The sequence below is a fragment of the Dermochelys coriacea genome, chromosome 2 (genome assembly GCF_009764565.3).
Source record: "Dermochelys coriacea isolate rDerCor1 chromosome 2, rDerCor1.pri.v4, whole genome shotgun sequence".
NCBI lineage: Eukaryota > Metazoa > Chordata > Testudines > Dermochelyidae > Dermochelys > Dermochelys coriacea.
Window position 1 is genome coordinate 143,157,570 of NC_050069.1, and position 71,701 is coordinate 143,229,270.

The following is a 71,701-nucleotide window of genomic DNA, read 5'->3' on the forward strand; positions in this document are numbered from 1 at the left end:
TTAATGATATAACTGGTCATGTTTCAATCATACAGCGTTACACCCTGCTATCAGCCTTCCCTCCAGTTATGGCCTGATTTTGTTCAGCTTGTCTGAAATAGATCTACTCATTCTGTTAGGAGCTCAAGTCGCCAACTTTTAGCACTTACCTCACCACTCTCCTCAGAGGCTCCAGTGCTAGGGCAGGCAGGGGTCAAGGGGCAAGGTAGCTCCCATGTTCCCAGCTTTTCTAGGGCCAATTCAGACCCATAGCTTTGCTCTGGGTTTTGTTTCTTGAAGCACCGGCATTCTGGAACTTGTCTTCAGCATTTGCAGCTGCATGGATGAGGGGAGCAGGTGAGAGAGAAAAAGAAGGCTAGAAAGAGCAGGCTTTTGCTCCCTTATTTATAACTTGCAGGGTATTCACTCCTAGCTCAATCTCAGTGCTCTGTGGGTTACGCAGGTGAATTGCCAACAGTCCATAATCATCCTAGCCCCCAGGATGGTGGGAGGGAGGAGGCAGAGAGGAAGACTTGGAGTTGGAACTGTTTGCTCAGAGCAATAAGGAATGTGTGCTTGATGAGAGAGAGAGAGAGCGAGCATTTGCAAGGAGCAACTCCCTTCAGGAATGGCAGGCATCAAGTCTCTTTTCTAGCTGTTCCTTTCTTCCAGGTTCCCATGCGATGTGGGGTGGCAGGGAGCATCTCACTGCCCTCAGTCAGAACCTTTCCATTCTGATTCTTGCCCATTGGCCTCGGATCCATTTTTTTATTCATCTGGGCGATTCAGACAAGTTGTCATTTAGGGTAATAATACATTTTCAGAATATTGTTGCCAATTAGTGTCTCTATTAGCACCGACAGGCTGAGATCAGCAAGCCAATGGCGAGACGATGCCCATGGACAAACCAAGAACTTGCAGTGAGAGAGACCATGGCAAGATTGTTGGCGGAGCTCAACTGCCAGCCTGCTGAGAGCTAAATGCAATCTCTTGTGCCACCGATATTTTACCAAAGTAAGAAGAATTAGAGGGATGGAACTGGCAATGGGCGACTATTGCTCCAGCTCAGTTTATTGACAGCCCTATATGATCTGGAGATTGGAGTTATCTGCCTGTGGCAGGGGGTAAGGGAGTTTAGAGGACAGAAGATCAACCAGCAATGTCCCCAGACCTCACCCTCACAGTTTCATTGCCCTTTATGAGGGAATGAAACTAGACTCTCTTCCAATTGCACATTCCATTTCCTTGTAACAGAACCTGAAAGATAAGCTGTGCTGGCTCTTTAGAGGGATAGCTGAGCCAGGGCTTTTAAAAACTCTGCACCCGCCCCTCACACCTAGTCTCATATAAGGCAGGTCCAAAATCAGAGCTAGATCAGAGCAAGTTAGAGTCATTAGCACCTGACCTGGTGGAAGAGGGTTATTAAAGGAAGAGTTTGGACAGGCACAGCCCTAGGTGTTTTGCTGCCCAGGAAAACATTTTTGGTGCCCCAAGTGCCTGAGAAAAACAAAACAAATAGCTGAGTGAGTGGCACTCCTGCCAGATTTTGGTTTGGCACCCCTGGAAGTTAGCACCTAGGGTGATTCCCTGATCGCCTGGCCCTAAGGCCATCCTTGACTTTGGGGGATATTGGGAGTGCGCACATGACACCTGGCTATAGAACAATGAACATAAAGGTGGAGTTGTGGCTTTTTGTTTAACAGAGCTGTCTTCCAGCCACTGATCAGCTCAGCGTTCTGGGGCTTCATGGAGGAAAAAGCACAAACCAGGGAAATAAAAGCATGACAAGCTCTCTCTTTTTTCCTGGCAGAGTTTCGGTGAATAAATGAGCTCATTTCCTGTAACTGTCTGCAGATGGGCAAAAATAGGGGGAGTGTTTTATCCACCAAGCTAGGATTGAGTGTGACTGTGCTGAAGGCAAGTTTTCCTGGCACAAGAAGAAAGCAGAGAAGATAGAATGAGCAGCCCAACTATAGAAAGAAGGACAAAGAGCCATTCACACAGAGCCAGAAGGATGTTCTCTAATGTGACCAAAGCCTATACACACACAGCCGAGTAGAAGCCCTTGAAGAGCAGCTTCACACTTAAACTCTCATATCACCTAACCTCTTCTCTTGAAGGATCTGAAGTAATTGCTGCTGCACAGAGTTGGAGGTGTGGGCTGTAATATCACACTATGTTGCATGGAATGAATGAAAAGACTTCTTCAATAATAGAACTATTCCTCACCTACCCTGCCCCACCCAGCAAGCCCACTGTCAGAGAGAGAGTGTGCACCTGTCTTCATATTGGTTCTTTTCCCATGTAACTGCTTCTTAAGTATGCTAAGTCACAACTTCATTTCCCAGCAAGAACTCCCAGCCAACTGTTACTGGTGAATGTTAGTTCTAGTAGCACTCACACAGAGGTCCCACACTGACAGCATAAGTGTGTGAGGCAGTGCTCTCCTGCAGAAGGCAGCCATCCCAGGATCAATTACAAAACAGAGGAAACTCAGTGCACTGCCTGTTGCACCAGAGATGATTTGTTGAGGTAGTTATAATCCAAACACTGTCAATCCATTTAACTGGCTCTTTAACAGGGTGAGATATGTTCTCTTGGCAGCAGGTGAGTTTCTGGGAACCCCTCCAAAAGCGGAAGCACAGAAGCACTTCCATGCAGCGAGAAACGATGTAGAGGACAGAGGATCAACACGCTGCTTTCCCACAATTTGATCACCTCCTCCTATGGGGCAATATTAAAAAGCTGGCAAAAAATCCTTGTCAGAGCTAGATTGTTAGTTTGAAACAGGGCCTGGTGTTTACTGAGACAGGGAGAGGGGGTTAATATTGTGTTGTGAAAGGGAGGATGGGCCAAGCCATGTCATAAAACTAGATATAGTGGAAAGAATCCAGGATAGGAAAATGCTGGCCTCAGCAAAAGAGCTGGAAGCAGAAGAGTGAAAGTGGGCAGCAGAAGCCTGTGGAAAAAAAAAAGAGGAGGGGAAATGGCAGCCCAAGAAAAACAGAAGAAAAGGCAATATGAGCTTAAAAAGATGGAATGAGAAGGACAGAGCCCTCAGCCCCGGGTACTCCTCACAGGGACCGCACAACTGGGACACACTGTGCCCGAGTTACAGGGAGAGGGATTGCATCGCAGAGTATTTGACCATAATATCTTACTCGACAAAGCTGTTAATATTGGGACCAGTAGCAAAAAGGAATATGTCCCTAAGTTCCCAGTGGTAAGCTTTGAGGAGGAAGAGATAGTTGAGAGGAGTCTTGTGCACCCTTATCAGCAGAAAGTAGTTATGAGTCTCTAAGGGAGGGGAGTGAGGATTGACCACTATTAGCTGAGACAGCTCTCAGTGCAAGCAAAAGCTAAATAAAGTTTGCCGTAGAACTAAGTGCAGACACCTCCCTGGAGAGCATGGGTGAAGCCATCCTTAGTAAGGCCATGGAGAAGCTCTTTACAGAAGAGGAAAGGATTTACAGAGAGGCCCTAGCTGGGAAAAAGAAGAGTCCAGGGAGCTCTACAAACAATTGATTGTGCCCACAAAGCATTGTGTCCAGTTAATGCCATTAATTCATGACTGCCATTTTGCTGGAAATGGAGAGGACATATGCCAGACTAAAGAAAAACTTCTATTGACTGAATAGTAAAAATTTGTGACCACTAGTGAATACTCTTCTCCCCCCCCCAGCCTTAAAAGGTACCCAAGATTCCTGAATGGAACTGCTGCATCAGGAGAATCTGAGGGAGTCCCACATCACGATACCCCATAGTTCACTGCTTAAAGCCTCCTGTTCAAATCCTTTCTCCCCATCTAGCAGGAAGGGGGGAATTGAACCTCAGTCTCCCACAACCCAGGAGCATGTTCTGACCATGGGGCTAAAAGTTTCAAGATCAACACTTGCTTCTCTGGCCTTTTTGCATGGAGCAAGTCAGGCATCTAACTCATTCCTACAAGAAATACCTGACTCCAAGTGGTGGGTTCCTGTTTGTACATTGTTCAGAGTAGCAGCCGTGTTAGTGTGTATTCGCAAAAAGAAAAGGAGTACTTGTGGCACCTTAGAGACTAACAAATCTATTAGAGCACAAGCTTTCGTGAGCTCCAGCTCACTTCATCGGATGCATTTGGTGAAAAAAAACCTTTTTATACTCACCCACCCACAGTGAGTATAGACAAATGTTAAACTGCCTCGTCTCTTTTTACTGTCCAAGATAAATGAAATGCACAGCATCATAGAGAAGAAATTTCTTTAATTTTGCACTTTAATACTGACCTGAATCTGACACCACTCCATTATTAAAACAGTATTCTAATTGTGTTTTTAAAGGTGGTGGTTTTGGAATATTACAAACTAATTTAAAAACATTACACAACTTCGAATTAATTCAAAAAATGATTAAGTTGTGTTGTGATAAAATAAAGGTAGACCTGCAACTAATGATCAGACTGGTGTTCTTCCAGGTTTAATCTGCAGTCATTGTGCGTACAAAATTCTTAATGGAAAGTGCATGCAAGTAGGGGCAGGCAACCAGGAGCAAAATGATCAAGAAAAGTTTGTCAGTACATTGCTGATAGGCACACATGGAGTTTACATTTCCATAACCTTAACAGGGTTTGATTGTTAGGATTATACTTGTTGGTAAATCATGAGTAGGAACTATAACCCAGTTCTGGTTGTGAAATGAACTTTTTAAAGTAGAGTTTGACTCTGGTAAGAAACAAGACAAAAGTTGTTGTAAACGTATTTCTGTTCTATAGTGTGTATGATGGTTCCACTCAGAGGGGAGTCATGGAGTTATACTGCTCCCTGCAGTTCTAATGGTAGCTCTAGTATTTTCTTTTTCATGTTCACATTGAAAAAATTGGTGCATGTATAGCACTATGTATATGTAAGGTTAAGGTTGAGATTTTAATCACTAGTCAAAGACTTCAGAATCACAGCAACATAACTGAGCATGTGAACACTCAGCTTTATATAACTTTAAATGTACAAAGCGTAGCTCCCATTGACATTAATTGCTGCTGTGGATGCTCAACACTCCTACAAATTGTGTACTCCAGGAAATGAGGGCACCCTTGTTTCCTGTTTCTCTCACTTTCCGCAAGTGGGTCCTGTGGGAGGGTGCTCCCCACCCACACCTCACCCCTGGCCCTCCAGAATTCCCCCTTAGTACCCTGTCTGTCTCCACCTGAGCTGGCTGCATGACATTCAGCTGGTCCACCTCTAAACTGCACTCAGACAACATCTGTACGCATTCATGCTTCACACCATCCGCTTTCTTGCCCTTGTGTCCCACCCTGACATAAAATGGCAGAACCTGTTGTCACCTAAGGAGGGTGAGGAACCCTGGAGGGCCCTCCAGGAATATTAGCTGGCAGCGCCTTCATGGAGCCTTGAGTACAGGCGTGTACCTGCTGTGGTTCATGAACTCACCAGACACCTATCCCTTTTGCAGGAAGAAGGAGATCTCTGTATCGTGTATAAGGTTGCAGCACCTCTTCCAGGTCCTCCAGACCATCTTGCTGTGGTTCTGGCTTCACTTGTCCCTGCATCGTCTGATTTCTACAGACCCCATCTGTGGTCCCAAAAAGTCACAGGACCTCCTCATCAGCTTCCTCCATGGTGGCCATCTACCGTATCAGGAGGAGGAAGCAGGATGGGGGTGGGTACTTTGCAACTGTGGGGCCTGTTTCCATTCCCTTGCTCTAGCACATCTCCCGGCAGAGTTCCTCTGGGCAGTGCTCACTGACTCCCTAAAAGCCTTTGATGGACAGTGGGCTCTGTCTGGGGTTCTCTTGTTGCTGTCCCCTTCTGGTTTCTTGATTTTTAAACTTTGACCTCACTTGTGTTCCTATTTTCTCCTTTGTTGTTCTCCATAATCAATTGGTACCTGGACTAGTGGTTCCTCTCCCTTAGTTGAGGGGAAGGACCTTTAGTTTTGGGTAGGCCCAGATTCAGCTGTACCAGTACTTTAGATAGTATGCAACTCTGATTCATTCACAGAGCAGAGTCCAGTCTGTGCACTGAATGAGGCAGCGGTCTTGTGGAAAAATTGTATGTGATCATGTAATTAAAGTCATACTGCACACGCATTGGTAATCTTAACTCTGGCATTTCTTAACTTTTGAGTGCTTGACTTTGCAACATTTTCAATGTAATTTTCTAAATTAAAAAAAACAAAACAATAAAAATCAAATTCTGGTTTGTGGAACTATATTGAGCCCCTGTGTGTTTTCAGAAGGGGTGGAACCTTTAGATTCACTGCAGAGACCTCTGCCACTTGAACTAAAGGAATAATTGATAGCAGCAGTAGGTTGACAGGTTTCAGAGTAGCAGCCATGTTAGTCTGTATTCGCAAAAAGAAAAGGAATACTTGTGGCACCTTAGAGACTAACAAATTTATTTGAGCATAAGCTTTCGTGAGCTAGAGCTCAATGCATCCGATGAAGTGAGCTGTAGCTCACGAAAGCTTATGCTCAAATAAATGTGTTAGTCTCTAAGGTGCCACAAGTACTCATTTTCTTTCAGCAGTAGGTTGTCATCCTCCACATAGGCCAGCATTAGAAGAGGGAGAGACAGACTCTGCCTGTGGGTTTCACAGATATTTGCTGACAGCAGAGGAATGATGAGACGCAGGAATCTTCAGTTCCATTCCAGGCTCTGTAGTGTAGCAGGGAACAGACATTTCTGCTCTATTCCCTCTAATCTGTCCCTGTCCTATCATTTTTCCGCCCCTGGCTCCTCATGCTAGTCCCATTCTCCTTGCCTACCCAATTTGTTTCCACTCCTCAGACTTCTTTTCATAGTCCCAGCATCCTAGTTCAGCCAGTCACTCTCCCCTCCACAAAGGATCCTTTTCGAAATCTCACCCCTCCCCCGCCCAAACCTGTGGCTCTTTCCTCTTTTGCATTCAAAGCAGTTAACTTCCTCCTCTATGGTGGTTGTGTCATCAGGGAAAGCACTGACAAGCGAGAGCCCCCAAGCAGCCCACAGCTGCAGGGAAAGTCCTGCTCAGCACAAATGGAAGCTTTAGGGAATTTAGCTGCCAAACTCCCCCATCACCCCAAGAATGTGCGAACTGCAATTTTTCAAACACATATCACGTGGCCAAATTTAGGTGAATTTTCACAGGCATGGCAAAAGCCCTGCTCTGGGGCCTGGAGGTGCTAGAGCATCTCAAAGAAAAGATTTCCACTATTTAACATGGGCAAAAATGTACTAATCTCTAACCTTATTCTTGGAAACTGTTGAACAGTTTTGTCTGAAATTTTCCAGAGATATCCAGCCTGAGGCTGACACCTGGCTTGGAAAATTTCACTCTGAAGAGTTGAAGTTTGGCAGACTTTAAGCAACTGAACATAGATTCTTATAATGGGAAGTATCAGCCCTGCCTATAATAGCTTTTGAGTACAGAAACACACAGTTAGCGAGGAGACAATCTCCTGCCAATAATACAACATAAAAGAAACCCCACTTTAATCTTATGATTCACAACCCATTTTGCTGGAGCCCTCTCCACCCCTACCTTCCAAAGGCTGCATAGACAGCTGAGACACTTATGTGGACTAGCTCCACTATTCTATTTTCTCTCACCTGTTAAATTAATAGTTTGGGAGGAAAGAGGATTTGCGGGCTTTAATTTCTTTTGCCTTCCTTCTCCCCTACTTCATAGCTCATCATCTCAGCATTCCCCAAAAACTAAACATGTTTCCCATGTATGGGAGCTGACATAAGTTCTGTAGCAAAAAAAAGGGGAGCTTGAAGTTGTAGCCGCAAACACTGTACAAGGTAGCTGCTCCTATATCTATTTGCTGCCCCAGAATCTGGCAGAGGCTTCCCTGGAAGCACTAAGCTAGCACTTTGCATGCAACTATGGAAACATGGTAGCAGGGCAGGGCCCATGAAGGATCCTGTAACTTTTGGCAGCCCTAATGCTCAGACAGATTGTGGTGGCCCCCCACAGCACAATTATATGGTAACTATTATAATGGAGGCATGCAATTAACATGGGTGAGTTAGGAAACCATAAACTGAATTTCCCTATTAAAGTCTCCACTAAAATTTTAGGGTATTTGATTTTTTTTTTTTTTAAATACAATTTGATGTTATTCTAATGTTTGGACTTGAGTCAACAACTCAATTCTTCCTATGGAATTGTACTTTTAAAAATAGGGTCTTTTAGATATTAGCTTACACCTTTTGAGATTTAACACACAAATAACTTACAGTGGAATAGTAACTTGTAGCCATTTCTCATGTAAGGTCTTCTGAGCAATTTAATTGTACCATTCTCAATATACTATATAGTACTGGAGCTCTTTTGAAACAAATATATTGTGAAATGACAGCTAAGATATTTCTGTGAAACAATAGTGGGGCTGTTGTTTGAGAATTTATTTTTGAAATTGCCCAGAATCCTCACTTCTCAATGTTTACACTATAAATAGCCATTACTGAAGTATAGTGTAGATTATTCTTCAGTATGTCACTTTCCATAGTAGAGAATTCCTCTGTGCAGTTGGAGCACATGGAAGTTGAAGTTCAGTTTTACTTCATTTATTAGAAATTGGTGACATGCTCAATTATTAGAAAGTAGCTTGTGAACTTTGTGGTTTAAATTTCTCAAGTGAAAGAATTTAAACTTTCCTTCTTAAACTGCAGTAAAACACTGCCCTTAGGTCTCCACTGAGTTTTATCATGTTAGTCTTTAGTTTCTTCTGTGGGGTGGTCTTTCATGTGTCAGCATTCAACGGTATTTCTACACAGGGATAAAAACCCATGGCTGGCCAGTCAGCTGACAGGCTCAGGCTGAAAAACTGCTATGTAGATATTTGGGCCCGGGCTGGAGCTTGAGCTCTGGGAGCCTGTGAGGGTGGAGAGTCCCAGAGCTGACTCCAGTCTGAGCTCAACCATCTACACAACAACTTTTAGTTCCACAGCCCAAGTCAGCTGACCTGGGCCAACCATGGCCATGCTGTGGGTTTTTTATCCCTGTGTAGCTGTATCCCAGGTGGCGACAATAGGAAGTAGCACTAATCATTATGACAAGGATCACAAGTTTTCATTAAAAAATGAAATACTGTTAAATAAAAGCAGCTAAAACTACTGGTTTAGAGAATAATAAAAATTAAATGCTCACATAAGGGAAATGGAAGCTTTAAAACAGACCAGCTATAAAGACCCCTAATTCAGCAAAGCACTGAAGAATATAAGTAGTTTTATTCAGCAAAGCACTTTAACATATGTAATTTCCAGCACGAATAGTCCCAATTACTAAAGTTAAGCACAGATTTAAGTGCTTTACTGGAACTGAGCCAAAATAAAGATAAGAACAAAGTAGTCCAATTTAAGAGAAAAAAAAGGAATGGACTTTCTACATTTCTAGAATACAGCTATGAGTAATACAAAATTCTGCAACAAAATTGAAAATTAGGGAGGATGGGACAGTGTAAAATCAAATTTATTATCACGTGAACAAAGAATATTGCATTATTCATTTGCATATTTAATTCCATACAAGACTCCATTTTTAAAGTTTATGTAAATTGACACAGAATTTCCAGTCTGCTGCACTGAAAAGCTAGAGAATCCAGACCATCGGACAGTCAATGGTTAGAGATTCTGCCTACAGGCAACAGCAGGAGTCTGCTGCAGGGACAACGGATGAAGGGCCATAAATAATTTGAACAATGGAACATCTGAGCTACCTTTCTTGCCACGTCAGTATAAAAGGATGCATTTGCTAGGAAACACGCAAGAACATGTAATGATGCCTCAAACAACTCTTGAAGCCACAACTGCTAAATGGTACTTTATTGTCTTCAACAACTAGCAGTTACAGTATCTAAAACAAAAAGAAAAGTTGTCAAGAAATAAATAGCTGAAGATGAACTGTTGAGATCCCACTAATTTTTGTTACTGCGTGGCTCCATTACATTTTATTCCTTGTTTTTCAGCCTTCATTCTTCAGATTCTCCTGGCCTACGAATATCATCTATCTTTAGAATCATTCTAACCATCTGAGTAGCCAGAGCAATCTGTTGCTTTTTACCAATTAAGGTTTCTATGACATGCTGTTTCTTCATATCTGTCAAAAGAGGGGAAACATTTAGACATCCCCCCAAAAGTCAAAAATCACCAAATTAAAGACACACTAAAAGAGCCCGCAGAGCGCAAATCACATTTCAGATTTAAAATTCTACTACCATACAATCACGCCCTTCTACCAAAACCCAGAATTTTGGTATTATTCCCTTTCAGCTGTTTAGAGATTACAGTGAGGTATCATTACACATATTGAATCTATTTCCTTAAGTTAAGTATCCTCACACCTTCTTGTCCACTGTCTAAATGGGCCATCTTGATTATCACTACAAAGTTAAGGAGTTGGTCTCTAAGGTGCCACAAGTACTCCTGTTCTTTTTAGTGAGGTATAGTGAAGAAAAACATGCCAGTATGAATAGCTGACTTATTTCTTTGACATTGTACACTTTGTTTGGCCAGTCAAGTGCTCATACTACAGCTGAGACATTTCCTTAAAGAAAAAGACTTCAAGTTTACATCTCAGTCATAAAAATTGCCTTGAACTGAAAGTTCCGAACTTGGAGCACAATATATATATATATTTTAAAGTTTCTCTATATCCAGTAGGGCAACTCATTACATTAATCATGATTTTCCAATCTATGCTACAAAATTGTGCTGGTTGGTTTTGAAGCACAAATTGAAACACTAATATTGTATCAAAAAGAATTAATAAGGCACAGCAGGAAAACAATGAAGGGAACATGATACTTACAAAAGCAAAGACAGTTCCAAGTCAAATTCTCACCTGAACTCTTTCTACTTATGCCAAAATGTTTTGCTCATGTGGTGTAAAATTAAGGGTTTTTATTCCAAAAATTCTTCAAACACGAAGTATTAAGTGATTGCATTTTCCGAAGTCTTTGTAGTACCCACGGTAAGTCTACTATGGCTTTTTACATTTGTTGAGAAATGCCTTCCACAATATTCACAGTGTACCAAGGATTTCTTACCATTTGTTCCTTTGCGCAAACAATCTATCCCAAGAGCAGGATTGTTTTCTTTCACTTGCCTAGCTCGCACTTCAGTCATAGTCTGTATGGGATTCATTCCACTGTTTTCAGAAAGCGCCATGGGAATGACTTCTAGGGCATCAGCAAAAGCCCTCATAGCATACTGTTCCAAGGAGGGGCACTACGAGAGTACAGGCTTATATTAGACTGTTGGAAAAACCAGGTTATCACACTAAAACAGTGAAAGAATTTATCCATATACTATAGATGCAAATGTTCCTTAAAAACATGGCCCATCCTACCCAACAGGATGTTTATATGTGGTGCCAAAGTACTTATATGCATAATACATCCTACATCAGTCTTAAGGACAAATGGCTTGTCTACATGGCAAGCCATTTCACTGTGTGAATCTACAATGCATCAGCTAGCTGCTCAGTAACTCATCACATGGACTCTGCTACATTAAAAGTCCTGGCATGAAATGGTGGGAGTGACTGCAATTTAATTATCATATTGAAATGAGGGTCTAGGGGTAGAGGATGGAGTCATGTGCCACTGAATGCCCCATCTACAACCATAGTCTCCATTCCAGGGGCTGCACATTGTGACCTGGCTAAGGTTACATCCTTTTAAAGCCAAACCCTAAGATCTTGAATTCAGACATGAATTTGATACATTTAAGTTGCCCCATTTCATCTTTCAAAGACAATTTTAGTATTGCAAAAGGATCACCACCAATAACAGTACATCAGTCTGGAAAGGCCGCTAGCAACCCAATGGAAAATTTCAGTATCATTTAATCAGTAACCACAAAGTAGTTTACTAAAGCACAGCAGCTTTTCTTCTACTTTGCTTTTTTATGCTGAAGCAGCAGCAGTTACTATGTGAAAAACTAAAACTATACAACACTGCATAAGTGAAAGCATGAAATTCCCTAGCATACACTTGTTTTGCAGTTACAGATACTAAAGGCTGATATTTTCCTTGAGCGGGAGAATGATGAAAAAGTGTTTTGTTTTCTTTCTTTTTTTTTTTTTTTTTTACCTTATCTGCTGTTTCACTAACTGCCAAAGCACAAGAGATCTCGGCAGCACCTCCTCCATACACAATGCGGTTATCACGAACCAGGTTCCGGATTACACACAAGGCATCATGAAGAGATCGTTTTGCTTCTTCGATAATCTTGGAATTTTAGAATGTAGCAAGTTATGTTACAGTATGTAAAGTTAGGAGAGTCCCGAAAATCTTACTTCGCCAAGGTTTCCTAATACAAAATCAGAAACTCCACACCGGCAAGTAATATCTGAATAGAAATCTATAGTTGTAATGACCTAGAGTTTTTTAATTCTGTTTTCATGAAACTTTACATTTTGAAATAATCAGCTTTTCAATACTTAGAAATTGCTCATAAACATTTTAAAGATTTTCAACCCTTCACTTGGATGACCAAATCGCCTTTCAAGCCTGGGGTATTTCCAAGATAAAAACAAGGCTTTTTACACTAAAATATTTATGGTTCATACTTCAGAAAGTCCACTTAATAGCTTGATGCGTTTTATTTTTTAAAAAAAAAGCTAAGCAAACCTCAAAAAGTTTGTTTTTTTTTTTAAAAAAAAAACAAAAAACATTACAAATCTATTTTTAACTCTTTATTTGTACCTCTCAGTTCTCCCCTTTTTCTTATGCTTTTGGCTCCAAATAGGACTTAAGTACCAGCAGGATAAGAGCAACACACTAGACACCAACCGATTTAATGCAAAGTTTTGAAATTTTGTTTTGCTGTACAGGAGATACCATTCTTATTTAAAGGTCAGGCCAAGACTTACAGATGAAGATTAGATATCTACTGCTATGTGAAAATGAATAAGGACCTGGTCCTCCAAATGATTCAATATCATTTTATTCACATGAGTAGTCCATTAAAAGTAAAAGGGACTAGGCACAAGAGTAAAGTTACTCGTAGAGCATGATAAACGATGACCAGTTTTACTCAACACCAAACAACGTGAATCTCGTGGTACTTTGCACAGTGAGCTGCCACTCTCAACAAGCAATTGACTGTTGACTGTCCCAGTCATGTGGACTACTGACTTATTCACTCCCTCTAGCCACACTTCAGATAAGAGAGTACAACATTGAGGCTTCTTTTGGATGCATCTGCTGATTTTGCAAGCTGATAGGAATTAGCAGAAGATATGTTCAAACTCTCATTTACATATTGAATATCTCACCATCTTATTTCCTCCTCTAATGAAGATGGTCACAGCTCTGGAATTCTGACATTGCTCAATGACAAGCATTTTATCCTTTGTTGTTCCAAATGAGATCTCCCTGACAATGCCAGCAAAGCCTAGTTTCTCAGACGTGAGTTCACAGAAACGAGGAACGATGCGCCCTCCAGTTGCAATGGCAATCAACTACAAGTAAAAAAAAAACAAAAACCCAGTCATTTTGAAAATAATTAATTTTTTCTCAAGGGTTTTTTATTGTGGGACATGAGTGGAAGAAGGCCAGCTTATAGACTAGACTCTGAAATGGACACTTCCCCTCCTTCAGAGTATTTCAGGGAATCAGTTGTTTCTGCAGAGCAAGGAATGAAATTTTAAATGTGGAGTCTTAGGTCACCTTTCTGTAACCCATTTTTTAGCTCAATTTTAACTCCCATCCTTCAGTTATTATTTGTATTGGGGTAGTGTCTAGAGGATTCAATTGTGGATCATGGCCCCATTCACAGTGGGCCCTTCTCACAAGTGATATTTTACCAATCAGTGATTTAGACTCATGTATATTAGTTGTGCTGCTCTCCTCCTGAAAGCCAGAGCTTCTGAGGTGATCATGCGTCAGATCCTTTGTCAGACAGTCAAGGCAGATGCAAAATGAAGTCTGAGAGAAGTTTACTTACTTCTATTTCAGGTCCGCCAACCCAACGAACAGCGGGTAGCTCATTCTGAAGCAGTAAGTGATTTGCCTCGTCATCAAAACCCCACTGACAAATAGCTAGGTTTGCACCAGTGTCTTTAATCTGAAAACAATTCCAATATATGTTGCTAAGTTAAAAGCAATACAATGCATTTAATTTGAACCCACAAATACCAAAATACAGTGGATACAAAGGATGACCCATAAAGACACTAACCATGGAGCTGAATTTCAAACTAGTCTGTTAATTAATTACAGCTATTTTTTTGCAAAAAGAAAAGGAGTACTTGTGGCACCTTAGAGACTAACAAATTTATTAGAGCATAAGCTTTCGTGAGCTACAGCTCACTTCATCGGATGATTCCGGATGATTTCGATGAAGTGAGCTGTAGCTCACGAAAGCTTATGCTCTAATAAATTTGTTAGTCTCTAAGGTGCCACAAGTCCTCCTTTTCTTTTTGCGAATACAGACTAACACGGCTGCTACTCTGAAACCAGCTATTTTTTTGAATCATTTGTCATTCAGTTGTAACTTTTTAAAAGTATATGTATGCAAACAAGTCTTCTTCTTTTGAGACTACTAGTCAAATCATACATGAAAAGCAAAATATTTCACTCTTGTATACACTGGGGAAAAGTCATCAGGGATAAATAGTTTATAAACTCTAACCTGTTTCACCATCTCTTCAAATTTCTCCTTTTCATATTTCTGCAGTGCCTTGTAATCTTCCACGGATGTTACATCAAGCTTGTGCTTGGTTTTAGGCTTAGGTGGCTCAAATGGACAAGTGAGAATTGCAATTTTAGCATCTTTAACTTCCTACATGTTAAAATAAAGTTTAAGATTAATTATTTTGACCTCAATAATATCTGCACTCTCTCTGCCGCCCAACCCCATACTAATAAAGCTATTTCTTCTACAAGCTAGGAAAGAGCAACTTCTATTTTAGAGTACATGACAGGTGTTCAGAGACAGCAGTTAGAGGGGCAAAGAAAAGTTACTTGATGATTTAAATAAAGCCTAACATACAGACACTACTAGAAAAAACTAACTCACTTTAGGCATCTGTGGATGGCTGAAATCTTTATCCACAATCACTCCTTTGACCAACTGGGTATCTTCCAGTCTCCCTCCCACTTTGCCTTGTACTTTGATTAGCTCAAAATCAACATCTTTGCGTTCCATATCAGCCACAGTCAGTATAGCATTGACAGCGATTTCTGCCATTTGTCTGTTGCAACGATTAATTCTAAATTTAAGCAAAATGTAATGAAGTTAGTTAAGATTGTTCAGAACGTCCCCCCAAGAGAACAACTGTCATAGAGAACAAACATTATTTGAGCATTGAATGTTTGTTCATTGTAGGAAGATGGAAGAAGAGGAAAAAAAGGAAGTTAAACTGCAAAACAGGAGACAAAGAACTGAATGTGTCTGCCTGTGTAGTGGAGATGGACACCTCTTCTTGGATATCTTACCAAGAAGCAGATTTGGGCTCTCACACTTAATTGATTACAAGTGAGTTATAACCAATGAGGGACCAATAGGCTGCATGCCAAACAACATGAAAGGTACATCTGGGAAAGGACCTCTTTTAACATGATTATATAAACTTGGTATACTAGACCATGCTATAAACAACAGGTGCTGGACCATATGTAGATTTTTGGCTGCACAGAACAAGTTAAACTCTCGATTAATCTTTAAGATTAAAGCAAAATGGTTTGACTATATCCACTTTAATATGCCCCAAAGACAGGGGAAGGGGAGAGTTGCCTCCAGCTACAACACTAACTTGAACAGTTTTCCGAGAGACCTGAAATGTTCCTTAGTGTAAGACAAGCAGCAAATGTCACAGAGTTAACTGAAAAAAACCAAGTGTTTTTTGAAACTTTGTTTATAGTGCCATTGTTCTACCTGCCCTACACTAAAAACAAATAAATAGCGTTAATCAGACTTACAGTTAAGTCAAGCATCACAAGTAGCTTTTCCTTTGTTCCAATAGGACAGGAAGGAACAAGTGGATTACTTTTGTTTTAAAGTGTCTGGAAGCTCAGCACAAAAAAATAACTCACACCTACTATCTTAAAGGGAACTGAGAAAAACCGTCAATGGTCAATTGATCTGTTGAATACTTGTTGATGCATCATGCTGGGTTACCCTATACTGTGTTTCTTAACTAGTGGGTCATGAACGGTAATCGAGGGGTCATGAACATTTATTAAGTCTAAAGCAAAGGACATCTCACTCTCCCCTCCCCCATTACCTTTCAAGGTTAAATACTCTTTGTCAGCCTCTCAACACACACACACACAGGTTATATAGGCTTATTATCGTCATCATTGATATAAATTAAATGTAAGGAGGTAGTGAAAAACTTTGACTTCAAAAAAGGCTGAAAAGGCTGAGAGGCTCTCACCTAAAATGCATGCATCGCTTTGGGCTGGTCTACTGACAAAAGAGGAAAACCATATTATGCCATCAAATCATTATCCCGTCAAATTAAAGATCCACATTTCATTAATTAACCCATGATGAGTATCAAATTAACTACCTAAATACCATTTTACTATAGCCAAAAAAATAAGAGCAGTGACAAAGCATATTAATGGAAGTAAAGGTAGCAGATAAGGCTATAATGATATTAGCTATTTATCACATGTGAAGTCCATCTACTGTCATCTTTTAAAAGTGAGGGGAAACAACCACACAGAAATATATAAAGGGAGGTTAGGAAGCGTGGAAGTGGAAAAGAAAGGAATTAGACAGATAGCATAGAGGAATTTCTATTGCAGCTGCTTGTCACATGTCATCAAAACTAAAGAGAATGGTTTACTAATGTCTCCTCCTAAAACTTGCTGCATCAGGGAGTTACAGAACAGAAATTAACTGGCAATAAAAATAAAAAGTGACGCTTAACTTTAAGGAAAAATTTCATTGAGGAATGCAACAAATTTTATATTCCAGCTAAAAAAAGTCAAACAACTGTAAAGGATTTTTCCCAAAAACGCTTTCAAATATGAAATTACATTAGTTAGGTTTTTCAAGTATAAACTTACACTTTAGAACCTAGAGTTGTCTTTGCAGTCTGGATGAGAGGTTCATTGTTCTGTGGATCAACTGGAAAACTGTCGCTGATTTTGTCTAGATTCTCAATGGCAACACGTGCAGCCTGCTCATAACCATCTGCTATTCGCATAGGGTGAATACCACGATCTAACAACTGCTCAGCCTGTTCTAATAAAGCACCAGCCAGAACTACAAAACAAAATAAAAACAAGGATTTACTTTCCTCCATCAATTTACTAAGTTATTTGATCTTGCAATATGTTCTTAGAACATGGAAAGTGTGTTTAACAGACTTGCCCTTGCAGGCTTACACTAGTTTCTAAAATTCATCAACAGCTGTTGACCAATCATAGTGAGGAAACTACCGAATTATTGCTTTTTCTTAAGGAGTGAAGATGGAATTGGAAGAAAACTAAGATATGTGAAAAAATAAATACATGGATGCATTTAATACAAGGGATAGAGTGTCAATACTGCCTGCAAATTTAGCCTACCCTTTTAAAAACAAAAAACAAACAACCCCCTTCCCCCAGACTTCTGATACAGAGCCCGCAATATGGAAGCTGCAAGAGGATTAAAATGCTAGCTACTCAACTAGGTTTGTTTGAGATGCTAATTGTTTATGCAGGGCCAACTCTCTAAATATTTTTTAAATAACCTAATTTCAAAGGTGACAGATTTGAAATGTCTCTTACCAACAACCCCTGTAGTTCCATCCCCAATCTCATCATCCTGCGATTTAGACAACTCTACCATAAGTTTAGCTATTTGATGATCCACATCCATCATACTTAGAATGGTGGCCCCATCATTTGTGACAGTCACCTCACCATCCTTGTCCACCATCATTTTATCAAGACCTAAAATAAGTGTTCAAAAAGTATACAAAAGTTATAAATAATCAAAGAAACCTTACGAAAAAAAGAGAAGTGTTTAAACTTACATTCTCATACTTACCATTGGGCCCCAGTGATGTTCTCAGTGTATTTGCCACAGCCTTTGCTGCCATTATATGAGACTATGAAACAAAAATGCAAACATATATTCAGTCATTATGATACATCCTTAAAAATACAATGCTTTATTAGTAACACTATGCAAATAAATAGTGAAAAAGAAAGTCCTTTGATTTTAGTTGTTTGCAGATACAGTTATGTGTCAGAAAAAATTAGGTGTCAGTGTTTTCAGGGCCATCAGTTAGCCAGTAGCAATTCCCATCTCCAATGTTTTCCATCAGTGCAAACATGAATAAAACTTGCACTGGTAATGAAAAAGGCAAAGTAGTTTCCCCCCCCCAAACACTTAAAAAACAAACAAACAAACAAACTAAAAACAGCGTTAAGTGGGGCTGAGATACAAAACAACTGCTGCAGATGATTTTGCTCTATTTCAAGCGGAAGTAAAAATGTATACTAAAATTATACCTAGATCAGGCAAATTGTATGTATTGATATACAATGATAGACCCCAACTTTTCCTTCTGCACACCCGCTAGCAGGTGCATGAATTAAAAGCATCTGACTAGTGGGCTGGACCTTTGCCTGTGAACTCCATCCCTTTTGTATGAGAGAGTTAATCTGTGAAGGACTTTCGCCAGATAAAGGATGGTTGACATTCAGTCAGTCATTCTTTAAAAATCCCTTGGCCTTTCAACATACCATTGCATTGCTAGTATACCCAAACTGCTCACATTAAACAAGAGCATCCCACCTCTGCTGGCGCAAAACACCAAAAATCCTGGGTTTTTAAAATTATACTTTTCTTCTCTTTCAGCGATGCAGCAGGTGAATTATTGAAATGCAACACATTTATTATTTGTGTTACCAAAGTGCTTAGGAGCCCTAATAATGGACCAGTACCCCATTGTGCTATATACTGTAGAAACAAAAACAAAAAAATATGGTCCCTGTCCAATCATTTATAATCTAAGGACTGGTCTACACTGAAAACTTTACCTAAGAGACATAATTATGCTGACCTAATCCTCAGTGTAGACAGTACTAGGTTGATAGAAGAATTCCTCCATTGACCTACCACTTCTCAAGGAGGTAGATTAATTACAGCGATGGGACAACCCTTCTCGTCACTGTACACTGTATCTGGGATGAAGCACTACAGAGGCGCCGCTGTAGCCTTTTTAGTGTAGATGTACTCTAAGTACGAGAGCCAACAGATGGATATAGGCAGACAGACAAGGGAGTACACGTAAACAATGAGACGACACATGATCTCAGCACAGCAGCTGTCCAGTATTTCATAGGCAACATGGTAAAACAAAATTTTAGGTCTTTATAGTCCTGAAGTTTGGACTATCGGGCATGTGAGTCGCATGCCCTGAAGTGTTGTACTGTAACTGCACCATGTAAACCCTGCTGGCGTGAACTAAAAGGTATCTAATTCATGTTTCCAGGACTATGTTGATATGAACCGGGTACTTTTTAGTTTACACTAGGTAGTTAAGTGCAACGCTATAGTGCACGGCAATTCACACCCCCATAATCCACATCTATGTAGACAAGCCCTTAGGAAGAAGGATCAGAAGGATAATGAAATAGTTTTGAGAATGTTTATGAGGAGTGCTTCCCAAAGGTGAGGGGCAGCATGAGAGAAAGCACAAAGGTGTTTCTTTGAAAAATGTAACAAGTGGGCAATGGAGGCTGAAATCATGGGCTGATTGCAGGGGAATATGGACTGCTCAATAATCAATGACAGAAAATAGGTAGCGTGACCATGAAACACCTTGAAAATTAAGACAAGTAGCTTATGTTTGAAGAGATTGAGAAGGGGGAGCCAGTGGAGGAACGCAAAAAGAGGACTGACATGTCAAAGCAACAGGTTAGGAAAATGATTTTTGCATTCTGAATGGATATGAACGGGCCATAACTGCATCTGTCAAATCAGAGAAAAGAATGTTGCAGTAATCTAGATGCAAGATGACAAGAGCCTGGACAAGAATTTTAGTTGTGTGAATGGAGTAGATAGGCCATATCTTAGCCACGTTAGCCAGAAAGAATTGGAAAGATTCACACACTGCCTGAATATGAATACAGAGGTCAAAGACAATGCCCAGTTTAAGGGCATATATGACAGGCAGGATGGTGGTGTTGTCTACAGTGACTAAGGAAGGAGCAGGGAGAGCAGATTAGGAGTTTTGTTATAGCCATATTCACCTGGAGCTGACAGCTAGACATCCATGAGATGTCAAAGAGAGGGGCCAAGATTTTAGCTTGGACAAAAGGAGACAGGTTTGCTGCAGGCAGGTAAATGCGTGAGTTATCAAGATACACATGGTCATTTAATTTGTATTTGTGGATGAAATGGATTAACCAGAGATAAGTTGTAAAGCGAAAGGAGAAAGGTACAGTGCCCTGTGGTCCCCTCCCCCCAACAGCTGAAAGTGGGGGGAGGGTTGAAGAGCATCCTGCAAAGGACATGCTGAAGGAGCAGTTAGAGATAGGAGAAAAACCAAGAGAAAACAAAGTCCAGGAAGCCAAAGGAGGAAACATTTCAAGAGGAAGAGTGTGGTTAACTGTATCAAAAGCCGCTGACAGGTCAAAGAGAATGAGGAGAACATCCTGGCTGTGAGCTCTGAGATCATTAGAGACTCCGAGTGGGTTCAGTTGAGTGCAAGGCAGAGAAACATGAACTGGAGAAAACGGGCTGTAAACAGCGTGCTCAATGCGGTTATAAGGTGGAAGGGAGACGGGACAATAACCGGGCGAGGGATTAAGACAGGAGAGACTAAAGCAGGTTTGCACTGTGCGGGGGGTGGGGAGCCTGGTTCAGCGTGTGTGAGATTTAAGGGGAAGACGCAGATCGATGTTAGTTTAGTGACTCGGTGACACAGGGTCCGGTCACGGCGTTTAACAAGGCACCCGGCGGATCCCGCCGCCCCGCTCCACCCGCACGAGGAGCCAGCTCCGGGCAGCCCGAGGCGCTTCATCAAAGGCTTCGCTCGGGCCAGGCGGGGAGGCCCCGACGGGGCGGGGCTAAGAGCCCCGCGGCCCAGCCGGGTCACGGCTCTCCCCGCACCCGCCCGGGGGGGGGAAGAGACACACAAAGGTCCAGCGGCTCCAGACCCTACAGGGGGAAGGGGACTAGCGACCAACCGGCGGCGGCGGGGGGAGAAATGGGGGAGGGGCCGCACATGGAGCCGGGGCTGGGAACCGGCGGTTCCGTGGTGGCGCATGCGCAGTTACCTTGAGTGCCTCCAGCCCCATGAGGCGGCTCTTGCGATCCTGGTCCTTGAGGATCAGGAAGGGCCGCCCGTACTCATCGAACGCGAGAGTCCCCATCGCCGACATGGTCCTGCCGCCGGGGCCGCACGCAGAGAGCCGCTCTGACACCAACCGACCGAGCACGAGCCGCGGCTGCTGCCCACCACGCCCAATGCAACGTAACGTGACGAGCGGGCGATTCTGCGCCGCGCATGCGCAGCGGGTTACTACCGGAAGGATTTCTCCGCTGGGACCAATGTGGCGCCCCCCTGAGGCCTTCTGGAAGCGTCTGACGGAAAGAAGGGCGCAAGTCAGAGTGGGAGAGACCACTAAGCGGAACTCCGAGACACATCATATTCGCAGGGTCCACGGCGCTACAGCGCGAGCAAAAAGAAACGGCGCAAATGCGCGCTGCGAGGTGGGGTGCGCCGCGCCACTCTACAGTGCTGCGCAGCCTGCCACTGGCGATCCTCCCCCCCCCCTGCGTTTCGGGTGGTATCGTCCACTCCGCTGCGCCTGCGTCGGTCCAAGTCCCCGCATGAAGAGTTCCCGCCTGCTCCTCCGAGTCTCGCGGTATCGGCCCCTTGGTGAGTGGCGAGGGCGCTGGCCTGGATAGGCGAGGCAGGGCCCCTCGCTGCGCTGCGCTGCGCTGCGCTGAGCGCGGGACCGGGTCTGTGCCGCCGCCGCCGCCGGTGCACGGCGCGTTGGCCCGGGGACCCTGGGTCAGCCGTGCCCGCCCCTGCAGCGGTGGAGCCTGAAGCGAGGCGCTGGGGGAAGCCGGCTCGGGCTGCTGGTTTTTTCCCTTTATCAAGTCTCTTGAGGCTCTAAGCGCGGAAGTTACAGCCAGAGAGGTGCAGGAGTGGAAGGGGCCTTGCTAGAGCACCCAGCCCTGTCCCCTGCACTGAGGCAGGATCAAGTGTTATCTAGAGCAGCGGTCTCCAAACTTCTTCATGGCGCACCCCTATCAGTAAATATTTTTTGAGCAAGCGCCCCCAATATATGTATATTTATTTATGTATAAATTATATACATGTACTACTGTATTAATATATTAGGTAAATTATAAAACATACTCAAAAATAGAAATTAAAAAACAATGAGCTAAAGATGAAATGCATATTTTTAATTTTTTTTTATTAATCAACGGTACAAAACCCCTTTTTGCTCTCACTAAAAATATTAATGTTGTTTTTAGTGAGAGCAATGTGATTGAATATGCTTTATTATTTTTGAAAATCTTGGTTTAACACTTCGTGATACAGCGGGCGCTCAGGGTGGGGTGCAGGGTCCGGGAGGGCGTTAGGGTGGGGGAGGGTGCTCAGGGCTGGGGCGGGCAGGAGGTGCGGAGCACTTACCTGGGGCAGCTCCTGTTTGGTGTGGGGATGTGCACGTGGCTCTGTGCAGCGCAGCACTCCCCTCCCCCATGGCCGTGATTCTGGGAGCTGCCCCCCACCCCCGGCAGGCAGGGCCACCGGGAACGCAGGGGCTTTAGGGACCCTTAGGCTAAAGGGGGCCCCGGGGCCCGGGCCTGCAGCTCTAAAGCCCCGTTCGGAATGCAGCCCTGCGAGCGCGGGCCGGAGGACTCAGGAGGAGCAGGGGCGGCCGCACAGCCAGCGGCCGGACAGAAGTGGCACTTCTTTCCGGCCACTGGCTGCGTGGCTGCCCCTGTTCCTCCACGGGCCAGAGGACTCAGGGCCCTCCCCCCCTTTTTATTTTTCCTCAGGCGGTGCTCCTCCTGCCGCACCACTCTTTTGCTCCAGCGGCGCTCCTCCTGCTGCGCCCCCCAATTGATCATCTTGTGTACCCCCTGGGGTGTGCACACCCCACTTTGGAGACCAATGATCTAGAGATTGACCCTGACAGGTGTTTGTATAACCTGATTTTAAACACCGCCGTGCCCCCCCCCCCCCCCCGACAGAGATTCCATAACCTCCCTAGGCAATTTGTGGCAGTGCTTAACCACCCTGACAGGTTTTTCATGATGTGTAGCTTATACCTTTGCTGCAGTTTTAGCCTATTATTTGTCCTGTCCTCAGCAGTGAAGGAGAACAGTTTATCACCTTCCTCTTTATAAAACCTTTTACATATTTGCAGACTGGTGTCATGTCCTCCTTCGGTCTTCTCCCGTTGTTTCAATCTTTCATCATAGATCTTGTTTTTTTAGACCTTTAATTTTTGTTGCTCTCCTTTGGACTTTTTTCTTTTTGGGCACATCTTTCCCAAAGTGTGGTGTTTGGAACTGGGTGCAATATTCCAGTTGAGGCCTTACTAGCGCTGTGTGGAGCGGAAGTATTAATTCTTGTTTTGTATATAACACTCCTACTAATATATTCCAGAAGGAGGTTTGCTTTTTTTACAACAATATTACATTGTTGGCTCATATTTAGTTTGTGATCCATTGTAATCCCAAGTATCAGAGGGGTAGCTTTCTTAGTCTGTATCCACAAAAACAATGAGAAGGCACCTTAAAGAAGAAAAGGAGAACTTGTGGCACCTTAGAGACTAACAAATTTATTTGAGCATAAGCTTTCGTGAGCTACCGCTCACTTCATTGGATGCAGCTCACGAAAGCTTATGCTCAAATAAATTTGTTAGTCTCAAAGGTGCCACAAATTCTCCTTTTCTTTTTTGTGAATACAGACTAACACAGCTGCTACTCTGGCACCTTAAAGACTAACATTTATTTGTGCATAAGCTTTCATGGGTAAAAAACCCCCAAAATTTCTGCAAGATTTTTTTTCGAGGCATTTTCCATTTGGGGACAGCTACTGAACTGGTATGACTAAGACACATCTACATTAGAGCCAAAGGTGTAATTCCCAGCTGAATCCAGCTAGCATGCTAAAAATAGCTGTGTAGCCTTGGCCACAGGGGTGGTAGGCTGGGCTAGCCTCCCAGAGTACAAACCTGTTCGAAACAGTAGGCAGGTACTGGAGGAAGCTAGTCTATGCCACCACCTGTGCATCTACACTCCTATTTTTAGCATGCTAGTTGAGTCAGGGCTAGTGCAAGTTTGTCTACACCAGAGGTGAGCAAACTTTTTGGCCTGAGGGCCACATCGGGGTTGCAAAACCATGGAGGGCTGGGTAGGGAAGGCTGTGCCTCCCCAAAAAGCCTAGCCCCTGCCCCCATCTTACTTATTGCCCTCCCACTTACTGCCCCCTCAAACCCCCCCCTGCTCCTTGTCCCCTGACTGCCCCCCTCTGAGACCCCCTCATCCCTCCAGGAACCCACCCCCTATCCAACCCCCCTGCTCCCTGACTGCCTCAACCCGTATCCATACCCCTACCCCCTGACAGGCCCCCTGGGACTCCCACGCCTATCCAACCTCCCCAATCCCTGTCCATCCCCCCTCCCAGAACCTCCGCCTCATCCAACCGCCTCCTGTCCCCTGACTGCCCCCTGGGATCCTTCCGCTTCCCGCCCCCTTACCAGGCCGGAGCCTGCCACACTGCCTGGCAGGAGCTGTGGGCCAGAGCATTGGTGGCACGGTGCAGCAAGCTGAGGCTGTGGGGGAGGGGCCGGGGGTAGCTCCCCTGGCCGAGAGTTCAGGGGCTGGGCAGGATGGTCCTGCAGGCCATAGCTTGCCCAACTCTGGTCTATACCTTTCACACCCTGCCCCTTCCCCCCCTTGAAATTACAACTTCAGTGTAGGCGTGCCATGTGACCGTGTCTGTTATCACGGGATTCTTGCAAACCTTGGTTCGCTAGAGTTCCAAAGCCAATCCATTTGCTACTGAAGTCCAGTAGGATTCTCTCCATTGATTTTAGTGGGAGTAGGATTGAGCCATAGAAACATGCCCAACTTTCTGTATGTGGTTACAGGTTCTGAGGTCTAATTTTTTCCATTTATAACCACGTTAAAAAAATTAAAATCTTGGATAGCAGACCATTGAAAGCAGCTGTGTAGTGACCAGAGGTTTAAAAGCAAACAATATTAGAAAGTATTAAAAACCACACCACCTGAGCATAAATTGTTTAACTAGATGATATTTCCTCACTTTAAATACTACATTGTGCTTTAGTTATTGAACCTCAAAGATGCAATAGCAGAAATAAAAAGGGTTGAAAGGCAGATGGTGAAAATATTCAAAGTGTGGAAAGAGGAAAGATTAGAACTCATTTTAGTGTATACATAACAGAGGTGTATAAAAACAAGATGTGTGGAGATTAATTGGATACTTATGTTTATTGTTTCCTATGATTCCTGAACAGGGAGACATCCACAGAAAATGAAAGGCAACAAATTTGAAATTGATAAAAGGAAATACCATTTTTAATAGATATAATTGTATAGAAATTATTTACAAAGCTCTTACAATCACTAATATTTTGTAGTATTAAAAACTAGATATTAATATAGATGATTACACAAATTGATAACTTTATAGCTATATTGGAAAAGGTTCAGAAAAAGGCAACAAAAATGATTAGGGGTATGGAACGGCTTCTGTATGAAGAGAGATTAATAAGACTGGAAATTTTCAGTTTGGAAAAGAGATGACTAAGGGGAGATATGATTGTGGTCTCTAAAATCATGACTGGTGTAGAGAAAGTAGATAAGGAAGTGTAGTTTACTACTCATAACACAAGAGCTACGGGTCACCAAATGAAATTAATAGGCAGCTGGTTTAAAACAAATAAAAGGAAATATTTCTTCACACAACACACAGTCAACCTGTGGAACTCTTTGCCAGAGAATGTTGTGACGGCCAAGACCATCACAGCGTTCAAAAAAGAACTAGATAAATTCATGGAGGATAGGTCCATCAATGGCTATTAACCAGGGTGGGCAGGAATGGTATCCCTAGCCTCTGTTTGCCAGAAGCTGGGATTGAGCGATAGGGGATGGATCACTTGATGATTACCTGTTCTGTTCATTCCCTCTGGGGCACCTGGCACTGGACACTGTCGGAAGACAGGATACTGGGCTAGATGGACCTTTGGTCTTACCCAGTATGGCTGTTCTTATTTTAAGTCAACAGTAGTTGTTGATTGCGCGGCACTTTTGAAAATTAGGACATTTACTTAAGTGCATGAAAATAGAGTTTAGGCACTTTGGGCACTCGTTTCTAAAAATCTTGGCCACAGATTCTGCAAAGGGCTCATACTTCTATCATGCCATAGCTCTTTTGGCATAAAGCAGCTTGCTCTCAACATCATGTGGTACTGTATCATGAGTGGTAAATGTCACACTTGTATGGATAATGCCTTATGACATGGGGGGAGAGGGGGCCCTCCTGTTTATGTAGGTGTAGCAACATCGTCTCAAAAAAATTGATCAAGATGGAAGCACACCAGTGGGACAATGTGGGGAAGCCTGCACTTTCACTGACTTTGCTATATTTTGTTGCACAATGTAAGACAGGGTTGTCAGGTCAACCTTTCATGAGCACTATGTTCATTTCACATGAAAAATATGATATTTAGCTCTCTAAGATTTTAAAGGTATATTTTGTGTAGAGTGTTAATATGAAATTACAATGAGTTGAAAGAAAAATGATCAGACTTGCATTATTTCTATACAACTGTTTATCTGTGTTCCTTAAGAACGCTTGGCTACCTTTGGATATTAAATAAAGTACGTAAAGAAGAATTTTACATTGAACCATAGGTTTATTAGCAGGCTGTGCACTGCACTGCACTTAACTACTTGATTTTTTAAGTAGAAGAAAACCTGCTCCTTTCATGACTGAAAACAGTTCTATTTTGATGAGAAAACAGCTACTGATACTTTAAAATAAAAATTTTGCAATCATTTTGCACAAGAACAGGTTTTTTGAGTGGAGGTGTTTTCATTTCTCTGTATGTGGGATGTATGTACTTATCTTTTGTTTGTATTAATGGGAGTTAAATATGTAATTTCCCTGTGTTCTGGATGAAAATAGGCTGTGTGCTTCTTAGTATGTATTCCGGGCTCTCCAGTACATTTATGAGGGCCCTAGGTGAGCAAAAAAGTCAATTATGGTAGAAAGAACAGATTTTAAAATTCAGTTATTTTCTGATGATTTTCTCCAAGGCCACTTAATATTTTGTTAATAGGATTTATGAATACATCCCAGCTCAAAAGGAGGTAAGCTTTATATAAAGCGTAGCTTAAGCCTTAGAGATTAGTATGTGATTCTATTATTGTATGCTGTTCACCAGCAAGCTTTTGTCTGTAGAAGTAAATAGATTTGTACTTGGCATTTCAAAGGAGTCATGTTATATATGTTTTTCCCTTTCTTCAGGTACACTTTGTCTGTGTCAAAAGTACTTCAAGGAGAAAGCCATACCCAAGGCATCTTGCATATGAATCTTGATAATGACAACGCAAGAAAAAGAAATTGGGGATTGTTGGTCCCTGGCATTGTTGGTGGGACACTGGTAGTACTGTATACTGTTGCCACTCCATTCATAACTCCAGCACTGAGAAAAATTTGCCTTCCTTTTGTACCTGCAACTTCAATTCAGATTGAAAATGTTTTGAAAATGTTACAGTACAGAAGTGGATCTCTGGTTGACATAGGTAGCGGTGATGGACGTATTGTGAGTTATAAAACTCTGGCTCCTCTAAATTCATGTACATCAAACAGTGTTATAAAAGTCAGCTACTGTAGTAGATATTTTCCATTATGCGCCCCTTTTTCCTGGTATTTGCGAAGGTTCTCTACCCTGTTAAATGTTTTCCTCCCCATCCTATAAAAATTCAGACAAAATCAATTGGACTGTTTTTAAGAGTATATATTACAGACTTCAGAATGTTTGACCCTTATTCAGGAATACCTTTGGGCAAATAATGAAAATAGTATTCGTCAAATAATATGAAAATGTCAAGTTATTTGAATATGTTTGTGAATTTTTTTAATAGTGCATAATGGAAAAAATGTTCATTAACTAATTGATATGGAAAACTTCAAAATGTGTGGAATAAACTATTTGAATATTTGACCAGTTTTATTCAGGAACAAAAAAATATTTACTTTCTTACCCTTTTCTACTTTTCCATACATTTCTAATACAGAATTTTTAAATTTTAGTTTCATATCATTTGAGTCATTTTATTATTTAAAGATACTTGTCAAGTAGTTTAAGTCCTACATATTGCATATCTTGAAAGTTGCTAATTTTGTTACCATATTATTCTCCTGATAAATCTATATTGTGTTTAATTATCTAATCCCCCGCTGAAAAATGAGGGCATGGATGCAAGGCTTTATTTATGTGTGGGATTTGCAGTATATTTTCTTTGTTTAAAAAATTACATGGAGAGCGAGAGGGATTCATGCTACAAATCAATAAATACAGCAGACTTGGGAACAAAATTTATTTTCTTTACTAGATTATTTTGCCCAACTGAGTTCAGTTGGATTACTCATATCAATACACCAAGCAGAATTTAATTCACTATCAAAAGACATTTGCTAAATTATCAGGCAATTTTAAATCTTGGAAATGTATTGTCTAAACTACTTATTAAAAAAAAAAGGGGGAACCTGTTTCAACATCAACTAACGTGCTTGAAGTTATGATAAAATTAACTTTTAAAATTGCATATCCATCTGGCATTACAAGGTATTTTCCTAATTCATAGTAGAGTACTCTGCAACTGCCTGTGTCAAAGAAAGATTACCGGTATATACTTAAAGCGTTCACTGTGGAACTTTCAGTGCTGATAGGTCGCTTTGTATTTTTGATCTTAGGTGAGTGTATGTACGTATATAGTGTTGTTTACTGCTGTGCCCCTGCCCAATTGTACATTTAATTTACAGGTAAGTCACTGAAACTACTTGCATGCTTAAAATTAAGCACATGGATATGTCATGGCAGTATTGGGGCCTTATGCTCTGATCTAGCAAATACGCCTGTGCTTAACTTCACTACAATGGGTAGTTCTATTGATTTCAGTGTGGCTTCTCATGATATTCAAGTTAAGCATTTGTGTGTTTGTTTGCAGATTGGGGCTTTAGTGTTCAAGCAGCGAGAGGTGGATAAACACAACTAATAAAGACATATAACACTCTTCTTTTGGGTTCTGCTGTTAATAAAATTACACTATTCTCTTATGTTTCCTGCAAGCACAATTCTATCATAAATAGTGTCATACTGTAGTTTATTCTGGCCCTGAATGAAGACTACTTTTTCTTTTTGTAGGTGATAGCGGCTGCAAAAGAAGGATTCAAAGCTGTTGGTTATGAATTAAATCCCTGGCTAGTCTGGTACTCCAAATACTGTGCTTGGAGAGAAGGGATGCATCATAATGCCAAATTTTATATTTCAGATTTGTGGAAGGTACGTGTTTTGTGAAAAAGCACTATAGAAATCAAAGTATGCAATAATAATTTCACTGGTGAATTAGAAGTGATCAATTTGAAAACACACAGCTGCAGATAATATAATTATTAAAAAACCTTATGCTAAAATAATGTTAATGTTATACATCTAGCATTCAAAAGTCAGGAAATACCAAAGGTAAAGATGCAAAGCGAATGTGCTCATGCATTATGATGCAGATACTAATTAGATAATCTCACGGTTTCTCAAATAATACCCTATATCATATAATATTTTCTACAACTTTAAATATGCTAATGTATACAAATATATAATTTCTGCAACTTTCACTAGATTATTTTGAATTATTTGAGAATAGTGTGGTATTATGTAATTCATTCATGTGCACAAGGGAAAAGAGTTATGGTTGCACTGGCAAGTTCAACTTTAGCATTTACTGACTTGAGTATGCTACTGTGCAGCCTCAACATTCTCTTACTGCAGAATTTTTTATTTTTTTTTTAAATAATGGAAGCCTCAGGTATTTCTTTTAAGGGAAAGAAAAAAATGAATTTCATAATCTGGAAATATTTTATTAGACACCACTGGAATGTTGTCCCCTATAACGTGCTCTTTCAAGCCCTGATACAGCAAAGTACACAAGCACATGCTAACTATGACTACTCACTAGCTTAAATGCTTTGCTGTTTTTTGGTCCTCGGATATACACCCTTTACAAGGGCTCTTTTGGGGCCCTGATTCACATTTGTGTACTTACTGAATGAGGCTGGGTGCTACAAAGCCCTGCCATGTACAGATCTTGATCCTGCTCTCACTGAAATCAGTGGCAAGGCTATTCTCTGTAATGGTGCAGGATCAGGCCTCAGTGGGCACTGTATAAGGTGTGCATGTTCATATGCAGCTTCCTTATTGTGCCTACATGTCATGTAGCACTATCTTTCATTTTATGTGTGTATATAATATGTGCGCACGTGCACACACACGATTTCTGAACACAGCTGTTTTAAAGCAACAGTGCAGTTTGATTTTTTTCCAAAGCCTCATAATTCGGATGAATCAGAATAATTTTCTATCAGAACACTTCTTAGTGATTAATTTTCTGCAAGATTTCAGCTTATCTACCCCCTGCAGTTTCAGCCATTGAGTGATAAAGAAAAAGAATGGCAAGAATTTTATATAATGGGAAAAGTGTATCCCCCCCCATGTTCAAAAACAGATAAACTGATTTTGAATGAGAGTGTTTTTTTTTTTTAAATCACCTTAAGGCAGAGAACTGACCCAGACATTCCTTCCCAATAATTAAAAACTGCAAAAAGTTTTGAGGGACTCAAAACACAGATTTGGAATAGAACTGGTTAGTCCATTTTAACTCTAGATATGTTGCTAAAGACTTAATTGACAGGTGGCAAAGTTAGGATGTTAAATGAGCAAAGTTTTCCTTAGGGATAAGAACTGCAGTAAAAATGAGTAAACTTGTGCAACTTCTCTGAATTGATTAATATTCTGGAACTTAGGGCCAGAGCCTTGGTGACATTGAAGCAGTTTTGTGCCACTCAGTTGGTGCAAAGCTACCCTGTGTTGCGGAATCCTTGGGCTATGTTGAGCTGGTGTAGTGGCTTCTGTATCATACCATGTCCTTGTCCTTTGTGTAGGAGGCCTGGCTGTGAAAAAGGATGTGAATAAAGGGAAGATGATTATTACTAACATTCCCCTCACTATCCACTCATATTATAAATATTGATCGTCCACAATGATGGTAATATACAATTTTTTTTAATAGGTTAGCTTTTCCCAGTATACAAATGTTGTTGTTTTTGGGGTACCTCAAATGGTAAGTCTTTTTTCATTCTTTCATTGTCTGTATTGTGTTTTATGACCATAATAACAAGACATTCAGCATTGGGATATTTATCTATAAAGTGAGTCCACTTATCAGGACCTTTGACATTCAAGTCTTTGGTTTGACAAAATGCTGATTATAGTTTATAGACATTTAAATAATACAACCTGTTACAATTTGAAACTTCTGCAGAGGATCTAAATCTCAATTGTCTATCTGTTCTTCTGAAATTCCAATTTGTGCACTGTCTCATGAAGTCCAAATTCCACTATAGTTCAGAACCATAATTCTGTGAACTCTTACAAACAGCTTAAATTACTTGAAAAGTTAATGGAATGTTCAAAATTCCATTTTGAAATTGGAATTTGAAATTCCATTTTGAAATTCCAATTTCCATTTTATCATTGAAATTGATCTTTCTACAGATTTTCAGTAAAATAGTTTTCATGGAAGATGAATATTGACTAGTTTCAGCTCGCTTCTGTGGACTTATATGGTAAAGAGCAAAGTATTGAACTTTGATGATGCTCTTTTCAAAAACTGAAAGCACCTCAACAGTTTATCAGTTTGTAGTACTGAAATAGTCTTCAATTACCTTTGTAAAGATTAGTAAGATGGAGTGCTTTTAATATAATTGCTAGTTTGCAGAGCGTACAGGGAAACTGTGTTTCACTTTGAGAAAGCTGTGTATCACCCATAAAATGTCAAGTTCCAGATGAAATTGTATTGCTTTTTAAAATTACTGTGAAAATGGTATTGCAAGAGAGACCACTTTTATGATACCGTAGATGGACTCATTCAAACTTTTAAACTCATTTTTGTTTTTTTCCAAGTGCTATTTGGTTATATTTTTACATTTTCCTTTGAAGGGCAAAAAAATACAATATTTATTCCATTTACATACTTTTATGATAGTAATAAGAGCACTAGCCTTGTATGTGTTATGAATGCACTGAGATATCTCCCTTTCAGTCCCCCATTAATGTTTGTAAGTAGTTTCATTCCTTAGGGCAGGTGACTGTGTGGCATGGAATGTGTGAAGAGTTTATGCCAGAGAAATGCGTTATATGGTCATAGTGTAAAATGGCAATAGTGTGTGATTGACTAGGGGTCCTATAAAGGTAGCCAGCCAGTCAGGCAGCGGCACAGACAGCTGCAGCGGCACAGGAGCTAGCAAACAGAGCTCTAAATAGGGGAGTTTGAGTGGGAGTTCTGTTGGAGGAGAAGGTAGTTGTACTTGGTTTTGTATTTTTAGTATTTGTGTGTGTGTAGGGGCTTTGTGCTGGGAGAGCAGCTGAGCCCTGCTTAGGGGGTGGGGCTTCTGACTAGGGGTCCTATAAAGGTAGCCAGCCAGTCAGGCAGTGGCACAGACAGCTGCAGCGGCACAGGAGCCAGCAAACAGCTCTAAACAGGGGAGTTTGAGTGGGAGTTTGGATTGTGGTGCTTGTTTGGGGTTTGTTTTTGCTGTGGGGGGGTGGTCTTTTTGGTGTGCCTTGTGTTTCCCAGATTAACAGGATTTAGGTGGGAAGGTGATGACAGATATGGAGGCAGCTGTGGGAGTGACTCCTGTAGTGGAAGACACATTGAGGATGACTGGATGTGGAAGCTGTGGTATGTACATGATCCTGGAGGGGGAAACCGGTAAGAGTTTTTTCTGCATGAAATGTTGTGTGATAGAGCTGATGGAGGAAAAGATCCGAGGTTTGGAGATTCAGGTGGAAAGTCTGGTTGAGTTTAGGAAGGGGTTTGAGCAGATGATGGAGCAAAGATATGAGGTATCTGAAGGGAAAAGCTCAGACTCACGGATGGAAGCAGAGCTGGGGAATTTTGAGGGGAGACTGGGTGAGGAAAGTGGTCAGTGGAAACATGTGACTCAAAGAACCAGGCAGAGGAAAAGACGGGCTAGTGAAGGAGAAATAGAGCTTAGGAACAGGTTTGCAGAGTTGGCAAATGAAGAAGGGGCTCAGCAGGTACTTGTTGAAGGTGGAAGGGTAAGGAAGAAGAGAAGAGAGGCTAGTCCTATAAGAAAAGCGGAAGAGTCAAGGGAGACTAGACCAAATATGAGCCCCAGGAGGATACAGGATGGGTTGAAGAAGATTATAAGGGAAAATAGGAATGGAAAGAACTTGCAGCCAGAGGGAACAGGGGAGAGACTGGAGAATAGCACAGTCACCAGGAAAAGGCAGGTCTATGTGATCGGGGACTCTTTATTGAGAAGAATAGACAGGCCTGTAACTAGAGCTGATCCAGAGAATAGAAGGATGTGCTTCCAGGAGCTAAGATACGGGATGTAGACCTGAGGTTGAAAAGGATCCTAAAGGGAGCGGGAAAGAATCCCCTAATTATCCTTCATGTGGGAACAAATGATACGGCTAGATTCTCGCTGGAAAGTATTAAGGGAGACTATGCTAGGCTGGGGAAGACGCTTAAGGAAATTGAGGCTCAGGTGATCTTTAGCGGGATCCTTCCTGTTCCTAGAGAAGGGCAACAAAGGTGTGACAAGATTATGACTGCCAACAGATGGCTTAGGCAGTGGTGTTATAAGGAGGGCTTTGGGATGTATGGCCACTGGGAGGCATTCACGGACAGAGGACAGTTCTCTCGGGATGGACTTCATCTGAGTAGGGAAGGAAATAGACTTCTAGGATCGAGGCTGGCACAACTGATAAAGAGAGCTTTAAACTAGGAATTAGGGGGAGATGGATGGGAGATGTCCAGGAAATCTCCATGCCAGATTTTAGCATTGAGAGGGAAGAAGATGAAGTAAGAATGGATACAGCCGTGGGTAGGAGAATGTATATAAGGAGCGAGGGCGGTGTGGATACTAGTCTAATAGGTTATACTGGCTGTAGAATGACTGTGCCTAATAGGTACAAAATGTGAGCGAGGCCAAACAGCAAAAATTAAGCTGTTTATACAACAATGCGAGGAGCCTAGGTAACAAAATGGGGGAACTAGAGCTACTGGTGCAGGAAGTGAAACCAGATATTATAGGGATAACAGAAACATGGTGGAATAGTAGTCATGACTGGACTACAGGTATTGAAGGGTATGTGCTGTTTAGGAAAGACAGAAACAAAGGTAAAGGTGGTGGAGTAGCATTGTATATCAATGATGAGGTAGAATGTAAAGAAATAAGAAGCGATGCAATGGATAAGACAGAGTCCGTCTGGGCAAAAATTACATTGGGGAAGAAAACTAGTAAAGCCTCTCCTACGATAGTGCTTGGGGTGTGCTATAGACCTCTGGGATCTAATTTGGATATGGATAGAGCCCTTTTTAATGTCTTTAATAAAGTAAATACTAATGGAAACTGCGTGATCATGGGAGACTTTAACTTCCCAGATATAGACTGGAGAACCAGTACTAGTAATAATAATAGGGCTCAGATTTTCCTAGATGCGATAGCTGATGGATTCCTTCATCATGTAGTTGCTGAACCGACTAGAGGGGATGCCATTTTAGATTTAATTTTGGTGAGTAGCAAGGACCTCGTAGAAGAAATGGTTGTAGGGGACAACCTTGGCTCAAGTGATCATGAGCTAATTCAGTTCAAACTAAATGGAAGGATTAACAAAAATAAATCTGCAACTAAAGTTTTTGATTTCAAAAGGGCTGACTTTCAAAAATTAAGGAAATTAGGGAAGTGGATTGGACTGAAGAATTTATGGATCTAAAGGTAGAGGAGGCCTGAGATTACTTTAAATCAAAGCTGCAGAAGCTATCGGAAGCCTGTATCCCAAGAAAGGGGAAAACATTCATAGGAAGGAGTTGTAGACCAAGCTGGATGAGCAAGCATCTTAGACAGGTGATGAAGAAGCAGAAAGCATACAGGGAGTGGAAGATGGGAGGGATCAGCAAGGAAAGCTACCTAATTGACGTCAGAACATGTAGGGATAAAGTGAGACGGGCTAAAAGTCGAGTAGAGTTGGACCTTGCAAAGGGAATTAAAACCAATAGTAAAAGGTTCTATAGCCATATAAATAAGAAAACTAAGAAAGAAGAAGTGGGGCCGCTAAACGCTGAGGATGGAGTGGAGGTTAAAGATAATCTAGGCATGGCCCAATATCTAAACAAATACTTTGCCTCAGTCTTTAATAAGGCTAAAGAGGATCTTGGGGATAATGGTAGCATGACAAATAGGAATGAGGATATAGAGGTAGATATTACAATATCTGAGGTAGAAGCGAAACTGAAACAGCTTAATGGGACTAAATCGGGGGGCCCAGATAATCTTCATCCAAGAATATTAAAGGAATTGGCACCTGAAATTGCAAGCCCATTAGCAAGAATTTTTAATGAATCTGTGAACTCAGGAGTAGTACCGAATGATTGGAGAATTGCTAATATAGTTCCTATTTTTAAGAAAGGAAAAAAAAGTGATCCAGGTAACTACAGGCCAGTTAGTTTGACATCTGTAGTATGCAAGGTCCTGGAAAAAATTTTGAAGGAGAAATTAGTTAAGGACATTGAAGTCAATGGTAAATGGGACAAAATACAACATGGTTTTACAAAAGGTAGATCGTGCCAAACCAACCTAATCTCCTTTTTTGAAAAGATAACAGATTTTTTAGATAAAGGAAATGCAGTGGATCTAATTTACCTAGATTTCAGTAAGGCATTTGATACCGTGCCACATGGGGAATTATTAGTTAAATTGAAGAAGATGGGGATCAATATGAACATCAAAAGGTGGATAAGGAATTGGTTAAAGGGGAGACTGCAACGGGTCCTACTGAAAGGCGAACTGTCAGGTTGGAGGGAGGTTACCAGTGGAGTTCCTCAGGGATCGGTTTTGGGACCAATCTTATTTAATCTTTTTATTACTGACCTTGGCACAAAAAGTGGGAGTGTGCTAATAAAGTTTGCAGATGATACAAAGCTGGGAGGTATTGCCAATTCGGAGAAGGATCGGGATATTATACAGGAGGATCTGGATGACCTTGTAAACTGGAGTAATAGTAATAGGATGAAATTTAATAGTGAGAAGTGTAAGGTTATGCATTTAGGGATTAATAACAAGAATTTTAGTTATAAGCTGGGGACGCATCAATTAGAAGTAACGGAAGAGGAGAAGGACCTTGGAGTATTGGTTGATCATAGGATGACTATGAGCCGCCAATGTGATATGGCTGTGAAAAAAGCTAATGCGGTTTTGGGATGCATCAGGAGAGGCATTTCCAGTAGGGATAAGGAGGTTTTAGTACCATTATACAAGGCACTGGTGAGACCTCACCTAGAATACTGTGTGCAGTTCTGGTCTCCCATGTTTAAAAAGGATGAATTCAAGCTGTAGCAGGTACAGAGAAGGGCTACTAGGATGATCCGAGGAATGGAAAACTTGTCTTATGAAAGGAGACTTAAGGAGCTTGGCTTGTTTAGCCTAACTAAAAGAAGGTTGAGGGGAGATATGATTGCTCTCTATAAATATATCAGAGGGATAAATACAGGAGAGGGAGAGGAATTATTTCAGCTCAGCACCAATGTGGACACAAGAACAAATGGATATAAACTGGCCACCAGGAAGTTTAGACTTGAAATCAGACGAAGGTTTTTAACCATCAGAGGAGTGAAGTTTTGGAATTGCCTCCCAAGGGAAGCAGTGGGGGCAAAAGATCTATCTGGTTTTAAGATTCTACTTGATAAGTTTATGGAGGAGATGGTATGATGGGATAATGGGATTTTGGTAAGTAATTGATCTTTAAATATTCAGGGTAAATAGGCCAAATCCCCTGAGATGGGATATTAGATGGATGGGATCTGAGTTACCCAGGAAAGAATTTTCTGTAGTATCTGGCTGGTGAATCTTGCCCATATGCTCAGGGTTTAGCTGATTGCCATATTTGGGGTCGGGAAGGAATTTTCCTCCAGGGCAGATTGGAGAGGCCCTGGAGGTTTTTCGCCTTCCTCTGTAGCATGGGGCATGGTTGACTTGAGGGAGGCTTCTCTGCTCCTTGAAGTCTTTAAACCATGATTTAAGGACTTCAATAGCTCAGACATGGGTGAGGTTTTTCATAGGAGTGGGTGGGTGAGATTCTGTGGCCTGCGCTGTGCAGGAGGTCAGACTAGATGATCAGAATGGTCCCTTCTGACCTTAGCATCTATGAATCTATTAAAATATTGTTGTAACATAAACAGGGAGTCACAGTAGGAAGCATAATAATACCAACATTCTGTTTTGTTTTCTGTCTTTTTTTTCCTCTTGTAAGGAGTAGGACTAAAGCTTATCTGATTCAGATGCCAACTACAGCACTCTCATTTTGAAAACTGTGTATTTTAAAATGCAGTTTTATTTCTACTTCTGTAGTTGGCATATTGAAGGAAAGTCTACATTATCAAGTGTTCCAACAGTTTTATTGTATGCATTCCCAAGAGACTGGGTAGTCTTTGTTCCAGGAGAGGGCAGTAGATGCCTTTGTTACAGGGATATCTGTAATTACAAAACAAAGTGTTCAATTGCATGATTTTGACAAGACTGTCATGTAGTAATTGTTCTTTGAAGCAGTTAATGTGTGAGGAAATTAGACCACCCTTTCTGAACTGAGTGATATTATGATCACTCTCTGGTTCACTTGCCAGTACAGATATGAATTTGCAATTAGAAATTCTGTAGCCGCATTGCAGAATCTCTCAGGGCAAAGGTGCAGAGGCAGGAAGACTATTTGGCAAATAGGAAGTTAACAGTTGCACAGAAAAATATATGTGAACAAACTGATTAGACATACGTGTTTGGAACAAACTTCAGAATTAGTAGCAGCCTAAGATGAGGTAGATTAGTTATTGTTGTTATCTGATCTAATAAGATAGAAGGAAGAAGCACACCATTTGCGAAAAAAAGAGTATTTTACTTATTTAATCCAATATTGTGGTAGTGTGGGTTTTTTTGTTCGTTAGTTTTGTTTTAAATTCCTCAAGTAATAAAATTTTTTGGTATGATCACAAATGTTGCCATAAATGCAATGGGTCCAAATGTCTGAAGTAAATGCTGAGGGCCTCCTTATGGTTGTGGAATGCCCCCATTGCCTTCAGTATGGTGGTTGTGAGAGCTCAGCCTCAGGACGCTTTGTAATACATATTTACTTATATCTTATTACTTTTAGAAAGGTCAGTTACAATGTTGGCCTAGTTTGAAGCCATAAGCATATTACTTTTTTTCTATTTAATGTCTAAGGCTAACTTACAAAGACAGAGCTTGGATTTATTGACCCACAGGCCACACTGCAATATCTCTGTTCCTACAAGCTTTCTCTGAAGGAGACGGTTGATCAGTATATGTGTGTGGGTGGACTGAAGGGAGAGGCTCTTACCTGTGGTGGTTGGAGATGTTTTGTGGATATTGAGTGGACTGAAAGAAGAGAACTTTGGGATGGGCTGGGGAAATTTTTTTAAACATGTTAATCCAGTGAAAATGTTGTATATATTTTATAATATATTTGTATAGTGCCTATTGCTTTAGTGTCTGTCAGGATGAAGTAAATAAATCTATGAGCATGTGCTGGCACAAAATAAAAATCAGCATCCTTCTATAAAAACCTGAGTATCTAAACAGTCTATGTCTGGGACGTTTATTGTTACTAATAATTTTATGGGTAAATTCCAGTTTATTTTAAGATTACTTTTATATATCTACTTTGTCAGTTGAGGGAGAAAAGTTATAAGTGGGTTACAGTTAATGAATTTATATAACTCTCAAATATAATTATGCCTGATATTATGACAGGTTTCAGAGTAGCAGCCGTGTTAGTCTGTATTCGCAAAAAGAAAAGGAGTACTTGTGGCACCTTAGAGACTAACAAATTTATTAGAGCATAAGCTTTCGTGAGCTACAGCTCACTTCATCGGATGCATTTGAAGTGAGCTGTAGCTCACGAAAGCTTATGCTCTAATAAATTTGTTAGTCTCTAAGGTGCCACAAGTACTCCTTTTCTTTTTGCGAATACAGACTAACACGGCTGCTACTCTGAAACCTAAAGTTATCTTTGTTACATTTTAATTTATTAATGTCATTGCCTCAAGGGAAATATCAATTTTAAACTTTAATTAATATATAAATAGAATTATTATAACAAGTATTCTGCAGCTGTAGAAAAGTTTTTGATAGTGGAAGCTATTTGCAACCTTTGATAACGTTTCTCTAAATTTGTCTTCTGGTCCTAGTGAAAGAATGTCTTATTGTCTGACTGAGGCCACTGATGGCATGGAGAATCCCATATAAAACATTTTTTGTATTTTTGAGAAACTTTGGTTCCTTTTAACAGAATTTTTACTTGTGATTTGTGGCTTTTTAAATTTATTTATATGCATAAATTAGTCGTCTTTGACACAAACATTTTTTTTAGAAATTAAAAAAAATAATTTACAGTAGAGAAAAGGAAATACTTTTTCACACCGCATTACAGCTGGTCTGTAGAGCTCACTGCCACAAGCAGATTTTGAGGCAAAAACCTAAACAGTAAAACTTGGATATGTATAAGCATACCATGAGCCCTTTCCTGAGCCAGGATACAAATTAGAAGGTCTGTGAGCCTTCTTGCTTCAGGTCATAAAGTGGTGAGCATCTGGGGTAAGGACCTTTTAGGTCTAGGTACGTGATGAATCTTTTTCACTTTCCTCTGAGCATCTGGTATAAGTTATTGTTGGAGGTAAAATGACCAATTAGACGAACCATTGGTCTGTTCTCCTCTGGCAAATCCTATTTTCTTTGTCCCTGACTATATACTCGGCTTTCTGCAAGTGGAGGGAAGCTGGATTGAATGGATCTCGGGCCAGAGGGTTGTACATGTAGGGGGAGTTTTGCATATTGGCACTGTGGTACTATGGCAGGGATTAACCTGCACAAGGTGAGAGGGTGGAGCCAAGGGGACTGGCCTCTCTGTAGCATTGTTTCCTCTTCAATCACGGTATTATTCAGTAACTCCACCTTCCAATTCCCACTCCTTTTGATTTGGTCATTAGCCATCAGGGATGCATTAACTTCTCCAAAAGATGCGATGGGGCATGAAGCAGCATAAACTAGCCTCCAAGATGTATGTGGATCATCTGGAACATAATAAAGCTTTAGGGGGATGAAACCACATGAATGTTCAATAGAGCGTCAAACCCCACCACCAGTCCAGTGAGCTGGATGAAACTGAGTCAAAATTTGTGGAGTATCCTGTCCCCCTACACAAGTTTTTCTGTGTAAAGCAGGGGTCGGCAACCTGTCAGAAGTGGTGTGCCGAGTCTTCCTTTATTCACTCTAATTTAAGGTTTTGCATGCCAGTAATACATTTTAATGTTTTTAGAAGGTCTCTTTCTATAATTCTATAATATATAACTAAACTATTGTTGTATGTAAAGTAAATAAGATTTTTAAAATGTTTAAGCTTCATTTAAAATTAAATTAAAATGCAGAGCCCCCTAGACTGGTAGCCCAGGCAGTGCGAGTGCCACTGAAAATCAGCTTGCATGCCGCCTTTAGCCCGCGTGCCATAGGTTGCCAACCCGGGTTAGAGGATTATATAGCTCCCAATAAATGTGATATATAAGTTCTAAAAAGTTATGTAAACTTAAAATGTTCTTGCTCTTACCATTAGTCAGAATAAATTAAAGTCTGTGTTTTGGCTTCATATACTGTGTACCTGCATATCAAAGTTAGCATGTGACCCTGCATCATGGAAGCTGTGTAAGACTGAAACAGGGATCTTCAAGCCTTGGATTAGTTTTGAGTGCCTGAAGTAGTTTCAAGAGGGAACGCTTCTGTCTTGCACACCATCTGAAGGACTTTTGTTGTTGCTCCACAGATGCCACAGTTGGAGAAGAAGCTTGAAGAAGAACTTGATCACAATGCCAGAGTTGTTGCCTGCCGTTTTCCTTTCCCACATTGGATGCCAGATCATACTACTGGAGAAGGAATAGATAAGGTGTGGGCCTATGATTCAAAAGCTTTCAAAGGAAATTTAAAGACACGCTCAGAAACTCTGCAAAAGATGCATCCTTTGTAAGATTTCATGTTAAAAAATGTTGTTGAAGCTAACTTTAAATGGTGACCATCTGATTTGGTTCTTAGTTTACTTAAAGTGGTGGAAGGATAACAATAAGTAACACTGAATGTTTCTTAAACCCATTTAATTGTCAGAATGTCTTGTGGTGTTAAGCAAAACTTCATTGTAGTATTTTAAATGACAGCAAAGTGAAGGACAGTAAAATGTAGACAAGGTATACCATGGAAAAATGCAAAAAAGACTTGTATGCATTGATTACAAGAAGAAACTCAAGAAATTTTGTTAGTATAATTTTTTAAAAATTCAACATGAAAAGTTGTAGGATGCAGACAAGGTTCAGTACTGTTAAGGACACATGTATAAACTAAATGCTCTACTAATATTAAAGTTATTTTTAACTGATTTTGGTCTGCCATATTTTGAGCTCTCAACATTGGTGCTTATAAGCTTATTTATTTATTACTTTTGCGTAGCTAGAAGTGGTTGGCAAGTTGCTTTGCAGAAACAAGTACTGACTTGGAGCCTGAAACTCGAAGTGCAAGACAGTGGAGTCATTTACACATCTATAAAATTAGTGTAAAAGGTTAGCACTCTGATCTGTCGGCGAGTTGCATTTACCTTACTCCCACTTGGACTTCATTGTGCAAGGCAGTGCAGAATCAGGCCCATAGCCCTGGACCTGAACAGCTTGCATTCTGAATTCAGATTGACAAACAAGTGAGGGTCATAGAGAGAAGAGGAAGGACTTGGGTTACAATATCAAGATAACTCAGTAGAGCATATACACATCTTGATGGCCTCGTTAAATTGAATTCACTTATTTGAATGAACTCCTTTTAGGCAAATTGCAGAAATGATGATTTAGGAGAGACTTCTACTGTTATAGGTGTTTGCAAATTATCATGACTTTCCTTACACCAGAGTCACTCTATCTCTGTTGACAAATGAGACAAAACAAAGGATTTAAAGGTGACCTGGGGAAAAAAAATATTTGTCTCCTTTCTGCTGCTTTATCATATATCAAAAAGGCCTGAAAATTCCTCCCCCCTCCCATTTTTGCAAAAGGGCATTTTGGTAGACTGGAGATGTATTGTGAGATCAGAGGAGATTGAAATCTGCAACTGAGAGAGAGAGAATTTTTGTCACACTATTTAGAATTCTTTGAATTTAGTTTGGTGGCACCTTAAAGACTAACAGATTTATTTGGGCATAAGCTTTTGTGGGTAAAAGCCCCACTTCTTCAGATGGATAGAGTGAAAATTACAGATACAGGCATAAATATATATAAATATAAGAGAAAAAAAGTGAATATTGCATACCTGTAATTACAGATATCTGTAATTTTCACTCCATGCATCTGAAGAAGTGGCTTAAATAAATCTGTTAGTCTTTAAGGTGCCACCAGACTCCTCGTCGTTTTTGTGGATACAGACTAACACGGCGCTACCCCTCTGATACTTGAATTTAGTTTGGTTTTATTAATACTGATTTAACTTAAATTCTTGGCAAACACTTGAGAGAAGAGCTTTTTTTGAGAGACTCAGCATTGCTGCATTTTTGAGGCCCAAAAATCTAGTTTTCTAGTCCTTCAGGGTCGGGGAAGGGTTGGAGCCAAACTAGGGAACACAAGATCTGGTATTTCTAATGCAAAAAACCAAGCAGAAGCCTCTCCGACTCTTCCCCAACAAAAATATTCAGGCTTTCTTTGTATATCAGTTACTATGCTCCTTAAACATGATTCTCATCTAGGATCCTATTTCCACCTGTCTATCAGATCACAGTACGGAGCAAAAACTAAGCCAGATAGATTTGCCTTAGGTTTAGTTGAAATAGAATAAAAGTATTCTCTTTTTCTCTTATGGCTTTAGATAAAGAGTTTGAGTTCTGTTTTCCTGTTCCTCCTCTCCATCTTTTAAAATAAATAAATAAATAAAATAATTGCACCCAAAGATGACCGCTATTTCTGCTGATCTTCAGGACCATGCTTTTTTATTTTAATGCTTTCATCCAAAATAATTATTTTAGACTATTTTTAGAGACAAAGCTTATATAATTTTTAAAAATTAATTCTTAATTTTATACTCTAGATAATCTGTCCAATCATATTTGATAATTTCTTAATAATAGTGTGCAATATTTACTTAGCATTTACCTTTTATTCTGCACATCAAGTTTTGTGACAGCCCTTGATCTCTGCTTTTGATGTTTGAACCGAAGTCTACTTGTATGCACTGCTGCAGTTCCTATGTCAGCTAGCTTCATAAAGTGTAATGCATGACTCTTACTGTGTGGGAAATTTGGTTACGGGAGCAGACTTAAAGCTCCTATTTTCAGGCTACTGGAAGGTAAATGTGCAGTTGCTGTCCAGGAATGAATGTTAGATTGCGTTTGGTGGCTAATCTATAGGCTGGTGGTCATAACTAGGGTGTCTCTTTTGAACCAGGTTACTTTCTTCACTGCAGCCTCTGTGCATCCATCTGGTGGCACAAATGCACTGAAAAGGTCAATGAACTTTTCCAGTGGGGTATTCTGGCATGGAGGAGTCCCCAGCTAGAATAGAGCTTCCATAGCTGTTTCCACACTAGCCACTTGCAGCCCCTGGTGGGGTGGAGTGGGGCTGGACTGGTATAGTATTCCAGCTTTTCTGGGCTGGCATAACAGCTTCTGGGGGGCCATTGTCAGTCAGTGTGCTTCAGAGAAGCCCGAAGTCTGCTCTGAAGTATTTCAGGGACAATCTAAAACCAATGCCAGGATCAACCAGCTCCTTTGTAGACCCCACCACCACAACTCTGCCCAGTGGATAGTGGGCACAGTGAGAATCTGGACTAGTATGATTAGTATGTGAAAAGGCAGCATTGGTGACAGCAGGTGCCTTTCAAGATAGGCAGAGGGAAGATGAAAAGTTTGTGTGGAATAGCAGACACAAGATAGAAAATTCCTGTTGTGAAAGGTAACGAGAAAGTGAGACACTCTACAATATTCTGGGATTCTCCGTGTTTTAAAGGAAATACATTATTAATTAGGAAACTAAGGGGAGGAATAAGTGGTCAGTTTTCACAATGGAGAAGTAAATAGTGAGGTCTCCCAAGGATCTGTACTGTGACCTGTGATGTTCCACATAATCATTAATTATCTGGGAAAGGGGGTGAACAATGAGGTGGCAAAATTTGCAGACCACACAAAATTACTCAAGATCGTGAAGTCCAAAGCTGCCTGTGAAGAGTTACAAAGGGATCTCACTAAACTGGGTGACAAAATGGAAGATGAAGTTCAGTGTTGTTAAGTGCAAAATAATGCATATTGGAAAATATAATCCCAACTATGCATGCAAAACAATAGGGTCTAAATTAGCTGTTACCACTCAAGAAAGAGATCTTGGCATCATTGTGGATAGTTCCCTAAAAACATCCACTCAGTATGCAGCAGCAGTCAACAAAGCAAACAATGTTAGGAACCATCAGGAAAGGGATAGATAAAAAAACAAAATATAATACCACTGAATAATTGGTGGTATGTCTGGATATTGAAGACTGTGTGATGAAAACTACAGAGAAGGGTAACAAAAAGTATTAGGGGTATGGAACATCTTCCATATGAGGAGAGATTAAAAAGACTAGGACTGTTCATTTTAGAAAAGAGATGACTAAAGGGGGATATAATAGAGGTCTATACAATCATGAATGGTGGGGAGGCAGAATAAGGAAGTAATATTTATCCCTTCACATAACACAAAAACTCAGGATCACCCAATGAAAGCAATAGGCAGTGCGTTTTAAAACAAACAAAAGGAAGTACTCCTTTACACAATGCACAGTCAAACTGTGGAGCTTGTTGCTAGAGGATGTTGGGAAGGCGAAAAGTAGAACTTGTTTCCAAAAAAGAATTAGATAAATTTATGGAGGAGAGGTCCACCAGTGGCTTAGTCAAGATGCAATCTTATGCTTCAGGTGTCCCTAAATCTTCAATTGACAGAAGCTGGGGCTGGACAATGGGGGATGAATAACTCAAAATTGCCTTGTTTTGTTCGTTCTTCTGAAGCATTTGGAACTGATCACTGCTAGGCTAGATCAGGGGTGGGCAAACTTTTTGGCCTGAGGGCTACATCGGGGTTCTAAAACTGTATGGAGGGCTGGGTAGGGAAGACTGTGCCTCCCCAAACAGCCTGGCCCCTGCCCTCTATCTGCCCCCTCTCCGCCCCCTCCCACTTGCTGCCCCCTGACTGCCCCCCTCAAAATCCCCGACCTATCCAAGCCCACCTGCTTCTTGTGCCCTGACTGCCCCCTACCAGGATCCCCGCCCCTAACCGCTCCCCGGGACCCCACTCCCTATCCAGTCCGCCTTGCTCCCTCTCCCCTGACTGCCCTATCCACACCCCCACCCCCTGACAGGCCCCCTGGAACTCCCATGCCTATCCAACCGCCCCCTGCTCCCTGTCCCCTTGCTGCCTCCCAGCACCGCCTGCCCCATCCAACCCTCCTGCTCCCTGCCCCCTTACCATGCCGCTTAGAGCACCAGGACTGGCAGCCATGCTGCCTGGCTGCCGGCGCACAGTCTAGAGCACTGCGGCAGGCCGGCGGCTCTTGCAGCCACGCTGCCCAGCAGGAGCTCACAGCCCTGCCACCCAGAGCGCTGATGGCATGGCGAGATGAGGCTGCAGGGGAGGGGAGACAGCAGGGGAGGGGCCGGGAGTAGCCTTCCCGGCCGGGAGCTCAAGGACTGGGCAGGATGGTCTCGCGGGCTGGATGTGGCCCGAAGGCCGTAGTTTGCCCACCTCTGGGCTACATTGGTCTGACCCAGTATGCCCCTTCTTATGCTCAAAATACATAAGAAAATTTATTAACAGCAAGGCCTAATATTTGGAGTCCTTGATGAGGCTGTTGAGGTACCCTCCCCCACCTCCTGAGCAGAGTGGCTGGAAAGATAATGATGTTCTTCTGTGACTGGTGGATATACTAGGGGGAAAGTATTTCCACACTAAACCAAGTAAAGATATTCAAATATGAAATATCTAGTTGCAGCAGGATTAAAGAATAATAGAGCCAGTTATAGCAGCTTTTTATTGCTGGGAAAAAATTGTTCATCAACTATTAGATCCACTGAGACATGCTGTTATTGCAATGAACAATGTTTTGGCTTTCAATAACTAGAAAGGATACAAGTCATTTATGTTACTCTCACATCAGGGACAGCCACAATTAGATCATACATTATGTCAATTGCAGACTCCAATGCTAATACAGTTTAACACAAACATGTGTCTGTTGTACACAAAAGGATTTCTCTAGAGGAACAGCAGTGAAATCCATGCTGTATCTGGATGATGGAGAAACCCTTGCTATGTCTATTGTACAGACAAAAGCAAAACATCCTGATAGAGTGATGGTTGTAGATAGAAACTCATTAGCTTGCAATACCTTTACTAGAACATTATAGTTATATAGAAAACAAATGTCTGAAAGTCAGGAAATAAGCATGCTGTAATTTAAAAAAAAATCCTCCAATCCAGCCAGTGTAGCTGGTGGAATTTGCATAGGTATTAAGTTGCACAGCAGAGTTTTGGAACTCCTGTGACCCAGACTGTTCAGGTGGTGGAATTTGCAAATGTCACAGATTCAGTTGCTCTGCATGATTGGCATAAGTTTATATGTTCTTGGGGGGGTTGAATACCATGTTCACAGACCTGCCAATTAGACTGGGTTTTCCTGTCGGTACACAGGGAAAACCACGGTTCTTTGGGCAGCAGCTGAAACCTTATCAAATATGATCCTGGACATACAGGTGAAATAGGAAAAGGTGTATAAAAAAAGATGTGGCTATCCAATCTGTTATTGGGATGCCGAGACGATGACATGGGGCAACTGGGTAGGACACTTTTCTTTTGGGGTGAGCTTCACTTACTTTTTTTCCATCTTTGCTTCTAATGGTCCCCGTAAGGTTGTAAGTATGCACAAATCTAAAACTGTAAGTCTGAACAATGCAGGAAACCACTTTCCTGTACCTATCTTATTCTGACACTTATGTGTATTGATTTTTCCTATGATTTCAATTGTATTTGTCTTCATTAACTGTATGCTTCATCAATTTCATCTTCTTAATTAAGTGTAAGTTGCTGCCTGAAAAAGAACAGCAGGTGCACTTTGCAACCTAGATTAATACCAGACTATGCACAAAAATATACTATGGGTCTGATTCTCCACTGCCTTGCTCTTTGTAGCATCATTTACTCCTGTGCAAAGTGTGTACAAAATGCTACCATTCTGATTTGGTAGTGTTTTACACTCATGTTGCACAGGGCTGTTAGCTACAGAAGGAGCAAGGCAGGAGTATGATTGCAAAGAAAGCCATCTGAATGTAAATAGCTTCAGTAATTAGGTTAATTGATTATATAATATTGGTAAAGTTGCTTCTGCTGTTGCTAGACATCCCCCCACTGATTAAACAGGCTCGAATAGTACTTTTCCATGTGAAAATCTGAGTGTGGGTTGCATGGAAGAACCAGGGATTCTCAGCTGCGTTCTCTCAAAGCTTCATGGTTGCCCATCCACCCAGGCGTGAATCAAGTGCTGCACACTTCATTAGCAGAGACACTGTCATAAATATAAAGGGAAGGGTAACCACCTTTCTGTATACAGAACTATAAAATCCCTCCTGGCCAAAGGCAAAACTCTTTCACCTGTAAAGGGTTAAGAAGCTAAGATAACCTCACTGGCACCTGACCAAAATGACCAATAAGGAGACAAGATACTTTCAAAGCTGGGGGGGAGGGGGAAACAAAGGGTCTGTCTGTCTGTTATGCTTTTGCTGGGAACAGATCAGGAATGTTCTTCAGAACTCCTGTAAAAAGTTAGTCAGTAATCTAGCTAGAAATGCGCTAGATTTCTTTTGTTTAAATGGCTAGTAAATAAGCTGTGCTGAATGGAATATAATTCCTGTTTTTGTGTCTTTTTGTAACTTAAGGTTTTGCCTAGAGGGATTCTCTATGTTTTGTATCTGATTACCCTGTATAAGGTATTTACCATCCTGATTTTACAGAGGTGATTCTTTTACTTTAATTAAAATTATTCTTTTAAGATCCTGTTTTGCTTTTTCATTGTTCTTAAGATCCAGGGGTTTGGGTCTGTGTTCACCTATACAAATTGGTGAGGATTTTTATCAAGCTTTCCCCAGGAAAGGGGGTGTAGGGCTTGGGGGGGATATTTTGGGGGGGAAGATGTCTCCAAGTGGGCTCTTTCCCTGTTCTTTGTTTAACATGCTTGGTGGTGGCAGCATAGGGTTCAAAGACAAGGCAAAGTTTGTACCTTGAGGAAGTTTTTAACCTAAACTGGTAAGAATAAGCTTGGGGGGTCCTTTATGCAGGTCTCCACATCTTTACCTTAGAGTTCAGAGTGGGGAAGGAACCTTGACCGCCACACACATCCAGCAGCATGTATTCAGGTGCTCCTTCCCCCGCTGCTTTGTAGCCGCATTTGCAGTATTGCTCCTGCCCCTTGCCTTGGAACCCCTGGCTAGCTGCTCCCGAGAGCCTCCTGCTTGGTGTGCAGAGAGGGGAGGGAAGGGGGGGGTGCTGATGTGAAGGTGTCCCTCTTCCCTGCCTCCCATCTTGCCCATGTATCCAATGCCTGCAGAGTGGGGGAGGGGGGACAGGGCTTAGGAGCAGGAGAGCTGCTGCGGTGAGTGATTACCTTAAAGAGGCAGCGCACAGTCTCTCAAAGACTTCCCCAACAGCCAGTGCACCTACACACTGTCACTTTATCTCTCTCTCACATGCTGTCTCTTTGTGTGTATCTCACACAAATGCACACACGCTGTGTTTCATGCTCACCTTCCAACATACACTTGTGTTGTTGTTACTACTTGGTACTTCCTGCAATGCACATATATTCTCTACAATTTTATTCTTTCAAAGTGTGTTGTTTTAGTTTTTTGACTGGTCTATGCATTTCATAATTTTTATTTTTCTCTTATACTTAAATGTAATTCTTTGAATAGTGAGTTCTAAAATGCCTAACCTGGAGTAATTATCCCTATGGTAACTTTTAAAAAACGTATATGGTGTCTAGGTTTTTTGTGTTGACTGGTGGCACACACCCACGCATACCTCGATAGTGGTGCACATAACAAAATTAATTCTGCACATCAGGGAAAAATTAGATGGAACATTGGTTCTCGGCCTCTACACCCTGCAGGTCCCTTGAGAATCTTTGCAGGCACAGATGCCTTCCTCTGGGGAGACCCTGTATTTCTATACTGGCTTCTGGATCCCTACGACTCTGCCTTGTGCATTGGATATCCTGGTGACCCATGACCAATGGCATAAAGGGCAGAGTGTGCTCAATCACCACTCAGTTCCTTCACTAATACAACAAGAGTCCGGTGGCACCTTAAAGACTCACAGATTTATTTGGACATAAGCTTTCGTGGGTAAAAAAACGCTTCTTCAGATGCATGGAGTGAAAATTACTGATGCAGGCATTATATACTGACACATGAAGAGAAGGGAGTTACCTCACAAATGGAGAACCAGTGTTGACAAGGCCAATTCAGTCAGGGGGATGTGGTCCACTCACAATTAATTGAGGAGGAGGTGTCAATTTCAGGAGAGGCAAAGCTGTTTTTTTAATGAGCCAGCCACTCCCAGTCCCTATTCAAGCCCAAATTAATGGCGTTAAATTTGCAAATGAATTTTAGTTCTGCAGTTTCTCTTTGAAGTCTGTTTCTGAAGTGTTTTTTGTTCAAATACAGCTTCTTTTAAATCTGTTATAGAATGTCCAGGAAGATTGAAGTGTTCTCCTACTGGCTTTTGTATGTTGCCATTCCTGATCTCCGATTTGTGTCCATTTATTTTTACATAGGGACTGTCCGGTTTGGCCAATGTACATGGCAGAGGGGCATTGCTGGCACATGATGGTATATATAACATTAGTAGACATGCAGGTGAATGAGCCCCTGATGGTGTGGCTGATGTGCTTGGGTCCTCTGATGGTATTGCTAGAGGAGATATGGGGACAGAGTGGGCAACGAGGTTTGCTACAGGGATTGGTTCCTTGATTAGTGTTTCTGTGGTGTGGTGTGGTGGTCAGTTGCTGGTGAAGTTATTTGCTTCTGTAAGTGAGGACTGGCCTGCCTACCAAAGTCTGTGAGAGTGAGGGATCGTTTTCCAGGATAGTTTGTAGATCGTTGATAATGTGTTGGAGAGGTTTTATCGGGGGGCTGTACGTGATGGCCAGTGGTATTCTGTTATTTTCCCTGTTTGGCCTGTCCTGTAGTAGGTGATTTCTGGGATGCTAATACAGTATCCCATAGGAGCAGGACCCTGAATAAATGGGGAAGGAGGGTAGGTTGTGGAATATTTGTGGACAACGCATTTCGAAGAACCACAGCTATTCTAACTGTTCTTTCTTGTTTAAGTGATTGCCCACTCAGATTCCATTCTTGGTGATTAAAAGTCAGTTGCCCAGTTGTTTGGAGGTAGGTAAGAGGTGTCCTACTTGAACAGCAATTACAGGATGGCCCTACCCAAACTGGCATCCAATCTGGAAGCCTGGACTAGTTGTAAGTGTGTGGCTCAGGCTCCATATTGCTGCCCTACATAGATCAGGTATGGAAATGTTTCCCAGACAGGTAGCAGTCTGGGCCCCTGAGCTCTAATATTATGGCTAGGGGTTCTTTCTTAGTTAGTTGGTAACAAGTCCTTATGCAGTCAGAGACCTACTTTGGATAACCTCTAAGTAGGCCTTTGACCCTATCAGTGAATGCCACAAGGAGTGTTCCTGAAAGATTTTGTCCTATCTAAATAAAAATATTATGCTCCCACTACATCTAATGCATGGAGTTTTGCTTCTCCTGAGTTAGAATGAGGTTTGGAGGTGAAAAGATTGGTCTTTATGTGGAATTCTGAAACCATCTTTGGCAGGAACTCTGGGTGAGGTCTAAGGGTGACTCTGTCCTTGTGAAAAACTGTGTACAAGGGACCCTTCCCTTCCTGGAAAGTCTGGATTTCCCTGTCCTCCTAGCTGATGGAATGACCACCAGAAAAGCCATTTAAATTGAAATACAGTAAAAGGAGCAGATTGCCCTCAGCTCTAAACATCAAACCAGCTAGTGTTATATTAAGGTCCCTAGAAGCAGGGGGCTCCCTAGCTGAGAGGAAAACAAACAAGTCCTTTCAGGTTTCAGAGTAAGCTCACGGAAGCTTATGCTCTAATAAATTTGTTAGTCTCTAAGGTGCCACAAGTACTCCTTTTCTTTTTGCGAAGTCCGTTCAGGAATTTTGTCATTGTAGGGTGTGAAAATACAGTGTGGCCCTGGACAGGAGGGTGATAGACTCTTACTGAGCTGATGGATAGTCTAGAGGGCTAGCAAATAATTTAGTATTGTTGGAATTGGAGCTCTTAGTTGTGCTGTTGCTGAGCTGCCTAGATAGCAAACCTGTTCTATTTGGCCTTGTTTGTTAGTCTGGTGAAAGGTTTTCTGCTTTGAGGCAAAATGTTTTGAACCTTAGATGAGCAGATTCTTTCTATGGATGTCATTCAGCCTACCTCCAGGCTGTCTGGTGTAACAGTGCTACGTTCAGCTGCCGGATCTGAATAATGTTCTGGGAAGCGAGATTGGGCAGAACTGGTAGGGTAACTGGGGTCTGTACCAATAAATTCACCAGGACTGAGTACCAGAACTGCCTGACCCATGCTGGGGCTATCACGATGATGCAGCCTTTATTTTGACCTAACTTTCTCAGAACCCTGGGTATCTTGGGTATTGGTGGGAAGATGTACATTAAGCCTGGTTTCCACAGAATGAAGGAGGCCTCTGTCAGGGAGCCTGGGCTTGCACTCCCTCTGGAGCAAATATTTGATACTTGTTATTGTGACATGTCACAAACAATTCAACTTCAGGATTGAGTCCTTCAGGGACTGCTCATGATTTTTGAAAAGTCCCTGCTGATCTGATCTGCTAGGGTAATCTGTAGAATGGGTAGGTAGAGAGATACCAGGGTGATATGACCAATCCCAAAGACACATGGTTTGTTGAAAGAGTGGAGAGGATCTTGCTTCCATTTGTCTGTTAATATAGTGTGTTACTAAGGAGTTTTCTGTCAGCACTTGTATTACTAAATCCTGAAGAAGGAGTAAGAAAGCCTAGCACAGCCTGAGTTCCAGAATGTTTATGCGCAGGTATGCCTCATGAAGAAACCATATCCCTCAAATTTTCAGTTGTTCGACATGCACTCCACCCTTCCCACCCCATGCCTGAGTAGAGGCGTCTGTTGCTAAAGTCTTTGTAGGTGGAGGTATGGAGAAAGGAATTCCGTTGCACACCTGAAGAGGTTCTGCTCACCAGCTTCAGGAGAGGACTTCTTGTAGGACTATGATCATCAAATCCATGCATTGCCTTTGGGTGGGTATACTGATCTCAACCACCCTGATGTGGACTGAAGGTGAAATCTGGCATTCTTTGTAACATAGGTGCATGTCTGACCCATGAGTCTGAGGCATGTTGCCACTGGTGTCCTTAGCTGTGCTTGGAGCTAGTTGATGAGGTCTGTTTTTGTCTAGAATCTCTGAGGAATAAATGTCCTCAGTGATCTGGAGTCTAATACTGCCCCACTGAACTCTATGCTCTAGATGGGAGTTAGTGTGGATTTCTCCCAGTTGACTTTGAGTCCTAGCAAGGCAAAGAGATCTAGAATCACAGAAAATGAGTAGGTCACTCTCTGAGGAAATCTTCCTTGACCTACCCAGTTACCAAGATAGGGATATACTTGGAGTCCCTGCATTCTTAGATGAGCTCCGCAACAGCCAGAACCTTGGTGAAGACTCTTGGCGGTGTGGAGAGACTGAAGGTCTGTGTTGGTAGTGTGATGAGCCTCCCAGGAACCTGAAGTATTTCTGTGTGCTGCAAGCATCAAAATGTGAAAATATGCATCTTGCAGGTCATGAACCACAAACCAGTCTATAGCATCCAAGACGGGGGTTATGGAAGTGAGGGTAACCATGCAGAATTTGAAACCATGAATAGAAATGTTCAGATGTCAAAGATTGGTTGGAGACCCATCCTCATTCTCCTTTGGGATTAGGAAATAGTGGGAATAAAAGCCCTTGCCCCTGACTCTAAGGGCACTTCCTCCACTACTCCCAGGTGCTAAAGAGAGTCCCTACCACCTGCTTCAACAATCCATTTGTAAGAGAGGTCCCTGAAGCAGGACAGAGAGTATGGGATAGGAGTTGGAATAGACTGAAAGTGAATGGGATACTCCTTGTTTACAATCTCCAGGACCTACCATTCCAAGATTTCCCTAGCTCGGGCATCTTGAAAATAAAATAGATGGTTGCCAAATGGAGAGGTTGAACACTACAATGGTGGTCCAATCAGGCTCTTGACATAGACAATACTTTTGATGCCAATTTGAAGTCCCAGACTGTGGGACTGAGTTATAAAAGAAGGGTAAAAACATTTACTCTACTCCTCCCTTTATCTCTGCTCACAACATCAGAACAACAAAGAAGAAACACACTGAATTGCTTGGGGGACTCCTGGCTGGAAGGAAATCCAGCCTATTATAGCATATAGGTGAGAGAGAGACATTTGCTCTGAATCCATTTTAGTTTAAGTTAGATGTCAGTTGCGTTTTATCTTTTATTTCTTTTGTAACCAATCCAGACTTTTTATGACTCCTTACTTGTAGTCACTTAACATCTTTCTTTTCTTCCTGTAGTTAATAAACTTATCTTATTATTTTATCTTAACCAGTGTGTTTGGATTTAAATGTGTAGGAAACTCTATTTGGCATAACAAGGTGCATTTCATTTTCCTTTGATGAAATGATGGCCTTTCTATAAGCTTACATTGTCCATTCGACTGCTGGGCACATTTCTGGGAGGCAGGGCTGGGATTGAGAATTTGCTGGTGTCTGCAATACAATTCATGAGTGGCTGGAAGAGCATTCATGAAACATAGCTGGGAGTGATTTTACATGCTTGAGGCTGTGTGTGAGCAGGCTGTGTGTGAGTGGATGTTCTTACAGCAAAGCAGTAGAAAAGACACCCCAGGTTGGAGAATTGAGGGGATACAGTTGTTCAACAGTTCAGATTGTACCCTGGGGAATGTCACACTCTCATCCCTAGACCCACTGATGAATAGATCTTTCAGCTTCTTTGGGTCCTTCTTGCAACGACTTTGGATAACCCTGCTATTTTGATCTTGCCTGGACTGCTTGTACTACCAGGGACACAAGTGCAGGATGCTGGCAAAAGTACCCAACCCCTTTGACCAGTACCTGATATTTACCTCACAGCTCTCTTGAAGGTAGCTGGGATGGATGCAGGCAAGTGCCACATTATCTTGGCAGGTTTGAGTAAGCCCTCATTTATAGGCATCACCAGCCTTCCTAGTGTTGTCATATGGAGGAAATCTAGGAGTTTATGCTACTTTTCCTGGATGACCTTTAGAGGAAAGTCCAGTGTTTCTACTGTCTTTTTATTAGGTCCTGAAAGAGCTTGAACTCATCTGAGGCTGTAGATTGAGGGCTGACAGCCTTGTCTGGGGAAGAAGAGGATATGGTAGGAGGTGCTCCTGTTCTGGGGAATGATTGTTGTCTTCACTGTGCTCCTCACTGCCTTTCAGTAGCTGAGGTTAAATCAGCTGGGTGGTTGGGGAGGTTGAATCTGCTTCCTGTGGGGAGAAAATTTGGTTGTTGAGATGGTTGAGGATGAAGGTTTTCTGGTGTAGGGTTTCATACCTTAGGGGGATCAGTATGACTATGGCTGATACAAGTAATGAGGATACACAGGTTGCATACACCAACAAGGGTGTTCCCAATGTTATTCCAATATCTTTTTGGCACCCCAACAGAGTAATCTCTGGAATCCCTCCCAGACTGTCACTGTGCCACACAAGGGAGGACAAGTCATGAGCAGGGGAAGAAGCTTTGCTATGCTCTTCCAAAGAAGGAGAGGCAGGAGTAAACCTCCTCAAGGGGAAGGCGGTTCTATCTGGAGTGCTCTGTCTAGGATATGCAGATGTCAATGTCAGTGGTGACTGAGCAATTGGGGTTTAGCTACAATCTCCCTTAATAGCTTTTGCTAGTGAGATTGGAACCAGGCCTACTGAGATCACTTGGTTCAATGAACTGCTTCAGTGCCGAGATTGTGAGTACCAAGGTATCTGGTGCTGTAGGGTCTGTTGGTACTGCCACAGCAGTTGGTGTTGTAGATGAGGCACTTAATACGAAGGGCAGCATAGTCTTTGCTATCTAAAGAAAGCATTGGTGCTGACTTAGTCTTCAGAATGGAGGTACTGTATGGGTCCTAGACTTAAGTCTTTAGGTGGAAAGACTTGAGGCTGTGAGGAGTGGTGTGGGTCTTATGATTCTTGCTGGGCATTGGAGAAAGTGGTCTATGCCTACCCTCTTCCCAGGAGTGGTGCTTCTTCCTGCCTCTCTCAGATGCTGATGTGGCAGACGAATGGGGTTTGGGAGAAGCAGCCCAAGAGCCTGGAGTAGTGTTGCAGCTCACTGATGCACCAACACAGAGATTGACCCATCTGAGGAGGCTTCTCCGAACATCTCTTGGACTCGGAGGAGGTCTGCATAGATCTTCAGTAAGGAAAACTTGAGTCTTGTCTCCTTCATCTTCAGTGTGTGCTTCAAGAATGAACAGCACGCAGAACAATGTTCCAGGATGTGTCCGTCCCTGAGGTAAATGAGGCACCAAGAGTGCACATCGTTAACGGGCACCACACTAGGGGCAGGCCGTAAATCCCAGTGACTTGGTATCTGCCATCTTGTAGAATCCTTGTTGGGGAGGGAGGGAGGAAATTTACCAAAGTACCTACTTTGTGTCTTTTGTCAGCCTAACTATGAACTACTCACGCAGTCCAAGGGACACAGATGCTTTTGTGTCTTGCAGCCTTGGTGGCGAGATGGCACTGAGGGGTGCTTCAGCCTGCTCCACCCTTTATGCCCTCAGCTTCAGGGGGTAAGGATGCAGGCACTACAACGTAGGTCTGTAGAGCCTGGGGCAGCTGACATTCCTGGGACAGTGCCATCAGGAGGCCATATAGAGGCACAGCCATGGAGCACTGTGAAGAATAGTTGCTGTAGGAAGTACTGCCCAAGGAACTCAGAGTGACAGTATGCTATGGCTCTCCGATTGGCTAAGTGCTCTATTTAACCCTAGAGGGTGGCCCAGGCAATTGTCTGGGAAACCATACAGATTTCTGGTCTGTTGTGACTCCAGACCTCACTTTGTCTTCTGATGTCTGGTCTCTGACCCTGACTCTTGGCTCCGGACTCTAGCCTGGTGCTTCCTCTGATCTCCAGCCTCACTTTGACTCTGACTCTTGTTTACTGAACTCTGCTCTAGTGATTCCTCCAACCCTTGTTCACTGATTGCCATCCTTGATTTGTGAACCCCAGCCTCACTGTGGCTGCTAGACCAGACTGCCTATGCCTTGGTAACTTACACAAAGCAACACAAGGCACCCAGGGATGCAGGTGGGGTCCCAATGGACACTGCTATTGAAAAAATTCTGATCTTGCATGCAGAGGGCACATGTGCACCAAGAGTGGAATCAGTGTGGACAACCACTCAAAGTAGTTCTTATTTCCAGACTTCTGTTAAATTCCAGTGTGTTCCTGATTCTGGGTAGGTCAGTTGGATGTTTTGAGTCAGGCTGCCCTTCCTCTATTCTCTCCAACCATGGAAATTCAGGATTCTGAATTTCCTTTCTGACTAATTCTGCTATATTGGGAGTTCCCACTGAAAATGTTTAGGCTTACCATCTTCCATTTGAGTGAACCGATTCTGCTCCTTAGTTAGCACCATGTGAATTTTCCAACCCTGTGAAAGCTTTGTGCCTGTGGCTTAATGTTGCAGCCATTATGTGGTGTGTGGGTTTTTTTTTGTTTTTTTTTTTTTTAGTAAAGTGGCTAATTTTAGTGCACAGAACATTTTTTTGTTTTAGAGTGAAGTATGGGAAGAATAAAAATCCGGTACATGAGTAATTTCCTAGAGAAACTTTATTCCTGGGTTGTGAAAACTGCAGAATTAATATTTAGATTAAACAGGTTTTTTTCACTAGAAATTAGTTTTGTTTCCATTCTTTCATTCTCTTCATCTATATTACATTCCATTATTTTACAACTACAGTTACCACTTCTACCTTTCTTTTTTAAAATGTCATCCTTTTGTTGTCTGAATTCTCTTCTATTTCAACATTTTGGTTTCTGACTTGAATCTTATTTGGATTCTCCGACTCCTTTGTCTATGAACTGGTCCTTTTCCTTCATAGACTCATCTCAGGTTCTCCTCTCCCTCATTTTCATTCCCTTTTATTTTTTCCTATAAAGCAACTGCCTCCTTCTGCCAACTAACTTCTTTGCAATTTTTAAAATACAAAATACATTTTTAGAAATGTCCCTTCTTTTTACATTTTAGCATGTATTTAACTTACCTCCCTGTTATATTTAGCATTCTATATGCTGATGCAGCACCATTTTGTTTCCAGTAAATGAAAGAAAAACACATTCACCCTCATAGTATTTAGACTAAAAAAATAGTTTCAGTCTACAGCAATTCTGAGTGTTTTGGAAATTTAAGTACTTAATGAATTTACATTATTATATTTTACCATTAGCAAATTCATTCAGGATTTTTATCCATTTAGTAGTTTTGTGGGTTTATTTGTTCAGGTGGATTTTTGCTGATTTTTCCTTTTTAAATATAATTTGGAGCTGTCTATTTAGAGACTTCCTGTTGAAGTGCAGTGTTGATGTTTCAGGTTTAGCAAAGTGATGTGCCATGCAGCCTGTGTAACACCATCCAGTCACTGTAATACAATCCAGTGGATTGTGTTTGGACTGATCAAAGTTTTAAAGTAAACCACAGTTTGTATACTGCTACATCTTAAATAATTCAGCATAGTTATGAAGACCAATTCTTCAACAGTAAACCATGTACCAATAGTAGTGGGAAAAAATGAGAGCTCTGTGTGAAGTGAGGACCAATTAAAGAAAGAGAATGAAAAGTGAGGACCAGCGAAAGAAGACCAAATTCAGAGTGTGACTGCTCTGACTTACAGAGGTACTACCTCTCCTATATCCCAAACATCCTTGGTTGGGCAATTTCTTCATGTATGGGATGTTAGGTCAAGTTCCTCCAGCATCTGTGGGTTGACAGTAGAGGGAAGGTTGAGTAGCTCAGTAAAGTGCTGCATCCATTTTTCAGAGATGCCTCTCTTGTCCCTAATTAAGGTAGTTCCATCTGAACTCTTTTTAATGGAGCTGGTTCCAGTTCTGATGGGGCATAAATGGTCTTCAGGGAATCATAAAACATCTTTGTGTTGCTAGTATTAACATAACGCTGTGTTTCTTCTGCTTTCTTTTCCCACCAGTCACCCTCTAGGACACACAGCTGTCTTTGAACTTTGGCTTTCAGGTGCTTAAATTTATCTTTATTTGATGTTGATTCTTTGTTATTTTGCCAAGACATAAACACATTATTTTCCTTGAGGATCTTTTTGATTTCATCATCATTTTCATCAAAGCAGTGTTGATGCCGTCTTTGATTTTTGCCAAGAGTTTCTTTCGAGGCTTGAATGGCTGATTTGAATATATTCCACTTTTTGAATGTGTTATTGGCTGATGTAGTTCTATCAATTTTTTCTTCTAAGTTTTTCCTTCAGTTTTTCTTGAAGAAATGGAAATTTTAGCTTTGCTCTGTTCAGTTTCCATTTAATCTGTTCAGCATTGCTTTCACTGATGGGCACCAGCATGTAAATTAATAATGGCTCTGACCACCCTGTGGTCAGTCCAACACTTTGGCCTTGGCTTGCTCTGGTGATCTCGATGTCCCTTTGACTATGTCATTATATGGTAATCAGGTACCAGTGCTTTGATCTTGGCTGAATGCAAGAGGTTTATATTTGTCGGCTTGCTTGAAGATTGTGTTGGTAATAACAAGCTCATGCTCAGTACACTTACTGAGAGGAGGAAACCATTGCTGTTTCTCTGATGCCATGGGTTTTTATTACACCACTCCAAGCCTCACTGTCTTTTCCAGCTCTGGTATTAAAGTCTTTGAGAGGTATGAGCATGTCTTCACTGAATATAGCTTTAATTATGTTATCCCAATCATGATAGAACTGCTCTTTTGTTTCTTCTGTATTATTCACGGTTGGCGCATAAGCGCTGATCAGAGTCACAAAGCGTGACTTTTCCCATGGGAAGTTGTAGCGTCATTAGGCATTCATTTTTGCCCACAAGTAATTGTTTCAGTGATTTCAGGAGGTTGTTTTCAATGGCAAGACTGCTGCCAAAAAAATTGTCTTCCTCTGCTTGTTTCCCTTTCCAAAAGAAGGTATAGTCACCTCTTAGTTCCTTTATGGAGACTTAATCTGCAAGTCTGGTTTAGTTCAGGGTAGCTGTAACTAGCAAGTTCCCTTGCAATTACTGCTGTATGCCTTTTGATGTGTTATCTCTATCCATTACAGTCTGCACAGGGGTTCAAAGTGACTTGAGGAGCTAGTAAATAGGAGCAGCAAACAGGAGAGTTTTGTGAGGGGGCCCTCCAGGTGAAAGAGGAGACTACATGATCCATGGGGTAAGTTTGTCTGTTGTTTGCTTGTGTGCAGATTATAGTGTGATCTCTTTTGGGGGCTGTGTACTAAACAAAGTGGCTTGCTATGCTAGGTTGAGAGCTTACTAATGAGTCCGTAGATCCTTTAAACCCTAACTCCTTTTTAGGATCCCTTGACAAGGGGTGGGGATAATGTATGGAGAACAGGGGTTTAAAAAGTCAGGTTATATGGGACCAGAGGAGCTAGCGAACAGGAGAGTTTTGCAAGGGACTTTAGAGAGGGAATGTGCGGCAGATACACCTAGGCTAATAACCCCTCCTCCCCAGAGCAAACACAAAAAAAACTCTTGCAAGAGTAAAAATAATGCAGGCAGAAGTCCAGCAGCATAGTGGGATCTATCCAGTTTGTTGCACTGCATATAGCATGTACAATTACCTGCCTTGTGGGCAGGTAGAGTATGTGTGCATATGTTGCAAGGAGCTCATGGCCCTCAGAGATATGTATGGGCTCTTGAGACCACAGTGGCGGAACTGAAGGAGCTAAGGGAGACAGAGAGGTACACAGAGGAGACTTTCCAAAACACAGTAGTGGGGTCTCACCCCTGGTCTGACAGTCTCTGTCCTGTTTGAAGAGGATTAAAGTCATGGGGAAGGAGAACATCAAGCTGGAATGGAGGGAAATGATTCCATAGTTGGAATCCTTGTTCCAGAAGATGTCATGGTATCCTCTCAGACTGAGGAACCCCTCCAGGGGAGGAGACCCCAGTTGTTAGGAAGAGACAGATAGCAGTAATGTAGGATTCAATTATTAGAAATATAGATAGCTGGGTTTGTGATGACTGGGAGAACTGCATGGTTAATTGTCTGCCTGGTGCAAAAGTTTCAGAACTCTTAAGACCTCTAGATAGACATATGTGCCATTCTGGGGAGGAGCCAATGGTCATAGTATATGTAGATGCCAAAGACATAGGGAAAGGTAGGAGAAAAGTCCTGTAAGTCAAATTTAGGTTGCTAGGTAGAAGATTAAAATCCCAGATTTCCATGGTAGCATTCTCTGAAATGCTTCTGGTTCCACACAGAGGGCCAGTTAGACAGGCAGAACTGCAGAGTCTCAATGTGTGGATGAGAAGATGGTGTTGAGAGGAGGGATTTAGATTTATTAGGAACCTTTTGGGAAGGAGGAACCTATACAGGAAGGATGGGCTCCACCTAAATCAAAATGGAACTAGATTGCTAGCAAGTAAAATTAAAAATATAAGGGAAGAGTTTTCAAACCAAGGGCTGGGAGAAACCCAACAGATGTGAAGGAGCACACTATTCAGGCAGATAAACCCTTTAGGTGAGGATTTATTAAAGGGATACTCTATATCTCAATAAAGAGGAGAGGATAGAAGTTGATGAAGAACAGGTAGGAACTGAAGAGGAACAGTCAAACAAAGGGTTCAATTCAAATATATCACATGACAGCAGACAACTAAAATATAGACCAATTTTATAAGTGCTTGTATACAAATGCTAGGAGTCTAAATACTAAGATGGAGAAACTTGAGTGCCTGGTATTAAATGAGAATATTCATATAATAGCTGTCACAAAAACTTGGTAGAACAATGGTAATCAATAGGACATGAGAATACCATGGTACAAAATGTATATGAATGACATTGTAGGTCATGCTGGTGGGGGACTGGCACTATATGTGAAAGAAAGCATAGTCAAATATAGTAAAAATCTTAAATAAAACAAACTGTATCATAGAATCTCTATGGATAGAAATTCTATGCTTGAATAATAAGAGCATAGCAGTAGGAATATACTATTGGTCATCTATTGATCATCTGATCAGGATGCTATTGTGAAATGCTCAGGGAGCTTAGAGAGCCTACAAAAACAGAAAATCCAATAATAATGCAGATTTCAACTATCCCCATACTGACTGGGTACATGTCACCTCAGGATGGGATGCAGAGGTAGAAGTTCTAGACACAACTAATGAGTGCTTCTCAGAGCAGCTAGTCCTGGAACCTACAAGGGGAGAGGCAATTCTTGATTTAGTTCTAAGTGAAGCACAGGATCTGGTACAAGAGGTGAATATCGCTGAACTGCATGGTAACAGAAACCATAATATAATTAAAGTTAACATCTTTGTAGGCAGGAAATACTAAAGAAATCCCCCACATTAGCATTTAACTTCAGAAAGGGAAACTATACAAAGAGGAGGCTAGTTAAAGGGAAATGAAAAGGAACAGTCGGAAGAGTGAAATGCCTGCAAGATGCATGGAGACTATTTTAAAACACATAATAGAGCAGGGGTGGGCAAACTATGGTTCACAGGCTGCATCTGGCCCTCCCAAACCCTGAACTCCTCATTTCTGGCCCCACTCTGGAGGCCACATCCCCAGGCAGAGCCCTCACCTCCTCCCACACCCCAACCCCAATTTTGTGAGCATTCATGGCCCACCATACAATTTCCATACCCAGATGTGGCCCTTGGCTAAAAAGTTTGCCCAACCCTGTAATAGAGCCTCAAACTAAACGTTTTTAAAAAAAAATTAAAAACCAGTAAGAGCACCAAAAAATACTACTTTGTCTAAACAGTAGAGTAAAAGAGGGGGTAAGATGCAAAAAGGCATCCTTTACAAATCGGAGGTCAAATCCTAATGAGGAAAATAGAAAGGAGCATAAACTCTGGAAAGTCAAGTATATATAATAAGGCCAACCAAGAAATAATTTGAAGAGCAACTTGCAAAAGACAAAAACTACCAGAATTTTTTTAAAGTACATCAGAAGCAGGAAACAAGCCATGAAGCCACTGGATGATGATGGTACTTTTGTAAAGGGAAATCATGCCTTGCCAATCTATTAGAATTCTTTGAGGGAGTCAACAAACATGTGGACAAGGGTAATCCAGTGAATATAGTGTGCTTGGACTTTCAGAAAGCCTTTGACAAGGTTCCTCACTAAAGGCACTTAAGCAAACTAAGCAGTCTTGGGATGAGAGGGAAGGTCCTCTCATGGATCAGCAACTGGTTAAAAGACAGGAAACAAAAGGTAGGAATAAATGGTCAGTTTTCAGAATGGAGAGAGGTACGTAGAGGTTCCCCCAAGGATCTTTCTAGGACCAGTGCTGTTCAACATGTTCATAAATGATCTGGAAATGGGGATGAACAGTGTGATGACGAAGTTTGCAGACAATACAAAATTACTCAAGACAGTTTACACTTTGCTGTAACTTTGGAGTTACAAAGGAATCTCATTAAGCTGGGTGACAAAATGGCAGATGACATTCACTGTTAATAAGTGCAAAATTGCACGTTGGAAAAAATAATTCCATCTATACATGCAAAGTGATGGGGTCTAAATTAACTGTTACCACTCAAGAAAGAGAACTTGGAGTTATTGTGGATCCTGAAAACATCCACTTAATGTGCAGCGGCAGTCAAAAAAGCTCACCGAATGTTAGGAAAAGGATAGATAATAAAACAGAAAATATCATAATGCCTCTATATAAATCCATGGTACACCCACACCTTGAAAACTGCGTGCAGTTCTGGTCACCCATCTCAGAAAAAATGTATTTGAATTGGAAAAGGCCCAGAGCAAAGAAATGATCGGGGGGTGGAATAACTTCCATATGAAAAGAGATTAAAAAGACTGGGACTGTTCAGTTTTCAAAAGAGATGACTAAGGGGGAATATGATTGAGGTCTATACAATCATGACTGGTGTGGAGAAAGTGAATAGGGAAGTGCTATTTACCACTTCATATATACACAGTCAACCTGTGGAACTTGTTGCCAGGGGATGTTGTAAAGGTAAAAAGTATAACTAGGCTTAAAAAAAGGGAATTAGAAAAGTTCATGGAGGAAGGTCCATCAGTGACTATTAGCCAAGATGGTCGGGGATGTAGCCCTATGCTTTGGTTATCCCTAAACCTGTGACTATCAGTAGCTAAGACTGGATGACAGGGGATGGATCACTCAAAATTTCCCTATTTTGTTCATTCCCTCTGAAGCATCTGGTACTGGCCATGGTCAGAAGACAGGATACTGAGCTAGGTGGCCCATTGGTCTGACCTAGTATGGCCATTCTTATGTATGCTCCATGTCGCCACACTGAGAGCTCTTGCTTTGCTTACCGAATGACTGCATGTGTGGATGATGTACCAACTTCAGTAACCTGGCCAGATTGGAATGGGGTAGGTAATCACTTGGCAAAGATATCATGCCAGCTCAAATCTTTAAACTTGCAGTTCCCAAATTGTCAGCTATCTATGTGAAATCATTCAGGATATCTGGAAAGCAGAGGAAATTCCTCAGGACTTCAAAGCTATAATCGTAATTACATTATACAAAAATAAATGCCATAAATGTGGCTGTGGTAACTATCAGGATATCTCCTTGCTATATGTAGGTGGTAAAATCCTCACCCATATTTTGATGAATTGGCTTGTGTCATAAATAAAAAGGGAAGGGTAAACACCTTTAAATCCCTCCTGGCCAGAGGAAAAACCCTTTCACCTGTAAAGGGTTAAGAAGCTAGGATAACCTCGCAGGCACCTGACCAAAATGACCAATGAGGAGACAAGATATTTTCAGAGCTGGAGGGGGGGGAGAAACAAAGGGTTCTCTCTGTCTGTGTGATGCTTTTGCTGGGAACAGAAAAGGAATGGAGTCTTAGAACTTAGTAAGTAATCTAGCTAGATATGCGTTGGATTCTGTTTTGTTTAAATGGCTGATAAAATAGCTGTGCTGAATGAAATGTATATTCCTGTTTTTGTCCTTTTGTAACTTAAGGTTTTGCCTAGAGGGATTCTCTGTTTTGAATCTGATTTAACCTGTAAATATTTACCATCCTGACTTTACAGAGGTGATTCTTTTACTTTTTTTCTTCAATTAAAATTCTTCTTTTAAGAACCTGATTGCTTTTTCATTGTTAAGATCCAAGGGTTTGGGTCTATGTTCCCCAGTGCAAATTGGTGAGGATTTTTATCAAGCCTTCCCCAGGAAAGGGGGTGTAGGGTTTGGGGAGGATTTTGGTGAGGTGGAGGGAGAGGTTTCCAAGCGGGCTCTTTCCCAGTTATGTATCTGTTAGATGCTTGGTGGTGGCAGCAATAAAGTCCAAGGGCAAAAGGTAAAATAGTTTGTACCTTGGGGAAGTTTTAACCTAAGCTGGTAAAAATAAGCTTAGGGGGTTTTCATGCAGGTCCCCACATCTGTATCCTAGAGTTCATAGTGGGGAAGGAACCTTGACAGCTTGTCGGAATAATATAAAGAAGTTTCTACCAGAGAACCAATGTGGATTCAGATCAGGTCAGAGCACCACACACATGATTTTCATTCTTAGACAGATTCAGGAAAAATCAGATTCAGAACAAAACACAGAAGGAACTATATGCTGTCTTCACTGATCTAAAAGAAACCTGTGTTCGACACTGAGCAGAAATGGCCTCCCAAAAATTGTAGAAAAGTCTGGCTGCCCCACCAGTTTCATTAACCTCATATGTCAATTCCGTGAAGACCTGACTGGTGAATTACTCTTGGATGGTGGCCTTTCCAAAGCATTTCCCATATCTAATCGGGTGAAACAAGGCTGTATGGTGGCATCAGCCCTTTTTGGTCTCTTCTTTGCAACCTTTCTAAACAAAACAGAAGGTTCAGAAGGGCATCAACATAAGGTACAGAACTGATGGAAAACTCTTCAGTCTCCAAAGTCTTATTGCAAAGACAAAAGTTCTTGATGAACTTGTATGTGAAGACCGTTTTACTAATGATTGTGCTAATGATTAGTCATAGTGAGAGTGACCTACAGGTTCTCAGAGGCAACTAAACAGTTTGGACTCACCATCAATCTGAAAAATAACTGAAGTCCTCTTCCAATCAGCTCCATCAACCATTACCACTGAGCCAAACATCACCGATATTATAGAACTAAAGAGCATCAATCACTTTACTTACCTTGGCAGTATCCTCTCAACTGATGGTTCCCTGGATCAAGAAATAGCCAAATAGAACATTAAAGGCAAGCCAGGCCTTCTGAAGAGTTCACCATAGGATACTCAACTATCAAACAGTCAACAAAACTGATGATATACAATGACGCAGTGATGTATCCCTTTTACATGGATGTGAAATGTGGACAGTTTATCACAGACGCATTAAACAACTTGAAATATTTCACATGCTCTGTCTCCACTGTATTCTGAAAGTCCATTGGCAGACAAAGTCTCAAACATTAACATCCTTAAAAGAACAAAACCAAACAGCATTAAGGCATTGATTATCATAGCTCATCTTAAATAGACAAGTCATGTTATTGGAATGGCCAATGATAAACTCCCCTCAAAAGGTTTTCTGTGGCACTCTGAAACTCTGAAAGCACAGGAGTGAAAAAAGAGACCCTTTAGCAGAAACTCTTCAAAGAGACCCTTAAGCAGAATCTCATCTCATGCAGCATAAATATTGGTCACTTTGAAGACATAGCCATGGACAGATCTGAATGGAGAGCAACTATCAATAAATGTTATAAACACTTTGAGGAAGACAGACATGAAAAACTGATTGAAAAAAGTGCCAAGCATCATAATTTTTCAATGGGAGCCTGTGCGTTCCTGTGTGATATCTGTTCATGATATTGCTCCTCATGGATCAGACTACACAGCCACATGAAAACACAGGTGATGCCATGACATCAGCATCTGATATGACACACTGTTGTATGATTGTCTAACGATATAACTTTAATTGCATCTTAAACATGAAGGGCAATGATTTTCTGGCTAAGAGTGGTATCACTTTTTGTTTTTTCTGTGTGTGATTAATCCTCTGCTCAGAAAACAGGGTGTATCAGGAAGAAGGACGTCTTGATAGAATTAAAACTAACTGTAATGGAGAGATTTTTGGTTTTAAAGTTGAGCTAATGAAAAAGTGTTTCAAAATACTTTAATATTGTAGGTTAAATCAAAATAACAGCCATGTACCATAAAAATTAAACACCATTTGGCCAAACATTTATTTTATGTTGAATACAAAACAGATGCAACAGCAAATCTAGTGGAATATTGGATAAATGCTGCTCACCAACTCTTATTGTAAGGGAAATCAAACTATGTCACCCTTAAAGTAGCTGAAAGACTAATAATAAAGCTTAAAATGTGAGGCAGAGGCACTAGCAAGCTCAAATATAATAGGTAATCTGATGGGATCATGCAAAGTATTAGCCAGGTAGGAATACGTTTACAAAAACAGTCACTTTTTTCTGCTCTGTTCATTGTTGTTTGTCCTGACAATTGAACTACCTTGGGCACTTGCAATCCACACATCTAAGCCTTTGTGCTGTTTTTCCTGTAAGGGCATATCCTCACAATTCACTGCACTGTGACAGTGTTGTGTGTTGCTGGTGGAGTTTGGTCAACTCTGGCTCCACTAGACACTCTTTGACACTGGCACGGACAGCAACGCTGTGCATACTGCAAAAAATAGAGGCAGGAAAAAATATCCCAAATCTGTGTCCATTCATGTTTTCCCTAACCCACAAGGAAACCTGGACCCTAAAGCTTTCCTGAGTGCTTGGAAACCATGACAATAACACTGACTTGAAACTGATATTTTCTTACGGTCAAATATCGCCACGCTGCTCTGCAAAGCCCGAGTAACTGGGCTTTGTGTCAGGGACTTATGTGGGTGTTGGGGGCAGAATTCTGTCCTTTTAGCCTAGAGTTGTGACAGGAAGCACCTATGCTGCCTTCCTGTGGCTGCTGCTATAACCCATGAGCTGTAGTAGAGGCTGTGGCCAATGGACAGTGCAGTTTGCTGATCCACTGGCCACACTCCAACCTGGTCTTTGGCTTAGTCAGAAATGTTCCTGTGGCAAAACCACCACAGAACCTAGCTTCATGGCATACAAAAGCTACAGAGTTCCTTTGCTTAGCCTCTCAAGGTCCTGTTCCCCTACAAAGAAAATGTGGTGGTTTTACTATGTGGGGAGCTTCCTGTATTCATGGAAGAAACCAGAGATTTCACTCTTTTTGAATAAATGGCACTTAGGCTTTAGAGATGTGGCCAGATTGAATTGCCGCTTTTTTCACTATCACAGCAGTTAACATACAGAAGCAGAGTTGGATGTATGCAAGTTGCCAATTGGTGCACATTCATCAGAGATCCCTTTGGCAGAGTGTGACCTTTTTTAGAACTATTTTCTAAAGAGAAGATAGAAGCTCCTCTGTTCCAAGCACTCCAGCTTTTTGTTTTAAAAACATATTTTATTTTATCTTGCTAATTAGACAGAGGAAGGAGGATTACAGATTGGTAGAGGATGGGTATTTACTCAGCACTGATAAAACATGGCCCTACTCCTTCACAGAGAAAACAAACATGAGGAATTGAGCCTAGACTTAGAATGGAATGGTGTGAGAATGCAGATGGCAATCCTCTGCAAATTCCAACTATAACCATATTCTATCTGAGATCAAGCAAAGGTTATATTTCACATTTGCCAAGATTCCACAAAACTGATGCTGCTGTTAACCTCTGCTGTCCAAAGTGTCAAATGCAGTGGAAGAATAGCCATCTAACCTGGCAGAGTAACACAGTTCCCAAAAGGGTGGTGGTTGGCTCTCAGAGCAAAGAAATTTGTACTTTTGCAGTTGGAGATTTTCCCTTTATGTTTTAGCAGATAATTTAGGCTTTCCAAGGTTTATAAATCTTAACTAAAAGGAAGCCCTGTTGCTGAGGAGTCCTACCATGCTACAAGGCAGTTGTCAGCTGGCATCTTTTTAACAACAAGGACTTACTTTTTGAGCACCTATTGAGTAAAAATAAATTTGGTACTGCTATAAATAGGTTTGGAGAATGAAGAGGCTACCATTACTTCTATGAAGACTGCCAGAGTGCTAAAAAGCACTAACTCCGATTTCTAGTAAATTCAAATTGTGCTACTCAGACTAAACATTAATAACTAACAGCAAATCATAATTGTTTGGGAATATGAATGTTGTTGCTAGTGACAGCTACTGGAAGTTCTCCTTTACCTCAGTCAGTAATAGCTTTTGAACTCAGGGTCCTAAAGGTGTAGCTGGCTATTCTGAAGGGAAGTGAGGGAGTAAAGGTGCAAGCAGCCATGTGTACCACTTCTACAGAGCTGTTGGGGCAAGCCTGGGACTCTTAGGAGTTTCTGCCCTCTTCCAAGAGCCACCTTCTTTCCTTGACAGTACAGACTTCAGCCAGACTTGGCTCCTCTGCTTCTTTCCCTTGGTGCCAGCAGGCAGCCCACATTGGCTTCTATCTGGCCCTGTCAGTTATCAACTCTCTCTGTTTATCCTAACTTAAAGGTATCCTTGAAAGTAACAAAAGAAATGTCACTAGCAGGAGTCCTAAATACAAGCTAACACAATTAATGACAAATAGCTTGTTTTCGTTACCTCTTTGTTCTAGAAAAACTTCTTCAGTTAGTCAGTGATACTTTTAGGTATGAATAAAAAGAGATGACTCACGGGGAAAATTTTCTTTCCATTCCCCTTACTCTTGTTCTTGGAGCAGGAGAGACAGTGCACAGGTGACAGTGGAACAGTAGCACCTGTTCTTATGGCACTGGGGGAGGAGGGGTACATGTTGTTTTACTCTAAGCTAATATTTCTAGATGAAGACAACAACAAACTCATAAAAAAGGTGAATTTAAAGCAAAGCTCTATTTATCCACATAAAATTTGTGAACATTTGTTGAAGCTTACAAAAACAGGGCGTTCAGAGTCACTCACTGCGCTCATCGATATCAATGAGTTTCTTCTTTCCATCTTGGTTAATATGTGCCAAGGGATGATGGTAACCTCAAGACCATTCTATTGTTTTTCAAACATGACTGTATAATTCTGAAATTTTAGAAGAAAAAAATCACTAATTTTCCTTTAATAAACGGTGCTGTTTGGCCAAGCGACAGTTACTATGAGAATTTTGTTTGACTTCCCTATGGTTCTTGACCGTACAAAATTGCATCCATAAATCTGTATTAATGTAGGGCTAGACTATGCTCTAGGCAGGGCCCTGAGCAAGGGGAACTGCCCAAGAGTAGCACCAGGAGGCACTATGCCTCTCAGCCATAATTCCTTTCCTGCTTCCTTCTTGCTCCACAGGGTTGTAATTTGTTGCTGGTTTAAACGAGTAGCAAATTACAACATTCCTCCCATATGCACACCTGTGCTGGCTGCAGGTAGAAGCTGTGGAGTCAAGACTTTTCCCATCCCCCATCTCTATGCTCCCCAGAAGGGGTAATGAGGTGTGTCCTCAGTGTGAGCTAAGGCTCAGATACCCACACATGGGTATAAGTGGCTTCTTCTTTTTTCTTGCTCCATCAAGTACTCCAAATCACAATGCAGCCTATATGGTTCATTTGTTGCATTTACATTTTAAAAAGAAAAATAACATAATAAATTTAGTGTGTGTAGGATGCATATGTATTTGTTCCATTGTATGGAGAGCCAGTGCAAAGTATGTTCACACGTGAAAATCTGAATGCTTTCTCTGTGCTAATTTCTCCTCAGTTACAGCTACGTCACCCCACTGAGAGGAGAATTTGGCACTTGAAGTGCACTTAAATTAATAAGAATAATGATATATTATGCACAAACAATATGCTTTTCTCAGCCAAATATATATTTCTCATTGGGGTCTGCACCCATACTAAGTTTGAACTTACAAAAACAAAATAAAACCCCAAACCTATCAATAACCGCAACTCCTGAATAAAGATTTAAAGCATGTAAAAATCACACCTGTTTCATGCTAAAATAAGTAGAAAATGTCCAGGTGAACTTTGCTCAAATATGAGTGGGGGAGGGAGGAAATAAGGCCCCCTACTCCAGAACCCGAATGTTGCTGCTGCTGCATTTTTACGGTGCTATCACTTTTTATTACTGATTAGACCCGATGTACTAATTTGATCCAAGCTTTAAAAAAGGTTTTCCATCATGTTTTGTCAGTTCTGTTTGCCTTAGGTATTTCTAATGTCTATCACCTTGGTACAATGGGTGGGGAGGGGTACATTTAAAAAGGTTCCACTAGTGTAACAGAATTTGTTGGCTCCAGAGATTGGCCCTGATACACCTAAGATCTTAAGTACCTGCATAGGCACCGACTCCATGAGTGCTCTGGGGCTGGAGCACTCATGGGGAGAAATTAGTGGGTGCTCTGCACCCACTGGCAGCCAAGCTCCCCATGCCCCACTTCCTCCTCCTCCTCCCACTCCCCTGAGTGCACCGTGTCCCTGCTCCTCCACCTACCTCCCAGCGTTTCCCGCCTGGCTGCTGCCAAACAGCTGTTTGGCATCTTTCAGAGTAGCAGCCATGTTAGTCTGTATTCGCAAAAAGAAAAGGAGTACTTGTGGCACCTTAGAGGCTACAGCTCACTTCTGCTCAAATAAATTTGTTAGTCTCTAAGGTGCCACAAGTACTCCTTTTCTGTTTGGCATCGTTAGCATGCTCCGGGAGGGAGGGGGAGGAATGGGAATGTAGTGTGCTCAGGGGAGGAGGCAGGGCCGAAACGGGGATTTGGGGAAGGAGTTGGAATATTGGCAGGGAGGGGGCAGAGTAGGGGTGGGGACTTTGGGGAAGGGGTTGGAATGGGGGTGGGGAAGAGGCAGAGACTCATGGAAGGGGTGGAGTGGGGGCAGGGCCGGGGCAGAATGTGGGGGGGTTGACCATCCACGGGAAAGAGGGGAAGTCGGCGCCTATGAGTACATAGGAGTCCCATTAACTTCAAGTCTAGATAATACTTAGGGCAGGGGTGGGCAAACTACGGCCCAGGGACTGCATCCGGCCTTGCAGACATTT

The 71,701-nt window shown here is 41.6% G+C and overlaps 2 protein-coding genes and 1 long non-coding RNA gene across 8 annotated transcripts; 2 read left to right on the top strand and 1 right to left on the bottom strand.

Annotated features, from left to right (window-relative positions):
• Positions 1-9,770: 9,770 nt before the first annotated feature.
• Positions 9,771-21,330, bottom strand: CCT5 (chaperonin containing TCP1 subunit 5). Its single transcript, XM_043508470.1, has 11 exons — positions 21,197-21,330; positions 17,955-18,015; positions 17,693-17,857; positions 16,988-17,186; positions 14,988-15,180; positions 14,601-14,750; positions 13,914-14,033; positions 13,243-13,428; positions 12,056-12,193; positions 11,009-11,189; positions 9,771-10,059 (listed from the first exon to the last, which is right to left on the bottom strand). Exons 1-11 carry the CDS (start codon positions 21,299-21,301, stop codon positions 9,932-9,934), a joined length of 1,626 nt encoding a protein of 541 aa, XP_043364405.1. The 5' UTR covers positions 21,302-21,330; the 3' UTR covers positions 9,771-9,931.
• A 162-nt stretch (positions 21,331-21,492) lies between these two features.
• On the top strand, positions 21,493-41,713 carry ATPSCKMT (ATP synthase c subunit lysine N-methyltransferase). 6 transcript variants are annotated; one of them, XM_043508473.1, is made up of 5 exons: positions 21,493-21,632; positions 27,445-27,799; positions 29,348-29,485; positions 31,269-31,319; positions 41,111-41,713. In XM_043508473.1, exons 1-5 carry the CDS (start codon positions 21,619-21,621, stop codon positions 41,309-41,311), a joined length of 759 nt encoding a protein of 252 aa, XP_043364408.1. In that variant the 5' UTR covers positions 21,493-21,618; the 3' UTR covers positions 41,312-41,713. The 6 variants fall into 6 exon arrangements, with proteins under 6 accessions (XP_043364408.1, XP_043364409.1, XP_043364410.1 ...); XM_043508474.1 differs by having other exon boundaries at positions 27,445-27,742; XM_043508475.1 differs by lacking the exon at positions 21,493-21,632 and adding an exon at positions 21,666-21,801.
• A 6,402-nt stretch (positions 41,714-48,115) lies between these two features.
• On the top strand, positions 48,116-66,604 carry LOC122458513. Its single transcript, XR_006278554.1, has 3 exons — positions 48,116-48,154; positions 59,798-59,907; positions 65,692-66,604. It is a non-coding gene; the product is annotated as an uncharacterized LOC122458513 (long non-coding RNA).
• The last annotated feature ends 5,097 nt before the right edge of the window (positions 66,605-71,701 follow it).

Excerpts from the sequence above, each read along its gene's own strand:
- CCT5 (XM_043508470.1), bottom strand. The coding sequence starts at position 21,301 with ATGTCGGCGATGGGGACTCTCGCGTTCGATGAGTACGGGCGGCCCTTC. Across the intron at positions 14,034-14,600 it reads TTGAAGAGATGGTGAAACAG|ATTAAAGACACTGGTGCAAA; the intron begins GTTAGAGTTTAT and ends AATTGTTTTCAG. Across the intron at positions 10,060-11,008 it reads TTTGCGCAAAGGAACAAATG|ATATGAAGAAACAGCATGTC; the intron begins GTAAGAAATCCT and ends CTCTTTTGACAG.
- ATPSCKMT (XM_043508471.1), top strand. The coding sequence starts at position 27,262 with ATGAATACATCCCAGCTCAAAAGGAG. Across the intron at positions 27,800-29,347 it reads CATCAAACAGTGTTATAAAA|GTGATAGCGGCTGCAAAAGA; the intron begins GTCAGCTACTGT and ends TTCTTTTTGTAG. Across the intron at positions 31,320-41,110 it reads TTTTTGGGGTACCTCAAATG|ATGCCACAGTTGGAGAAGAA; the intron begins GTAAGTCTTTTT and ends GTTGCTCCACAG.